This window comes from Camellia sinensis, chromosome 7 (genome assembly GCF_055761805.1).
Source record: "Camellia sinensis isolate YWXY chromosome 7, ASM5576180v1, whole genome shotgun sequence".
Classification (NCBI taxonomy): Eukaryota; Viridiplantae; Streptophyta; class Magnoliopsida; order Ericales; family Theaceae; genus Camellia; species Camellia sinensis.
Window position 1 is genome coordinate 170,708,633 of NC_138967.1, and position 72,089 is coordinate 170,780,721.

Sequence of the window (72,089 nt, forward strand, 5' to 3'; positions counted from 1 at the left end):
CTCCTCGCTCGAGCGAAGATCCAAAATTCTGGACAGCAACACTTGGTTTCTAAACCCAACCAACCTGAAACAAACCTGCCCAACACATCCTATAGGTCCAAATGAGAAAATAAGGGACAACAACAACAATTATACAATGACAGAATCTACGGAACCTAAGTCCGGATACAATAATCAAATGGGAGAAGACCGGGGTCGCTATAGAAAAGTAAACATAGCAAGGCAAATAAAATTTCTATTCCACAATTAGCAAGATAAGATAAACAAAGTAATGTAAACATGCCACTGAAAATTATACCACATTGAAACCAAGAATTGAACAAAATAAACATACCAGAGAAAATTACACATTCTTGAGAAAATTTCCATTCCAGAGAAAATTTCAAGTCCATAATATTAAAATGCCAGAGAAATTTACATACACAACCAGAGAAAATTAAACATGATAGAGACACACAAGGGAGAAAAGTGATGTGGCTAGAGAAAATTATAACTTCGACACAGACAAGAGAGTAATAAGCATTCCAGAGAAAAATACATATTACAGAGAAATTTACAAAGCAGAGAAATTTATAGACAAAATCACAGAAACATGTTCAAGAATAAGATCAAAACACAGAGAAATAACTTTTTTTTCAAAATAAAAATGCTAGAGAAAATTCAAACAAGAAATATACATTCCAATCCATAATATTAAAATGGCAGAGAAATTTACATACACAACCAGAGAAATTAAACATGATAGAGACATACAATGGGGGAAAATGATGTGGTCAGAGAAAATTATAAATACCAGAGAAACTTAGACAGAGACAAGAGAGTAATAGACATTCCAGAGAAAGATAGACATTCCAATTAAAAATACATATTACAGAGAAATTTACAGAGCAGAGAAATTTACAGACAAAATCATAGAAACATGTTCAAGAATAAGATGAAAATACAGAGAAATAGCTTTTTTCAAAATAAACATGCCAGAGAAAATTGAAAAAAGAAACATACATCAAGTAAAAATCAGAGAAATTCAAATGCCAGGAAAATTTATAGATAAAATCACACAAGCATGTTCAAGAATAAGTTCAAAACACACAAAAATAATTTTTTTCAAATTCATGTAGTTTTTTATTACGAAATTGAAATCCTAATTTATAGAAGGTTAACATAAAATGCAATTAACTGTGTTTCCAGAGAAAATCTAGTTGTATTGTAGAAAAACTTACCAGAGTTAGGATGAAACTTTAATGACGAGCTGATATGTCTTGAGATGAAGATGCGACGTGACGAAGATGAACTGAGATGACAATGAACACTGAAAATAGGGTCAGAGAAATTTGTGAGGAAGGAATGTGAATGATTTTTGCAGAAGATAACGAAACTCTAATGTCGATGGTGAAGATGATATTGAAACCCTAGTTCTGCTGTACTCTTGTTCGTGAAAATGGTTGGATGCTTGGAATGAAACTCAGTCGTTGGAATCAATTTCGTCTTTGTGTTGATTTTGTGAAGGGTATTTTGGCCCACGAAATAATTAAAAATGCAGGCCATGTTGTTCAGAGACCTAATGCATCACTATTTTTTTTAGTGTCCTTTATCCTCTAAATTACTATTATTAGGGACCTTAAAAAAATTCCCTATTATCAAATATAAAAAGTAGAGACTATTATCCACACTTCCAAACTTGTGTAAACCAAACTACGGGAACACAAGATATATAGAAGTGTGATTCTAATTTATCATTAATTTGGAAGTGCAATTTTAGGAGTAATAAACGAGTTGAATGGTTAATTGTTTAAGTTTAGCTTAAAAACTTTAATAAATTTTAAAATTTGTTTAATCTTGATTTGTTAAATTTTTGAATCAATTTCAAACAAATTTTTATCGAGCCGAACACGAATACTTTGACATTTTTGGCTAATTTTAATGCACTGAATTAATTTGCTGTTTAATTTTGATTTAAAATCTAAAAAAGTAATACTACGTACATCGAATTTGCTTTTGATCAGAATGACTCGAATTTTGTTTCATCGCTTGTCCGGCCAGTCGTTCGGTGAAGAAGTTGATAGTCGCAATCAATAAGATGACAATCGCAATAAACAAGTGTTTCACTTGGCCATCTAACCGATCGATCAGTGAACATAAATTCACACCACCCACATCTAAACCTCTCGAGGATTGAAGCATTTTTCTTAAAGTCTTTACCGTGTCTAACAAAAACTTAAACGAATTTTTAACGAAACAGTGGATCTCAAACGGTAGTTTTTACCACCCTGCAAATCAACGTCACTGAAATTTCACAGTTTTTAAAGGGGTGTCAGTGTAATTATGATTTCTTCGGTGGCACAAATCAACTTCCACTTATATTCTTCTGTTTTCCCCTGTATTCCTTCTTCTTCTTGGATCAAAAATGGCTCGACGAAACCACACGACCGAGCTAGGCTCCATAGCCTGCGACGACCTCACCGAACTGGGTGCTGGAAAGGAGGGCTGGCTCGTTGACAACCCTAACCTCCTCACCGCACTCGACACTCACTCTCTCGCCATCGCTAACCACTCAGTTGTCCTCGTTCTTGACTGGTCCGATGGATCCGATCCAACCGGACCTCGAGTCAAGATCCGACCCACTCTCTCCCCGATCGAGTCCGAATACATATCTTCAGTTGAATGGTTGGTCTTCGACGATATTCGAGTTCTTGCCCTAGGGACCTCTTGTGGGTACTTGTTGATTTATTCTCTTCGAGGCGATCTCATTCATAAGCAGGTTACCCAAATTCCTTTTTTTTTTTTCCTTCTTTTTTTGGATTATATGTTTTGGATCATGATACGGGTTATTGGGTTTTTTTTGGTAGTGCTGATTGGATGGTTAGAAAATTGTGTGAAAGCAAATGCAATTGTATGTTTGGAATTCAGAACATGAAATTGCAAAATTTGTGATCTTTTAAGTGTCATAATTGGGTGCGGTTTGATGATCTATTGGGAATTGGTGCACTGGGGAGGTGTTGGAGTAAGGGAAAGAAATTGGAATTTAGCAATATATTTAATGATGCTTATTGGTTTGGTGAAAAATTGTAGGAAAAGAAAGGAATTTGACATTCTGAAATGTAAGATTCATAATCAGATAATCTCTCTGATTTTTTGCTTTGTTTTGTGGAAAAATTTAGGTAAAACAAAGAAATTAATTTGCTTCCATTTGGAAAGTGGGTTTGCTTTTTGACTATTTGGGTTTTTTTTTTGGCTATTTTAGTATGGGTTAAAAAGCTTGGTTTGAGAAGAATTTTTTGGTTTTTTTTGACTTTTTTATTTTTTTTGTGAGAGAAGAGTAATGATTATGGGTTAGATGTGATGTTTTGTTTGTTGCGACTAAAATAGTCTATTTTTTTGTGAGAGAAAGTATAATGATTATGAGTTAGATGTGATATTTTGTTTGTTGTGACTAGTCTATTTTGTCTTTTGTAACTATTTTAGTCTCAAACTTCCTTGCGAAATGGAGTCTATTGTTTGGTAGATGACCAACAATTTTCTATTGCAAAAGAGTGCTTCCAATAGACCCCACCAAATGTTTTTTTGGACCCCAACCATCAAAATTACTTCCCACTTCTTTTTAACCCCCACCTTAGTCCCAACTATACCGTTAGGTGTGTTTGATTGGACAAACTAGATAAGAGGAATTAAATTTCATTGGACTTGAATCTTGGAACTGTGAATCTCCCGGATTATTTAGTTGGAGTGAATGTGTATCATGTGTTTGTTTTTTCATGGGATTAGATGTCTGAAAAAGACTATTTTTAGTGAATTCAATATTTGATTGGACGGATTGGATAGAATAAATGAGTAAAAGACTATTTTACCTTTTTTCAATTGTTTACTAAGTAATAGCAATATTAAACATATCTTTATTATTTTAATTATTTTTAGCTAGATTAAATAAAAATTTTATTTATTTTATTTTTTACACCATTAAATAAATTTATTTTTTGAAAATTTAATAAATAAAATATCAATAAAAATATATGTTATTTTTTAAATTAAAGTTTTAAATAAATTTATTTTAAAAAATAATAATAATGAAATAATGAAATTAAATAAAACATCTATTAAAATTTAAATAATGAAATTAAATAAAATATAAACAAAATTTTAAAATAAAACATCAATAAAAATATTTATAAAAAATCATTTAAAAAAATTAAATAAATAAAACATCAATAGAAAGTTAAATAAAATTATTTTATTTTTAAATTGAGACATTTAAATGTTATTAAATTTTACTAAATATAATACATAATTAAATAGTAGAGGGTCAAAATGGTCATTTCACCACCTAATCCCAACAGTAAATAGTCTCATGGAAATAATCCCACCCCCCTTAGGATACAATAGTCCCTCATATGAGGGATATGGAGTTCCGCCGGAAAACAAACGCCGGATTGAATGCTTCCAATGGATTACAATCCGCACAGTAAATAGTCCCCCCCCTTATCTGTCTAATCAAACATACCCCTACTTCTTTGGACCCACACCAACCCCTTCCTCCGGCGGCCCCCTTTCCCACCCTTGCTCACCTCTCCATTACATGGGGTTCAAAAATGTTTGAGGGGTAGTGCATATACAAAAATGGGCTTTCTCAAATTTTTGGAGGGGATAGGACCCAACAAACAAGGTATAGTTCACAATTTCTAAATAAAATATCTTTTTGACTCTATTTTATTTAGAAATAGGAATATATATATATATATAAAGAAAAAGAAAAAAGGGGCCAAGTGATAAAAGAAGAACTTCGTTCGATTTTTATTCTATCTATAGGCACAGATCATATAAAAAAATGTAACTTATTCTGTCATTTCTTTAGGCTACTGGCCAATCGCTGGGAGGTTCGGGTTTAATACTGATATTTAAGCAACAAATCCAATAAATCTAAGGGTAGTACTTGATTTATTGATCTTTTTTGGAAAGGGTGTGTGTGCGAGTCGTTTATTTCAAGAATAGGCTGGATCTGATTAGCTGTTCTTTTTTTCCTTATAACTAGGAAAGAAAGGGTTCATGATCTCTCGAATTACTCTCTTCTCCTATGTTATTTTTACTCTCTTATATTTTTCTTTCATCTCTTCTATCTTTATCGCAAAAAAGAAACTATCATATATGTTTGAGGTTTTCAAGAAACTGATTAATGACTCACATTTGTACATACCGGACTTCAAAAGTTGGGATCACTACATTGTATGAGAGCTGTGTTGTACTATTGTGCATTGTGTTAAGATTACTACTATGTTTTTTCAGCAGCACCAAGTTCACGCAGCCATTTTTTCTGACTGAGTTGATTGAGTACTTTTTTTTTTATCTTATTTCTCTATTTTGAATAAATTCTTCTTCTCAGTTTTTTTTTTTACTTTTTTATCCAATGAACTGTGATTCTACAGTTTAAAAGAAGAGTACAATTTGGGGTTTGTCTGTTTATGGATGTGGCATGAACTTATTTTCTTTTTTTGTGAATGATACAAAGATAATAGAACTTATTAGTTAATTTGGTGCTGACAGATTGTAAATCCTGGACGAATTCTTAAGTTAAGAGTCCGTGGCACAAAGAGAGATCTCACAGAAGATACATCATCTGCAGAGATTTGTGTTGTAATGCCTGGTGTGGTTGCTCGTTTTGATGGATCTGAAATCCAGGTATTTGGTATTCTTTGATGTTAAAGCTATGAGAGTTTTTGTTGGCATATCTGCTTTTTGGCAGACTCTCTCTCTCTCTCTTTTCTTTTTTGTGGCAAAGGTTGTAATTTTACATCTGAATGAATCAGGTTTTTATCTTCAGGACAAGTTCATATATTTCTTGACGTCAGAAAAAATTTCCTTGATTGGGCTCTTTGTATCTGTTTCACTTTTTGTAAGTGTTAGCATTTTGGATCCTAATTGATTACGGACGTGCTTTTCTGTGCTTGAAATGTAGAGTATGTTGCAGCGATGGTTTCAAGAAACACACTATCAGTTTTGGGATCAAAAGAAAAATCCTGTTGATTCTGGGAGTTCCAATGTAAGACTACCTTACCAGCTATGGAATGTTAACAAGTATGGGTCATGTGCTGATGCAGCAATAACTGGCATAATGCCGCCTCCGCTGATGGAACTACAGGTGATTACTTTTGTTGCTCAATCTTAACATGTGTATGTTCAAACCTATTTTACCAGAAAACACTAATTCCTTTGCGAATTATATATTGGAACGCATGTTCGTAAATATGGTATATTTTTGTTCCAAAATGGTAAGTTTAGTGATCTAAAGCGATCCCAAAAGTTTTTTTCAATATTTTTGGTGAAGGTTTCCTTGAGTTGAAAAATATATCAAATAAAAAGAACTAAAATATGAGGTAAGTGAAGTTTTGACAGAGAAAAGGTCAAAAATGGGTCATAATGCTCATAGAAATGTGTTGCTACATAATTAATTTGGAGAAAGAGAACTTCTAATTTATTGGATGTCTAATTGTTAAAAGAAAATTACTTTAGAAGACTATTAATTTGTCTAGTATTGACTATTAATTTGTCCAATGATTTATGGAAGCTTGCTGAAGTTAGTCTGGTATTTGAATTCAGCTGCTTTTATTGTTGGGCAGTCAAGTCAACGTTATTATTGTGCAGTCACTATTGGAGATGATGCTGTGATTTCGGCATTCAGGTTAGCATGGTGGGATTTCACGTTATGCTGATTGTTTTCTTTAAAATAATAATCGATTGTCATGTTGATGCACTTGAATAATCACTTCACTATTTTCCTCACTAACTGTGTTTCAACCCTTGTCTAATTCTACAAAAGACTATCAGAGGATCGAAGCAGGTCTTTAGTGGGAGCTATTCTGTCAAAAGTTGTGCCAGCAACATTTTCAACAATAGCTTCTTTTTCAAAAATGATATGGCGGAGTGACCCAAAATCAACAACAAAGTCAGAAGCAAAACCCCAACCATTTGCTCGAGGTAATAATAATTCCCTTTAATGTTTGATTTGTTCTGAAGTCTTGTTTTTAAATTGTAGTAAAGATTTTATGACTATACAAGAACAAATAATTCACTCGAGTACTAGTCTGAATTGGTTACTGTGTTTCCATGATATAGTGGTTTTGAACATCTATGTGATTGTAGCTCGACTTTTCGTGCTCCTTTTGAAAGATGATATGTCTTACAGTTTGGACTCTCGTGGTTCTGAATTTGATTCCACAAGTGCAATGTGAAATAGAAAACACAAAAGAGTCAAAATTCAGCAAATCTTTTAGAAAATCGATTTTAAATCAAAACGTCAAAAATGTACTGCTTTGCTAGATACAAAATCGTCACCTAAATATTTTTTTTTGGGAGAAATTTAGGAAATCCGAGACTCGTGCCAAAGGCCAGTTATCCATCATCACCAATAGTGTCTAGGTTCTGGAACTTAGGTACGAGAGGGAAGGTCATGAATTGAGCACCCCCGCTCGTCCGATCAAAGATCAGCCTCTACTAATCATGATGTAATTCTTATTTACATTATATACTCTTGTTCCGATTTATTAGGTTAACTTACTATGTGATGCACATACAAGTATAGACTAATTTACAAAAATTGAAATACTTTGATTTCATGTATGTTTTTGAAAATAGTTTTTGAATGTGCCACTTGAAAAAGTGGGCTCAAATGTACATTAATCAAACTATCCCAATTCAAGCAACTAGCCTTCATCCACAGACATTCAAACAGTTTATCACTTAAGCACTTAGTCTCATGGTGAACATGCTAAACATGGCAACACTAACATACAATGCAATACGTTAAAACAAAGAAAAGCTCACCTAGTACTCCGAGGCAAGCCAAAAAAAATAAAATAGTTAGAAAAAAGAATGATGCTAACTATGCAATATGACTTAATGCATCACATACAATATGCAATTACTAGGCTCGACTATTAATATGACATATGAATCAATTTGATAGTATGCGGTAAGACACGTATTCAAAGAAGTATTAACTAACAATGCAAGTTAAAATGATGCGCTGAGCTCGATGCATGCAAGACAATGGATGCAAGGCATGCGAGATGCTAAACAAAATATGATGTTCTAAACTAACCATCATAAGTAGGTAAATAAAAGGGAGAAAGACGTGGAGTTGGAAGACATACACTGTTAAAATCCACCTACTCTCCACCTACTTCACCCACTTAAACCTACTCCACTAAACCTAACCCACTACACCACTACCACCTCACCTACTCCACTAAACCTAACCCACTACACCACTACCACCTCCACTTCACCTACTCCTTACCTACTACACACTCACCCTCTTCTATATATAGGAATCATGAATCATTGTAATAGACATCAAAATACATCAATCATAATACTATCAATTTCTCTCTCTATCATTTTATCTTACATGGTATCAGAGCTATAGGTTAAAGGTCTTGGTGTTCTTCGCCTTCCGGCGGGCGGCAACCTTGCCTTGACCGCCCGCCGGATCTCAACCAATTGAAACCTCCATCAACTCCAGCAAGAGGCTCACAGGAAATGATCCATACCAACAACATCATAGCAACTCTCGTCATGATAGTCACGATCTGAATGGCTTTGATCCTCTGCATCAGTCAGACATGATCCCTCTCCCTCATGGCCATGGCAGCTACATTTGCAGCAGCAGCAGCAAGACCATGCTTATCATTTGTGGCAATTACTCACCAAAGAAGGGCCAAACGAGTTGTTTTTGCAAAGAGCATTTTCTGGAGCACTTCAACACGAAATCATATACGGCATCTTCTGATGCCACCTGGAGATCATCACTAGACAAAACTGCTTCAATTCCAGCAAGGGGCAAGTTCATAAACCTCGTCATGGAACTTGGTTATGTCCTTGTAACGGGCAGCAAGGAACTGCTTTGCTGCTTTCTGTCAAAGGCTGAACCGCTTCAGCCATTAAGACACTGGAAGGAAGCTCCAGATATAGCAGCGCAACTCTTTTTGGAAAATAGAAGTGTTCGAGTCCTGTTCCATGTTGCCATTCTTCCAAGCGTGCTCATCTAGGACTTGCCTCAGCTTTTGCATCAATGGGTAAGTACTGCTGCACGGATCATCGATGTATGTGAAGACGTGTTCACGATCCACCACTGTTTTCTTCCAAGTGCCTCAAGTCTATGGCTTGGCATAGGGCTACCAAGTAAGTGGAAGACATGAGCTTTAGTATGTCAATAGCTTCAGCTGTTTTTCTTGAAGAGATTAAGCCCAAAGAGTTCACATCTTGGTTGTGTTGCTCGGCGCTTTGGACATGGTTGGTCAACAAAGTCACCACCACACACACACCCAATTCACTTTTCTTTGTTTAATCACACCCATCCACCACCCACTTTATTTTTTATTCAAACTTTATTTTTTATTCTAAACCTTCATTGATGCTCTCAGACATCATTCTCTCACATTTAGTAGGGCACACACACCCAATTCACTTTTCTTTGTTTAATCACACCCATCCACCGCCCACTTTATTTTTTAATCAAACTTTATTTTTTTTATTCTAAACCTTCATTGATGCTCTCAGACATCATGTTGTTCCTCACTTTTTTTTTTATATATATATATATCTCTTTTTTTTTTTTATTAAAAACACAAAAAAAAAAAACCAAAAAAAAAAAAAAAAAAAAACAATCAAACAATTTACAAATTTGCACAACACCCATATTTTATTCATCTCCGGAATCAACCCCGATCACCATTTTACACAAAAAAAAAAAAAAAAAAACACAAAACAAAACAAAACAAAACAACCCAAAATACACACAAACAACCACATTCACAGGTGGGCTTTTTCTTCTCTACTCTGCCGCCGGTCTCTTCTTCTTGCCTCCGTCTTGAGAGGCCCTTGACGGTGCTACCTCCGTGTTTCCCACTCCACTGGACACGATCACTACTCCCTGCTCCTCCACTGCAGCATATGGCGGCCCTCCAAATCGGAACATCACGGTGGCCTTCCGCTTCAGCTCCTTGTTTTCTGCCCTTAGCACGCTTATCTCTGCTCGCGCATCCTTGTACATGCGTTGGAGCAGAGCCAGCTGGGAGTTTAACTGCTGCACCTCATTTGCCCTACTCTGCAGCCGGTTCGACAAGTTTGTCACCGCAGTCATGGTTTCCACACATGACTTCAAAGTATACTGATTGGCCTCCACATCCGACTGCACAGCCATTTTTTGCTCCACCGACCGCATCGGAAAGTTCACCGGCGCAAAACCGGCAGTGTTTGGTTGAGGTTCACGGGACACCGCACCAGTTATCTCTCTTGTGGACTCGTTGAGGTCGGGAAAGAGAGTAAGCAGAGGGCGGGACGAAGAGGCCATTTTTCTGGGCAACAGAGTGTTACAGAATATCTCTCGCAACAGAGTGTTACAGACTCTCTCTCTCAGCACAACGAAGAGTTTTTCAGAAGTTTTTCTTCGCAAGTTGTTTTTTGTCTGCCTCAGCCTCAGCATCAACCTTGGTTAAATAGCGAGGCAGCCACGCGTATCGCGCGCCACTTGACGCCAGACGACAAACGGGCGCGCCAGTCAAGGCACTCACGTGCCTCGCCATCATGTCCGGCACATCTTTTTATGACTTGGGCTCGCCTTTTGATGGCACGCCTTTTGAAAGATTGGGCACACCTTTTGAGGGTGCGACTTTTTAAGGGTCCGACAAGACTCTGTAAACTGTCCCGACATTGATTCCGGTTAGCTCCTTTATGGGTCCGACAAGACTCTGTAAACTGTCCCGACATTGATTCCGGTTAGTTTCTACAAGGGTCCAGCAAGACTCAGTAAACTGTCACAACAACTGTCAGAATATTGTCTGCTACAACGGTCCAACATGACCCCATAAACTGTCTTCTACACCGTTATGACACCACCCTACAGTGTCCTCTACAATGACACCCTCATACAGTGTCCTCTACAACGTTATGACACCCCCATACAGTGTCCTCTACAACGTTATGACACCACCATCCAGTGTCTTAACCAATGGTCTGACACGACCATACAGTGTCTCCTATCCTCTTTTATTTTTATGTATTTTCTTGTTTTGTTCCTCTTTTCAAACTCAAGTTGGTTAGTTTCTATCCTCCTTGAGTTTGCGGGGGGCTGTTAAAATCCACCTACTCTCCACCTACTTCACCCACTTAAACCTACTCCACTAAACCTAACCCACTACACCACTACCACCTCACCTACTCCACTAAACCTAACCCACTACACCACTACCACCTCCACTTCACCTACTCCTTACCTACTACACACTCACCCTCTTCTATATATAGGAATCATGAATCATTGTAATAGACATCAAAATACATCAATCATAATACTATCAATTTCTCTCTCTATCATTTTATCTTACAACATACACATTATTACAATTGTGTCCTCACATAGGAGGGTCTGAATAAACTAACTAGCTAAACTAATTAACTAGCTATTACAAAACGAATTAACTAACTATGCTAGTTAGTTATTACAACATCACAACTAATTAACTATTCTAGCTAATTATTACAAATTGGAACTAACTAATTAATTACACTAATTAATTAATTTACAAAATTCTAATTAGCTAACTAATTAATTATAACATGAATACAACATGAAATAAAGTAACTAAATTAACTAATTAGCCCCGAGAAGCGAGAGCTGCTCATGCATGTGCGGATTTCCACCCAAAAAGTACATTGTTCTGCTGCCAGAATATTTCTGTTGCACAGTAGAACATCTTTTCACCTCAGCCATTTTTCTATCCTGTTCCAAAAACACTGCTGCTTAATTTTACAAAAGTGGCTGGCAGGCCAGAAGTGGTGGTTGGTCGGCCACAAATGGTAGCCTGCCGTCCAGAAATAGTGGCCTGCCAGCCACTGAAGCTTGGTTCCCCCTGTTGCAACAGAAAGCATAAAGAGCACAAAACAAGGTATTCTCAAGGTATGTTTGTACACCTTACCCCTCCTTATTAGGAATGGCAACGGGGCGGGACGGGGCCGGGGATTACCCTCCCCGTCCCCGATCCCCGATCCCCGATTGTGAAAATCTCCCCGATCCCGACCCCGACCCCGATCCCCGACGCGGAACCCATCACCACCCCCACTCCCATCCCCTAACGGGGATCGGGTTTCCCCGACCCCAAAATATCCCCGACAGTTCTCAACACACACACACACACACACACACACAAGAACTGTTCAGATCAACAACCATCACCAACAACAGCAACAGATACATATATATATATATATATAACAACTTTAAAAAAAAAAAAAATTGTTCATCAACACAAACACAGAGAGAGAGGGCTTCTGCAGCTTCAGCTTCAAAAAAATTTGTTCATCAACGAGAGAGAGAGAGAGATCGGTAGCTTCAGATCGAACCACGATCCAGATTGGTAGCTTCAGATCGAACCACGGTTTGTCCAGATCGAACCACGGTCCTGGTCCTGTGTACGGATGAAAGATGGTGAAGAAGAAATGATCGAACCACGATCTAAGTGAAAAAAAGCTTCAGATCAAACCACGATCCCGTGAGTAAGGGAGAGAGAGACGAAAAACATGGTCAAACAGAGAGGGAGAAATGATCGATGGCGATGTGATCCGTGGAGGAGAAGGAGAGAGGAGGGGAGTGGTGGGAGTATTGGTGGAGGAGGAGGTGGCGGTGAGAGATGATGAAGAAGAGAGAGAGACCAGAGACGGTGGAGAGGAAGAGAGATATGAGGAATGGAGAGAGAGAGAGTAGATCTACATGAATGAGAGAGAGAGTAGATGTAAATGAATAAAAGGTAGAGATGAGAATCAAAAAAAGTATATATATAATACATATATCATTTGGGGGACAAACGGGGCGGGGCTCGGGGTCGGGGCGGGCCGGGACTGAAACATGTATCCCCGTCCCCGGCCCGAATATCATCGGGAATTTTTTTTTTATCACCATTCCCGGCCCGTCGGGGGTATTTTTCGGGGAATAACCGTTATATTCGGGATCGGGGGGTCGGGTCCCCATCGGGCCGGTTTCAGATTGCCATCCCTACTCCTTATCATCAAAACAGTTCAAAGGAGTGGCAAGCTTGATTCACAAACCATCAATTGATGAAATTTCATTGCATGATATTGCATTATGGCCTATGAACTAAGATGTACAATTTCAATAAATGCAACAAGAAAAGACTCTCAAACCTTCTCTCTATCACGGATTGATCAAGGGAAGTGGTTGATCTTGGAAACTTGAACCATTTCATCACTAACAAGTATGAAATGCTTCAAGTTTCCATATGTTCAATTAATGTCTAATTGAACACCAAGTTGATTATTATCTTACATCATTTTAATCCTCATTTTATTACTCCATTTTAATTACCAATCATTCCTTAGCCAATTGAGTCCAAAAGTGAGCTTTAAGTCCTCTAATGGAAAGGAGTACCAAACCAAGTGTTGCTTTAGGCATGAGAGAAGTGTCCTACTGTTGGTAATTGAGAAGGAAATTCAAACGCTGGTTTGGGCCGTGGTAGCGGCCGGGCAGGTGATGTCCGAGCGTGTTTGGGCCGAGCTAACTTGGGTTTGTCCAGAGGTGGTTTTGCTCGGTCGAGGCCCAGGACCATGTTGGGACCGAGCTATTTGAGCTTGTCCATGTCCAGAGTCGGTTTTGCTCGATCGAGGATCAGGTCCCGTGTCTGGGCCGAGTTTACTTGGCCGAGATGATCGCCTGCCAACCCGGGGTCCATGGTTCGCACGTTTAGCTCGGCGGGAAAGGCCTTCTGTTTGCCGGCTCGACCTGTCTTGAACTCGGCTCTGCCAGAATGCTACTGAGCTCGGCGAGTGGAGCCCTCGGACTCGTTACGCAGCACGGTCATATGAGGCCGAGGGTATGCCGCCGCGATGCCTAGTTCCCGCTAATGTTGTCTGGCGGTTTGGTTAGGCGGTGTTCGCTGGATTTGTGCTGACAGATGGGAGAGCAGCTCCACGTGTCAAGAGACTAATGGGTGCAGAGTTGAGCGTAGAAAGTATATAAGCATGACTGCGCCCCCCATGTTGGGGATGGAACATGATTTGGTTGATCGGATAGATTCGGAGCTTGGACGAAAGGAGTACGGACAGCGACGAATATCTCTTCCCCGTACAATTGGCGCCGTCTGTGGGAGGGATTTTTGTAGACACAACCTTGTCCTCCGAGCTCATCTGATCGCCTTCCATGGCAGACAACGGTAACGACAAAATACCGTTGTCTGCCATTGACGGTGTTACCCCGGAGTCAGCCAGACGGAGAGACGGACTCCCCGCCGTTCCAAACATGGCGGACCTGGAGACTTCCTCAGGAGGACTGCTGAGAGATGCACGAGATAAGCGCGCCAGAAGTTTTGGTCGCTCACGGAGCCCAGACGGACACCGGCGGCGAAGAGAATCGCATGCTCAACGTCTGGAGCACAAGTTGAGGGACCAAGACACCGTCATCTAGAGAATTGCGGCAGAGATGGAAGCTCTCAAACGACAGGTCAAAGGGAAGGGTGTTGCTGGGGTGGGAGACCACAGTGAGCGCACCTAACCCCGCCGCTCAGGCAGCCACAGCCAGCGGCACACTCCCTCCCTTTCTATTACCAGAAGCTATAGAGTTGGGGACCTAGATGTGCCCGTAGAGAAGTCTAGTGCCTAAGATAGTATCTACCATCCCTCGCGTCCGTCGACCACGTCAAGATATTCCTACTCCATCCGTTCAGAGGACTTAAGGGATGTCTTGAAGGAGCGAGCTCGCCGACGGGAGGCTGAAAGGGTGCCGGCGTTCCAGCGGTTATCTTACGGAGGTCGCCATAGTGAGGAGGTTATGATGCTGCCACCTCGTTTGGCCGTACCAGTTCCTTTGGACACCGACTTGGCGAGGCTGAACGCCTCCCCCTTCTCCCTTGAAATACCACGCCGCTCCCAGCGGGCTTTCACCAGCCCAAGTTTACACTTTATGACAGAAAAAGCGATCTGTACATGCATGTAAGCCACTTTCGGCAGGTCATGGCCGGACACAGGCGTAATGATGCTCTTATGTGCCTTATTTTCCCATCCAGCTTGGGCGAGCTGGGCTTGAAATGGTTTGAGAGACTTCCAGAAGAGAGCATTGAGAGGTGGCAACAGTTGGCGGAAGCATTCGTGACTCGTTTCAAAACCAACACTAAAATGCCAAAGGAAGTGGACCACCTTCTAAGTGTCAAGATGGAGTTGAGTGACACCCTCAAGGCATACAACTCTAGGTACTGGGAAATCTTCAACGAGATCCTAGATTGCCTGATCAACCTGACAATCACCCAATATAAGCGCGGTCTCACAGTCGGGCATAGGTTGAGGGACTCGCTTACAAAGAACTAGCCGATGTCGATGGGGTAACTAATGCAGCGCATTAATGAGCACCTCCGAGTAGAGGATGATGAGGCGACATCCACCGTGAAGACAAACCCGGTGGTAATAGACAAAAGGGCGGCTGACAAGGTACACGCGGTCGGACAGGAGACTAACCGTCCAAATGATCGTGCCGGAGAATCTGACCGTGGACCAAATCATCGAAACCGGGGTAGAGGTCGCCGCAATGACCGAGCAGAATATCCCCGCGATGACGCGGTTGATGCTAACAGAAGGCTGAACTCCCGGACGGGCATCACCACGGTATTTAAGATTCCAATCTATCGCATACTTAGTGAAATCTGTGACGAGGATTATGTCCGGTTTCCTGCTAAGTTAGGCGATGCACAAAAAGACTTCAATCCACGGTACTGCTGCACATATCATAGGGAGCGAGGCCACCGGACAGAGGACTGTTTGCCTTTGAAGCAACACTTGGAAGAGTTAGTCGCCGCCGGTCACTTAGACCTTTACATTGATGGGGGCGTCACAACCGTGCATCCTACCCCGGCTGATCCAAATGGTTTGGATGACTTAGAGGCGCCCCCTCAAGGAGTGGTCAATGTGATCCATGGCATAGTGGAGCCGGCGCGTGTATGCGAGCTCTGAAGGATGATAAAAAAGGCGGAACATATGAGGGAAGTTTTGTCAGTCCAGCCTGCGATCAAAAGGGGGAAGACCGAGATGAAAGATGTGATTAGTTTCTCATCCAGGGACCTAGAGCGTATTCAAACGCCGTACAACGACGCCCTGGTAGTCACCCTCCGCGTCAGAGACTTCGATGTGAAGCGCATCTTGATTGACCAAGGAAGCTCGGTTGAGATTATGTACTACGACGCATTTAAGCAAGTCAAACTCCGGGATACAGAACCGAAGGCTCAAACTCCGGGATACTCCGCACCGAGCTTGGCCCTTCTTGGATGGACCTTGTTATCCTTTTCCTGAAAGAACGGACCCTTCCGGTCGATAAAAAGGAAGCGCATAAACTTCGGGTGAAGTCAGAGCGGTTTTGGCTCTCTCCATCTTGCGCTTTATACAAGAAGTCATTCACCGGTCCTTACCTCAAGTGTGTACACCCAAACAGCGTGGAAGCTTTCCTGTACGAGATTCATGAAGGCATATGCGGAAGTTACATCGGGGGAAGATCTTTGGCCTACCGAGCTATCTCGCAAGGATATTGGTGGCCATGCATGCAAGCGGACGCTCAAAAATATGTTAGAAAATGTGAGAAGTGCCAGAAGTTCGCCCACCAAATTCACCAGCTGGCCAGAGAACTTCTTTCCCTCAGAAGCCCTTGGCCTTTTGTGATGTGTGTGGGGGTTAGACATAGTGGGACCACTCCCAACGGCACCAGGCAACTGGAAGTTCTTCATTGCGGCTACGGATTACTTCACCAAATGGGTTGAAGCTGAACCCTTAGCGACTATCAAGGAGAAAGACGTCAAACGATTTGTCTGGCAGAATGTGGTAACGCGGTTTGGCGTCCCCAAGATTCTGATTTCTGATAATGGCACCCAATTTGACGGACGCTTATTCAGAGGATTTTGTGAGGAATTGAAGATCGAATTCTACAACTCCACTTCGGCTTACCCACAGTCCAATGGCCAAGCCAAAGCATCAAATGAGACCATTCTTGATGGGTTAAAGAAAAGACTTGAGAAGGCCAAGGGAAAATGGGTTGAGGAACTCCCAAGTGTCCTTTGGGCATATCGGACGACCCCGAGGCGATCCACCGGGGAGACTCCTTTTGCCCTATCATACGGCATGGAGGCGGTCATCCCATTGGAAATCGGCATGCCTACCATCCGCAGTGAAAATTTTGAATCCGAGATGAACTCTGAAGCAATCGCCCTGGAATTGGACCTAGTTGAAGAGCGCCGAGAAAAAGCTTTGGTCCACGTGGTCGCATACCAACAAGAATTGTCCAGGAAATACAACAAAACTGTGCACCCCAGACCGTTTAAAGTGGGCGACTGGGTTTTAAGGAAGGTCATGGGCAATACACTGGTGCCGGGCGAAGGCAAGCTAGGGGCAAACTGGGAAGGGCCCTACAAGGTAACCGGTCTGGCGAGCAAGGGGGCATACCATTTAGAGGATTTGGATGGCAAAGGCATACCCCGGCCGTGGAATGTGGCTAACCTCAAACTGTACTATTTTTAGTATTTGTCGTTTTTATGTTATTTTTTGAAGAAGGATTTGTTTTCCCTACACTTCCGAATGTAACACTTTTTTTGTAAATATAATAGAAGTGAATTATCTTTGCTGAAGCAGTTTGTTGTTTTCGGGGCCTACTCTTGTGTTTTAACCGAGATAATTTACTTCGGTTGAATAAGTTGATGATTTGCTCAACTCTGAAGTTCCAGCCGAGATGGTTTACTTCGGCTGAAGGAGTTGATGATTTGCTCAACTCTGGAGTTTCAGCCGAGATGATTTACCCCGGCTAAAGGAGTTGATGATTTGCTCAACTCTGCAGCTTCAACCGAGATGATTTACTCCGGTTAAAGGAGTTGATGAGTTGCTCAACTCTGGAGTTCCAGCCGATCTAGTTTACTTCGGCTGAGGGAGTTGATGATTTGCTCAACTCTGAAGTTTCAGCCGAGATGATTTACTCCGGCTAAAGGAGTTGATGAGTTGCTCAACTCTGAAGTTCCAGCCGAAATGGTTTACTTCGGCTAAAGGAGTTGATGATTTGCTCAATTCTGAAGTTCTAGCCAATCTGGTTTACTTCGGCTGAGGGAGTTGATGATTTGCTCAACTCTGGAGTTTCAGCCGAGATGATTTATTCCGGCTAAAGGAGTTGATGAGTTGCTCAACTTTGTAGCTTCAGCCGAGATGATTTACTCCGGCTAAAGGAGTTGGAGTTGCTTAACTCTGCAGCTTCAGCCGAGATGATTGACTTCGGCTGAAGGAGTTGATGATTTGCACAACTCTGTAGTTTCAGCCGAGATGGTTTACTTCAGCTAAAGGAGTTGATGATTTGCTCAACTCTGGAGTTCCAGCCGATCTGGTTTACTTCGGCTGAGAGAGTTGATGATTTGCTCAACTCTGGAGTTTCAGCCGAGATGATTTACTCCGGCTAAAGGAGTTGATGAGTTACTCAACTCTGCAGTTTCAGCCGAGATGATTTACTCCAGCTAAAGGAGTTGGAGTTGCTCAACTCTGCAGCTTCAGCCGAGATGATTGACTTCGGCTGAAGGAGTTGACGATTTGCGCAACTCTGTAGTTTCAACCGAGATAGTTTACTTCGGCCGAAAGAGTTGATGACTTGCTCAACTCTGAAGTTTCAGCCGAGATGATTTACTTCGGCAAAGTGATTCACTTCGGCTAAAGGAGTTGGTGATTTGCCCAACTTAAAGGCTCTAGCCGAGGTGATGTACCCCGGCTAAAGAGTTTATGTTTTGTTTAGATCAAAGGTTCCTGCCGAGATGATGAAACATAGTACAACAAGCAGTGCAACAGTTAACGAAATGAGAACTTTTCATTAATGATAAACTGAAGTACATAAGGTGGGGCAGGCAGCCCGGCTACATTCTTAAAAAAAAAAAAAAAGAGAAAGAAAATTAAACTAAGGGAGAAAGGTCAGCGAAGTCATCCCCGCTTGCAACTGCCTCCAGGTCGATCGTGGTCGTGGTTTCTAGGGCGCTGGACTCAACCTGGCCGGCCTCTTTCGGGGGGTTTGCTCCCTCGGCATCCTCCTCGGCGTTTTCCCCGCCTTCTTCCTCGGTCTTGGCTTGCAATGCACTGAAGACATCGTTTGCATACGGCACCATGTAGGCCGGCAGGAAGGCAGCGGGGGGAGAGGCAAACACGTCGTTTCCAGATCCTTGGCCGAGCTGTTCGCAAGCAGCCTTCCAGCCGGACTTGAAGAAAATGTCCTTGGTGGTCTCGACTTGCTTGGTGTAGCTTTCCTTGGCCTCCTTGAGACCTTCGTTGTTTGCCTCGTCCAATTCATCCTTCCTTGATTGCTTTAACGTATCCAGCTCGGCCTGGAGAACGTCCCTTTCCTTCTCAACGGCTCCAAGTTGGCCGAGCAGTTTGGAGTTGTCGGTATTGGCAATCTCCAAGGAAGCCTTCGACCGCCCCAGCTTGGTTTGAAGGTGCTCAACCTGGCTAGCGGTGTCGGTCGCCTTCTACTAGAGTCTATGAATCCGTTCCATCACAAGATGTTTCTGGATGGTCTGCAAGAAGAGAGTTTGAATAAAGAAAGCCAACCGTGCAAACACTTGGAAAAATTTGAATAAAGCATGCGAAATTCTTACCCAGGTCATGGACTTGACCGAGGACTTCACGAGCCGGGTGTTGGGCACGTGGTCATTGTCGGTCACGTCGCTCGGCAGGAGGAGGGCTTTTGTCAGGTCGAAGGCTAGGAGGTGTTCTTTGTCGCCTTTGACCGAAGCGTTTGCCGGGATCTCCTTACCCCGGTGCTTCAACTGGGGCTTCCAGGGCGGTGTTGGCTCAGATGCGACCGCGGGTTGCTCGGTGTTCAGCTCCGCAACGAGCTCGGCTGTGGGGTCGGCGGTCCGAGGCCTTTTTCCAGCTCGGCGGCTTTCCTTGCTGGTCTGCGCCGCGGCAGTTGACGCCAACGCAACCACGGCCACACTTGTTTAACCGGTAGCAACTGAGCCGGGGGGGGGGATGCTTGGCAGCTCGGTGGATGTGGCGGTGATGAGGTTCTTGATGCGGCTTCGTTTAGGCATTTCCTCTTCTTCAGTCAGTCGGATTTGGGGCACGTCCGGTAGTGTTGGATCGGGTGGTGGAGATGGCGCTCGGAGAAAGTCTGTTACCTTACTTCGGCGAGGAGCTGAGTATCTGTAGGTCGGTATGTAGCCGAGAAGTTCGTGGCAATCCCAGTTACGGTACCGTAGTACGGTTCTGATGGCTGCTTCATTGGGGTTATAGTAGTTGGCTTGCAAAGCTTCGATGGCTGCAAAGAGGAAAAGAAGAAAAGGCATTAGTACAAAACGGTGAAGGAAAATAATTTGACCGAGCAGTGAGCACGACTTACATGTTGAACCGAAGTTCTTGCTGATGTACTAGCCGGGCACGTCGGCTGTTTCATAGTTTCCAGACACCCAGAAAAAGTCGTCGTCGTGCATATCTTTGTCCGGGGTGTCGGTTACTATCTTCTCCTTGCCCGGTCTGATCTTTAGGTAGTAGTTAAGTCCATCGCCTGTATGCCCGAGGGTGTACTTGCGAATTATCTCGGCTAATCCTAGGTTGAGGCCTACCCGGTTGTTCAGCTCGGCTATCCCGTTAATTATTCTATAGGTGTTGGTTGAGACTTGTGTTGGTGCTAGCCCGGTGCGCCTCAAGAACTCGCACATTAGGGGATTGACCGGGAAGCGAAGACCGTATTCGATAATGGAAAGCACGGTGAAAGGGCATTGGTCTAGTCTGCCCCAGGGGGTTGTGTCCTCGGCACCGAGCTCGAGATATACGTCTGCGGGGACGCCGTATTCTTCCTGGAACGCGGTTAGTGCGACCGGCGTGTCAACCAGGAAGCGGTAACGCCCATGTGAAGCAGGCTGGTTTTAGCACGGTTGTGTTGGTTTGGCAAAAACTCTCGTTTGATGGCTGCTTGGCCTTTGAGAGCCTCAGTGTTGGTGCGTGGTCCCCTTGGACTCTGCAGTAAAAGGAAGTGTAAGTGTAAGTGGGAGTACGGTCGCGCAAAACGAGCTTGACTTTAGCTCAGTCATATGGAGTGCCAGACCATCTCAGTCACAGAGGTAAACCCAGAAGCTCAGTTGCTCAAGCGGACCAGATTTTAGCCCTGTCGAGCGGTCCAGCACCCTGTTACCTCGGTTCCTATGCGAGTTTTGCAAACTCGTAACTTGCTCGATCTTGGTGTTTTTTGGGATCAAAAGAAGATCTGGAGCTTGGTCCGTCCCAGATCCTCGCGTGTTCATCACCAAGTTGAAGAACAGTTGAGTGAGAAAGGGCAGGGGTGGGTATTGGGGGGCTACATCCTAACACCTACTCCAATCGTGCCCTAGACTCAATATCAAGTGTGAAACGACGAAGAGATACGAAGAACTTTCCAGTTTTGGGGCGAAAGTCGATTCCTCGAGCACGAATTCAGTCCAAGGCAAGAATGGTGTTTGAATAGGGAGGTTGGCACTGCAGCATTTGGTCGTCAGGAATGGAAGAGAAACAGTAAGAAGAAAATGTTAAGGGGCAAGCGGTGTGCTTATAGGAGGAAAGAACCGCCAAAATTCGAATATGAAGGGACGGCGGGGTTGGAGGCTCGAGGCCAATAAATGATCGACGCGTGTCCATAATGGCGGCGGCGTCAGTACTGAAGAGACAAGATGGCAAGTTGAGGCGTCGACCGAGCAAGTCTAGAAACCGAACGTGGGGATTAGCGCGGTTAACGTCTTGCGGAGGAAAGACCAACGGAGAATCTACCCCGGTCGAATCATGTAATCCCAGTCACGCTTTTGCGGACAGAATTAAGGGGCAATTGAGAGGGAAATTCATAAGCTAGTTTGGGCCGCGGTAGCAGCCGGGCAGGTGATGTCCGAGCGTGTTTGGGCCGAGCTAACTTGGGCTTGTCCAGAGGTGGTTTTGCTCGGTCGAGGCCCAGGACCATGTTGGGACCGAGCTATTTGGGCTTGTCCATGTCCAGAGTTTGTTTTGCTCGGCCGAGGATCAGGTCCTGTGTCTGGGCTGAGTTTGCTTGGCCGAGATGATTGCCTGCCAACCCGGGGTCCATGGTTCGCACGTTTAGCTCGGCGGGAAAGGCCTTCTGTTTGCCGGCTCGACTTGTCTTGAACTCGGCTCTGCCGGAATGCTACTGAGCTCGGCGAGTGGAGCCCTCGGACTCGTTACGCAGCACGGTCGTATGAGGCCGAGGTTATGCCGTCGGGATGCCTAGTTCCCGCTAATGTTGTCTGGCGGTTTGGTTAGGTGGTGTTCCGCTGGATTTGTGCTGACAGATGGGAGAGCAGCTCCACGTGTCAAGAGACTAATGGGTGCAGAGTTGAGCGCATAAAGTATATAAGCATGACTGCGCCTCCCATGCTGGGGATGGAACATGATTTGGTTGATTGGATATATTCGGAGCTTGGACGAAAGGAGTACGGACAACGACGAATATCTTTTCCCCGTACAGTAATGAATCCCCAAAGGGAATAAACCATTAAGCACAATACTTCTATCTCAAGCTTAAACAAGCAAGTACCTTGAAACAACTTTCAAAGTAAAGAAAAAAGCTAAGAAAGGAGGGAGGTTGCAATGGTGATTAGATATGAATACAACTATGGAAAGCTTGAAATAAACACTACCAACTCAAATAGGTTGGTGGCTAAGGCCTAAACCACCAAACCTATGAGGACTATTACACTATAAGCATGCTGTACAAAGCTCAAATGCAATGAAAAACTAAAAACAGTCCTAAAACAGTGCTAAAGAAGTCCAAAAAATTGCTGGAATTAAGCTAACAATAGTTAAAACAATAAGCTAAAACATGGAGCAAGTTAAGCTAGTAAACAAGCTCAAGGAGGGGAGGCTATCCCCTCAATTTTTGGGACCTCAAAATAACATTTTAAGGTAAAAAGCTCAAAAAAAAAAGTTGATAACAAGGTGGGAAACATAGGGGTAAAAGCTTATGAAATAAGGTTTAAAGAAGGGTGATTCACCCCTCTACCTTTAATGGCTTTAAATCACAAGTTTCAGCCTAAAAATACAGTCTCAAAACAGTCCAAAAATAGTAAGAAAAGATGAGGAAAAAGTAGTGTAAAGAAGGCCAAGGTTATACTTCTTGAAGAGGAATAACACTTTGTTTCACAAACCACAAGTCTTTCACTCTCAAAGCCTGAAATTTGGACTCAAGAATCTCAGTAAGGAGAGCTCTAATAATGGTTTAGGAAGTGTAGAGAGAGTGTATAGGTTGCAAGATAGAGATAGAGAGAGAATTTCAAGTTTTGGTCCATTTGGAATTTTTTGTAACCTAAAAACATGAGAAGAGGTCAAATATATATAGAAAAACAGCCTTACAGGTCGGAAATATCTATATAGGAACAGTTGGAGCTTTTGGGGGATAGCTGGCAAAAATATCTGGACTTTACACAAGTGGCCGGCAGGCAAGAAGTAGTGGCCGGCCGTCCACAAATAGTGGCCTGCCGGCCACAAAAATCTACTTCTAGGCCCAATTTCAAATGGGCATATCTCCTTCATCCAGATTTGGTTTTAGATGATTCTTGAGTCTAAATTGAAGTTCCGGAAGTTTTCTTTCCAATGGTGACAGCCTCACATCTAAATTCTAAGTGTGCAAAGAGATATGCCTATTTTAGTGAAGGTTGCTTATTTCTATCTTAACCGGATTGATGCCTAACTTCAAATGGCCATATCTCCCTCATTCGAACTCGGCTTTAGGAGATTCTTGAGTTTAAATTGAAGTCCCGGAAGTCCACTTTCCAATGGTGGTGGCCTCACAACTAAAGTCTAACTGTACAAAGAAATATGCCTATTTTAGTGAAGGTTGCTCAGTTCTCCCTTAACGGTTTGATACCCAACTTCTTCACCAACTAGTTTTCTTCCCTCTCCTCCAATTTTCTTCAACTCCAAACCTATAAATAAGAGGTTTTAAAGATTTTTCAAAGAGTTCACCTCTCTTCCATTTATTTCCACTTTGTCCTTGCTCAGTTTACCGAAAAGTGCAACTTTTAAACGAAATGCGAGTCTCGGAACTTCGTAGAAACATTTGGAAAAATATTTTGGTCAAAATATTTTGAAAGAGAGAGTTTCAAGGTCTGAAATAGTTTTGGTCAAAATGGAGTGTAAGGTTGGGATTTAGAAGCTCTTTTTGCTGAAAAAATCGAACGTTTGTACAGCGTAACTTTCATCATTAAGTGATCAACCTGAGGCGCCCAAGTCTTAAAGGCGGTAAAAAATGAGGTGTCTACAGTGATATATACAAGCACAAGTTCATTCATTTATATATATCATTTCCGTACTTTATTTGTTGTAATTTATTATGGTGCTTCCTGTGGTTGTAATTGTGTTTTAAATGTCACTATGCCACTTGACAGTTTATTGTGTATCCTACTCACCAGTATCAGCAGTCAACAAAAAATTTACGTTCTGCTTTTATGATTTATGGCAGCTTCTCCTCTTACATGTTTGAAGGATCACCCAAGGAAGGGTGAGAAACTTACTTTATCACCTAGTGGTACATTGGCAGCAATAACGGATTCGCTTGGCCGTATACTTCTTTTAGATACTCAGGCACTTGTTGTAGTGCGGTTATGGAAGGTTTTGATCTCTACAAGCACTGAATTGAATGTCTTTACACGCATCTTTTGTTCTATTTTTTTTTCCTTTTTCTTTTCCTCTGCTATGCTAGGAGCTCTGGTTCACTTCTTTACAGGGATATCGTGAAGCTAGCTGCTTGTTTATGGAAATGCTAGTCAATAGAGATAGTGCAGCATCAAGTTCTGCTTATTATGAACATGTGAAGAGTGATTATTGCTTGTGCTTAGCCATTCATGCACCTCGCAAAGGGATTATTGAGGTACTATTTTCTTGTTTTAGCAAATTACTTTTGATTTCTGACCTCACAGCTCTAGCATCAAATCTGGCGTTGGGAATATAACATGTTCCCCTTGCTGTTATCTTGGAAATAACAACGTATACAATGTTGTATAGTGGAAGATACTGACATGTCATTAGTGCTTACCTTTGTAGCCATGAATGTAACTAGGCTTTCGCCTTTACCTGACCTTCATCTTTATTTGACTAAAAGATTAATGTCATGGTTGATTATAGCCAACATTGCATATAAGCATATATGGGAGAGAGGGAGGGGAAGTGGTATGCCCCACCACCAACCTCGCTTCCCAAATCCTCCTCCCCTACCGTCTTGAAGGTTTCATAGCCTCCGCCCCTCCAGTTCACACCTTCTCCCCTAGCTGCCACCTCCTTTGGCACCTTCCCCCTTTAAAATGGCCCCCTCCCCCATTAAAATAGATGCCCCATCTATATTTTCAGATTTATTTCTGAATCAAAGTGATGTTTTATGGTAGAAAGAATTCACCATAATTTATATGAAGGTGCTTTTATGATGTCGCCCATAGTTGTCAAATTGGGATTCGATTTGGGTGAACCAACGATTGTTGATGGATTGTCTTTATTGATATGGAATCTTGAACTGAAATGCATTTCTGAAAATGGGTTAAAAAGAACACGCTTCTCTCAGCAATTTGATTTTTTTCCATGCAGGTTTGGCAGATGAGGACAGGACCCCGTCTTCGCACTATACCATGTGCCAGAGGGAGCAAAATACTGCAACCCACCTACAGATTTGGATCATCCTCCATATTGTCTGCAACGTATGTGCCTTTGGAAGTTTTCTTGTTGAATGGGGACTCAGGTCAATTATCAGTTTTAAATCGATCTCTTGATTGAACATATATTCCTCTAGAATATATTTTCTTCGCCCTTGATTTCCATCTAGAGAACATGAAATTGTGCTAGGTCAAGATCATCTTTCTTGGTTGTATGAATGTAAGAAAGATAATTTTTTGTGTTTATGCTGCTGGGTACCCACAAAAATGCTTCTGTGCAGACCTGTATATTATCTTGAATGAATATTTATATGCACATATACACTTCTAAATATTACTACTACTTATGTTTATGTGAGCTTTTTGTGTACAAATTACAAAATGCATAAATATTTGTTCGTCAAACGATGATTCAAATCTTTAAATACATTCTTATATACGAACTGCACATTAAAATAATAATTTTTTTGAGGGTGATATTATTGTCACCACTCATTTTGTGGTACCACGCTAAAACAAAATATAGGAAGCATAAGAAAAAAAATTCTAATTATCTCACTACACCTTTCATAATGCCAAACACAAGTAATTTTGTAATTTACCGTTATTAGAGGAGAAGTTAGTGTAATTTTGTCACAAGTATATGGTTTATTGTATTTTACCTTACTTTTTGGGCTATTTTGAAAAGATGGTTATAATCAGTTTTTTAGTTAAAAATTGCTTATAAGTAGCTTTTTTGTGAGAGCGGAAGTTGGTTATAATCTGGGAAGTGGATTATAACCCACTTCTTAAAAGAGGCCTTCATTTACCAAAAAAATAAAATAAAATCTGATCTTATTTTCATTATCTTAGTAGTCTAATCTTCATTACCATTTTTTTTCCTTCTTAGTAAATTAAAAATAAAAATAATAAAATAATAAATTTGACATTGAGTAGGTAGTGTTTTTGGAAATTTAAATTTACAACCTAAGCCTTTAAAAGCATTTAGAGTTCGTTTAGTTGAATTTTCATAATTTGTTTTTGAATTTTTTTTTCAAAAATGAACACTTTTTTTTTTTTGTAAGATTATTTTTGTCCAAAAAAGAGAATCACATGGAAATAATGAGTTTTTGATTATTGATTTTTCAATTTTTTTTTATAAAACTAGTTTTTGAGTTGTTTTAAAAACAAATTCTTAAAATTAAACCAATCAGACCCTTAGGAGTCATTTTGGTAATGATTGTAGTTTATTATTTTTTTATTCATATAAAAGTTATACATGCTTATATTCATTTTTAGCATAAAAAAAAAATAAAAATTAAAAATATGCTTGTGTACATATAAAATTTTATTTTAAAAACATGTAAAATGAGTGATTGGCGAAGCAATAAAGGCGGAAATGGTAGCAGCGACGTCATAGGAAGAGGAAGAGAGAGACAAAAAAGAAAAGGAAAGTGGGGTTCTTTTAATCTGTATAATATTATTTTGGAGTATTATCTAAACTCTAAATTTGAAATTTTGAATAATTTTCTAGTTATTCTTTTATGATTCATAGACTATTGCTTTCATTTATGAATGACGATGCAAGTCAAGTCAAGTCCGTCAACTGGTGTGGAAGAATTCTATGTCATTCAAATTCCTCCTCTGTTTTCACCGGCAAGATCCTCTCATTGGCTCCCTATTTAGTGGGTTAGTGGGACTAATTTTAATCCGAATTGTTCACATTTTAAATTTGTTATGTATATTATATTTGTAAAAAATTAAATTGATTAGATATTGAAAGAATTAAAAATCGTTTATTAAAAAAAATTTAATAAACAATTTTATTGTTTAATAAAACTTTTAATTTATGTGATTTTTGCTATTCAATCGACTTGATTTTTTACAAGTATGACATATATGATAAATTTTAAAATATGAACGATTTAAAAAATCAAAATTGAGTTTAAAAGTAGGCCGAACAGCCCACCAAGTAAGGAATGAAGGAGAGGATGCTTGCTGCTGTTTTCACCACTCAAATACAAGTTTCAATCTCTTGAAGCAAAGCAACTACACAGCTTTCATTCATGGCTCTCTCTCCCCTCCCCTTCTTCCTCCTCCTCTCCTCCCTTTTCCTCCTCAACCAACCTCTCTCCACCACTGCAAACATCCACAGAGCAACCAACTTCAGATCAGAGCTCATCTCTGAGCTCAAAACCTCCACCAATCCCCCATCGACAACATACTTTGAAGTCACCAAACCCATCAAACTACCCAAAACCAAACCATGCTCATACTTCCTTCTCCAACATGACTTTGGCTTCACATATGGTCAACCACCAGCTTTTGCCAATTACACCCCTCCTTCCAATTGCCCATCTCAAAATTTCACCACAATTGTCCTTGAATTGAAGGGAAAATCTAAAGGTATCCAATATGATCGCATTTTCGGGGTTTGGCTCGGGGGCGTTGAGCTTCTCCGGAGCTGCACAGCGGAGCCAACACCCAGAGGAATAGATTGGACTATCAAGAAGGATATTACCAGGTATTATTCACTGTTGATGACTAATCAAACACTTGCTGTTTATCTTGGTAATAGTGTTGATAGTTCTCGCACTGGTGTGTATAATCTGAGCCTAACATTCCATTTCTATCCTGCTGAAGTACCTCACAAATCTTATGAACCAAAATTGGGTAATTCCGTTAGTGGGTATAGTTCTGTGGCTGATTTGATCTTACCCATTTCGCGAAATTTACCATTGAATGATGGGTTGTGGTTTCTAATTCAGAATTCAATTGATAAACAATCAAAAATGTTCAATATTCCCCAAAATGCATATAGGGCTGTGTTGGAGGTTTATGTTTCTTTTCATGAGAATGATGAATTTTGGTATACGAATTTCCCCAATGAATATATTGCTGCGAATAACCTCACAAATACACCGGGGAATGGGGCTTTTAGGGAGGTTGTGGTCAGTCTGGATGGTATAATAGTTGGTGCTGTTTGGCCTTTTACTGTGATCTATACTGGAGGGTTCTATCCTCTCCTATGGAGACCCATTACCGGTATTGGATCTTTCAATCTCCCTTCTTATGATATTGAAATCACTCCATTTTTGGGAAAAATTCTAGATGGAAAGAGCCACGAGTTTGCATTTAGTGTCACAAACGCGTTGAACGTGTGGTACATAGACGCGAATTTGCACGTTTGGTTGGACAAGAAGAGTGTAAAAACGGAAGGACAGCTTTTGAGACTCAATAGCTTGCCTCCTGTTGTTACCCCAGAATCAAATTTTACAGATCTGAATGGGAAATTTTTGACTAGAGCTAGTAGGTCCATATCATCGACTGGATGGGTGAGGTCATCCCATGGGAAGATCACAACCAATTCAATTCAATCATTAAATTACAGTAACATTATTGTGGTGGGGAATGATGGGGATTTGACGACTGTGAATCAGATAATCAATTTTAATGACAGTGTCTATGCCAGGTTGCCATCGTCTTCTACGTATTCAATCAAATCATTTAAAAGGTTTCCCCTTTCCCTATACTTCAGATATGTGGACCAAGGAAATGGATTTAACTCTTTTGTAACGAATATAACATTGGGTTTTAATGAGGAGAAGGTTAAGGATGCTGATATTGGTTTCTTGGCGAGTTCTCAAAATAATTTGCAGGATGGTCATGTTGTTAGTGTTGCGAAGGGCAACTTGCAGGTCAGCAGATTATGGAGTACAAAGCAAGCATACCAATATGATGGTACTGAATTCTGCTATTTTAGAAATGTGACCAGCTCAAATGACACTATTCTTTATGATAAAGAGGGAAACACTTGCAGCAAAAAAATCTAGCCTCATGTGCATTGTGGGCCTTTTCCTGCTCGGAGGGCCTTTCTAGCATCTGTTTTTCGCGATAATAAGAAACGGCATTGAATCATTCAGCTGGTTGATTATTCAATTGCTTCATAAAAGAGTTCTCCTTTTAGCGTTCTGGAGAATTTCGAAATGTTGGTAGACCGAATGAAAAGTAAGTGTGTCATAATCTTTCGATTATCATAAATGTGAAAATTATGCTTTTTCACACTGTTATTGTGTAAACTTATATAGTTATTTGTACTTGGATCGTTGGGATATACTTTCTTATTAGAGTTTGGAATCCAATTAGTTTCTTAAAGAATTTTAATTTGGTTTGATTTAGGTATAATATATTTTAATATATTATATCTAATTTATGAAGATCTAATTTAATTTGGATACAATTAGAATTTTGATAAAATAAATCCTAGATTTAACAATATATATATGTATTGTTTATGGTTTTTGCTCGGGGGTGTGAAGAAAAAAAGCAGCCGTTTTTTTATGTGAAGCAGCAGCACTTCATTGATCAATTTGTTTTGTGAGATAGTGCATGTGGAAAAGTCAATCCAGTGGCTTAATTGATTAAGGTGTTGAATCTTCGGTTGGCTTCTTTGGTTTCGGCTTCATAGTTAGATGATTTAGTTCGTTATTTTGGGTTTTCTTTAACTTTAGTTCTGAAGATTTTGGTTCATTTATTTAGTAAGGTCTTTCCTCTTTATTTATTTGTGATTATTTGAAATTCACATAAGGGTGGTTTTGTGAGACCATTGGTGTCTCGTTTGTAATCGTTTGGAAACTTATTTGGTTGATAGTGGAATCGGATTTCGATCCCGTGGACGTACCTCACATTGAGGGAACCACGTAAGAATTCTTGTGTTGTTTTTATTTAATTTTTCCGCATTAGTTTTTTATTCTCATTGATTGATTTACTTGTGGGAATCACATATTTTCCTTAACAACTGGTATCAAAACTTACGATTTATTTGAGTCTATTTATTTGTGTAAATCAATGGAGGGGAATGTGGGTCGTATGTCTAGCTTCAATGGAAGCAATTGGGTAACTTGGAAAACTAAAATGGAGGACCTATTATTTTGTAAAGATTTGTATGGACCCATTGAGGGTGATAGTGGCAAACCCGAGGGTATGAAAGATGATGAATGGAAGAGGCTTAATCGAAAAGCCGTTGGTGTTATCTGTCAATGGATTGATGACAGTGTGTTTCATTACGTTGCTACTGAAACTTCGGCACATGATTTATGGAAAAAATTAGAGAGTCTTTATGATAGAAAATCAGCGACAAATAAAGTCTTTCTGTTTCGTAAGTTGGTTAATTTAAAATATAAAGAGGGCAGCCCTATTCCGGAACATCTGAATGAAATACAGAGTATTGTTAACCAACTTGCTTCTATGAAAATTGTTTTTGATGATGAGTTGCAGGCTTTGATGCTACTTAGTTCTTTGCCCGAAAGTTGGGAGACTTTGGTTGTGACTGTTAGTAATTCGGCGCCGATGGAGTTGTCACAATGGGCCAAGTCACTAGTAGCCTGTTGAATGAAGAAACTAGAAGAAAATCAGCAGGTTCCTCTAATTCGGAAACATTTGTTGTGAGAGGCCGAAGCAAAACAAGGGGGAGGAGTAAGACTCCTCATGGCCGTGATCAGAGCCGTGACAAATCAAAATATGATTCTTTTTCAAAGAAAGACATTGAGTGCTATTATTGCCATAAAAAAGGGTACATAAAGCGAGAATGCCGAAAGCTCAAGAACAAAGAGAAAAGGCGTAACAAAAGTGTGGATAAGATACAAGAAGACACAATGGCAGTTACTACCGATGATCTCATGGTCGTTTGTGAAGATGATTGTATCAATTTTGTGGGTCAAGAGAGCAATTGAGTGATTGATTCCGGTGCTTCTTTTCATGTGACTTCTTGAGTTGATTTCTTCACTACCTGCACCAAAGGAGATTATGATTCTGTTCGAATGGGTAATGAAGATTTGTCCAAGATTATTGGTATGGGTGATATTTGCTTGGAAACAAATTTGGGCTGCAAGTTGTTGCTTAAAGATGTGAGGCATGTTCCCAACATTCGCCTCAATTTGATCTCTATTGGGAAGGTAGATGATGAAGGCTTCAACAACAAATTTGTTGATGGAATATGGAAGCTCACAAAGGGTTCTTTGGTGGTGGCTAAGTGTAAGAAGACTCATACACTTTATTCGATGCAAGAAAAAATTTGTAAAGGTGTTGTCAATGCACTTGAAGATGATACTTCTACTGAATTGTGGCACAAGCGGCTTGGGCACATGAGTGAAAAAGGGCTGCAAGTTTTGTTCAAGAAAGAGCTTCTACCCGGTTTGAAAGGTACACATCTTAAAACTTGTGTTCATTGTTTGGCGAGTAAACAACATAGAGTTTCTTTTTATAAAAATGTTGCTTTTAGAAAAGAAAATGTGTTGGAGTTGAGAAAACAGATTTTAGGAAAGAAGTGTCAAACATGGACTGCTTTGCCAGATACAAAGTCGCCACCTAAATATTTTTTATGGGGGAATTTAGGAAACCCTGAGTCGGTGCCGAAGGCCACATGTCCGTCATCACCGGAGTTGTCTCGGCTCGGGAGCTAGGGTACGATCGGGGAAGGTCAGCTATGAGCACCCCCTTTCGCCTGGTCCGAAGACCGGCCTCTACTAACCATGATATCCGATTTTGAAAACGTTATGTGTTCTTATTCCATTTGTTAGCCTAGAATTACTATGTTATGCGCACAGCAAACAAGTATAGACTAGATTGCCTAATTTGGAAACAAGCATTGCATATCCATTTGTTTTGAAAAGCGCTTTGGAATTTGCTACTAGCAAGTAGGCTAAAACACGGATTTCAACGAGTTTTTCCAACTCAAACAATCCAACCTTCACCCACAGGCATTCAAACAGTTTATCTCATATAAGTACTTAGCCACATGGCAAACATACTGTCATGGCAACATTCACACGCGTGCGAGATGCTAAAGCATAAATACTTACATCGTACTCCGTGCCAAAACAATAAACTAGTTAGCAAACATGCATGATCCTAGTTCATGTTAGAGTGGCTAATGTAACGCATGCAAAAATGCAATTAGAGTAGGCTCGGCTAACCTAAACATGGCATGTAAAATGCAGTCGATTGATGCACATACTCAATTTGGAATTTGAAATACGAATGCAGTTAGCGTGATGTACCGAGCCCGGTGCATGTAAAACAAATGAATGAATGCACGCATGCATTACATGAGGTATGCTAATTTAAACGTGCCCTAATCTACCATCATAAACAGGTAAATAAAAGGGAAAAAAGACGTGAGGTTGGAAGACATACACACACTCACGCACACTTATTACAGATTTGCCCTCACTCGGAGGGACCAAATAAATAATACAAATTAATTAACTACGCAAGCTAATTAAATATTACAAATTGCCTAATTAGCTAACAAACTAATTAAGCTAAGAAAAACAGTAAACCGCCTCGGGAGGAGGGCCAGATGCAGCGCGTGCTCGGGTCTTGCTCGGAAGTGCACCGCCATGGATAGCTTGCCTCTGTTTTCCCTACTCTGCCCCTTTGAAGACTGCCAAAATCTCAAGGATGCCTCTCTAGATACTGGGGTTCACCACCGGCTGAGTAGAATTGCCACCGGCAGTGGTATGTGGTCACCGGCACAAAATGAAGCTATCGGCAGAAGAATAATTGCCGGTCGGCAATGTACACTGCCGGTCGGCAAAGAATGCCTGCAGAACCTGCAACTCACAACAGCAGAGGACAAAACTTGCATGGCAATACAATTCAAGCGATGTATGCACTAATCATGCCCCCTATCATGTTTGTGACTCAAAGGGGCATGTGTCTCGATTCTCGGACCGCCAATCACACATTTCCATGCATGACGGCCCAAAGAATCAAGTGTGCAACTTTCATATCAAATGAAATGCAAACCAAACAAACAAACCAAGGCCCAATTCCTATCACCAAGTCAAGGAACAAGGCATGCATGCAAGATGCAATGCAACCTAGGCATGCAAGCTAAGGGTGCAACATGGCATGGCAAGACACTTATGCAAGCATACAAGCAAACATGAGGTAATGCCAATTAATGGAAAGGTGGACTTACACATGATTTAGGCATCTCTAAATAGGCCTAAAACAATGGCCAAAATGACCAAAATAAGGGACCAAACACATACACACATGCACATGTTGAAGGCCAACACTTGGGCACAAATGGGACAACTCTCAAACACATTTGAAAGGCGGTAATCATGGACATATGACATGCATTATGAGCCTTGAAAACATGTAGGAAATGATGCCCAATTGTCCTACCAATGCAAGCTATGCATGAGTTCAAGCCTAAGGACCTAAAACATGACCAAATGACTCATGATGCAAATGACCAAATTGAATCAAAACAGCCCCAAATCATGCAAAAGTAAGCCTCAAGAACCACTTAGATGGCATCCAAATGACCTAATCTTAGAGACATACACAATGGCATACACATGAAGCATGAAACATCAATTCTTGAAACATCAAAAGAATCATGAAATGCAAGCATATGAGCATGATAATTGGACCGAAATAACATGGTGGATAGTCCCAAACCACTAAATCAATGCAAGAATGTCATGCTATACGTTCATACACTTAAGGCTAACAAGCCAGAATGCAAAGGAGCTATAGTAAGCATGCCAAATCCGACCCAAACAACTATGGACAGACCTCTAGCATGGCAAAATAAGCATACAAGCTTTACAAGACTAAGCCTAAAACATGCTCGAACGAAGGCTAACAACCTAAGGCATATTAAGGCAATAACATGGCATTACATGGTAGGTATGCTAAGCATGCATGGTGTACCAAAACCAACACACAACAAGGTTATATCATGGCATAATAAGCATGGAAAACAACCAAGACATGATCAATACACATGCTAACATGATGCTCTCTCAAGAGGCCAAAAAGGGTCCATTTCAAGGACAACAAGGAGAGGGGGTGGCCCTCCCCTTTTGGAGACTTCAAGGTACCATCTCCACCACTGAAATCCCTCAAGATTTTAGTGGTGAAGAGGCCCAAACACCAAAGTCTCGAAACTTGCTCAAAATAGCTCAAAATGGGGCCTTTCAAGGCCTAAGAGGGGTCAAACACCTCCAAACCAAAAAACACTCTTAATAAACAATCAAGAGGACTAAAAAACAGAACTTTTTTGTATTATACACCAAGCTCAAAAATGAATTTAAGACAGGTAAAAATATAATGCAAGATTGGGGAATAAAGGGGCTAGTTTCTTACCCTTGAAGACCCCTTCACAAATGGTGCTCCAACAGCTCTCCTTGGCTTGAAAACAGCTCCAAAACTTCAAAATCAACCTCTTAGAATCTCAGTAGCTAAGTGAAGGTGAAACACTATGTATTTATGTGCAATAGTAAGACACAAACACAATTTAACACACACAAGAGGGAGAAATAGAGATAGAAAGTGTATGGTTTCTAACCCTAGAACTCAAAACCCTAAAAATGGCTGTCTAAAAATATCCTAAGTCTCTCAAGTGTCTAACCCTAAAGCCAAGAGACAAGGGTCTCTCTTATAGAGCCTTTTGTCTTGTAAAGCTTACAAGACAGGCTTCCAAGAGAGAGATCCCTCCATACACGTGTATGGAGGGGAGCCAAAAGCAAGACAGCTGTGATAAAATATCTGCAAAAGCAGATGCACAGTAGTCGGCCGGCCAAAAATGTCATTTTGACAAAATTGAGTGCCGACCGGCAACAAAATGTGCCGATGGCAACAAAAACCAGCCGGTGACCTCTAGCCACTGCCGGTGGTGTGTGGGGATGCCTCACAAGGCATTCCCTGCCCTTCCAAGGCAAAACACAAGTGTTTGGTGCAAAACCAGACACTAAACAGTCGAGTTCGGAGATCCTGAGGCAAGGCGCGCGAGCCGAGACCTCCGGGAACTCCAAACGAACACAAACATGGATAATCACCGAGTGTTCCAATGGTGACGTCCAAGTCTTGAGGACGGTCAAAAATGGGGTGTCTACAGTTGCCCCTCTTTGAAAGAACTCGAAAGTCATAACAATGATGGGAGTGAATGTCAAAGCCCAGAGACGACCCATTTTTGACAAGGCCGAAGACTCAGACAAACATGCAAGACAAACAAGATATGCGCCCGAAGGCAGGGGGCAAAATGCAAGACAATGCACAGAGCCGGACATAACTTATGATCATGCAAAGAAAGCTGTAATGAAGCACACATGCGACAATTTTAAGCTAGCGTACACCGAACTACACTACAATGCAGAAAGGATGTAAGAGAATTATGCAATTCTCAATACGTCTCACTCGGAGGATACAATACCTGTGCGGCTCGTCTGGTTGCACCAGCCTCAAATGAACCGTACATACAATATCGTGCCTGAAAAGAAAACAAACTTAACAGATACAATATTGTTAGCAACATGCATGACAATGCAAGAATGGATGCAAAATGATATGCAATAAATACAAAACAATGTATAAACAATACAAATAAAGATGCAATGTAATTGAAACAATGCAAACTATATGCAAAGCAATTGAATCACGATCTAATCACGAGTGGTTCGAAACCACACCTATGTCAAATAGATTGATGGAGGTAACAAGTCTGTCTACCATAGAACGGTCAACTGAACTATGAGCATTGTAGACAGACACAAGAACAAGTATTGGGGGGGATTAACATAAGTGGGAAAACAACCCGCTGGAGAAAGGACAATGATCCTAATGTCGGATGCAAAAATTACACTACAATGTAATATATACATATGGATATGCTGGGGAGATGGCAATGGATATGGCACGCGGGCCAAACCAAATCTTGCCTAGGTAAGGCATGTACGCATACAAGCCACGTCTAACATAGAACGGTCTACTGAACTATGCTTCGACACGAGAAGTATGGGCACATACCAGACCAAGCTCAACATGGAAAGGCGCAAGCCATAGATGGAAGGTGTGATGCAATGAATGCACGCGATCTAAAATGCAATGGAAATGGATATTTACAATGGATATGGCACGCGAGCCAAACCAAATCTTGCCAAGGAAAGGCATGTACGCATACACATGCAGAACTGTGTTTTAACGTGAAAAGTAAGGGCACATACCAGACCAAGCTCAACCTGGAAAGGCGCAAGCCATAGATGGAGGTAATGCGGTGGATGCATGCAATCTACAATGCAATATCTGCAAATATGCAATGGAATGGATATTTACAAAATGCATGACAATGTAGTATGATGCGATCTACTAGGGAAAATGCAATGAATGCATGCAAGCTACAATGGAAATGCATGACAATGCACTATGATGCAACGGCTGTGATTGCAACTTTCCCTATCTTACCAACAGGGCGATATACTAGGTTGGTTCAGTATCCAGAACTGAGGCGTAGACATGCCGCCTCAATCTATGGGGCTTCCATACAGATTTCAAGCCGAGGATACACCCCTGGGTATTTAAACCAGACTTTAGTCTCGGAACTCCCGAACCTTTGCGTTCTAGGCATAAGCCGTTCGAACTCTAGTTTCCACCATCCCAGTCAGTCTTCTAGGAACTCACCGCAAACATAGGCAGGTGGCTTTACCAGACCACCGAAAGTCGTTCGGGCACGACAAACACCAAAGGAATTGCACCTTCAGAGGATTTAGGGTCTCCTAGACCAGGATGCAAAATGTATGCAAACTGCACACGTCAATGTGCTGAAGGTTTCACACCTTCCAAGGGTTTAAGGTCTTCTAGAGCGTGCGTGTTTAAGGTCTCGCCAGACCAACGCAATATGCATGACAATGCAAGAATGAGGCACGCATGCCACATGGAATGTAAACTGATACAATTGGACTTATACGCCATGAAAAACTGTGCACATCAATGCACCGGAGGCTTCGCACCGCCCAACGATTTAAGGTCTCCTAGACCGTGCGTGTTTAAGGTCTCGCCAGACCATCTGCAATATGCATGACAATGCAAGAATGAGGCACGCATGCTAATGCTAATGTCGACACACAAGCCAACGAAAATGTGCCACGCATGCCAATGAAAATGAGACACGCATGCTGATGAAGAAGATGGGGCACATGTGCCAATGCAAATGAGGCATGATGCAAGATGATACAAATGAGACATGCGTGCCTCATAGGATGCAAAATGATACAAGTGTGACACGCATGCCACACGGAATGTAAAATGAAACAAATGAGACACGCATGCCTCATAAGATGCAAAATGATACGAGTGTGACACGCATGCCACACGGAATGCAAAATGAAACAAATGAGACACGCATGCCTCATAAGATGCAAAATGATGCAAGTGTGACACGTATGCCACACGGAATGTAAAATGAAACAAATGAGACACGCATGCCTCATAAGATGCAAAATGATGCAAGTGTGACACGCATGCCACACGGAATGCAAAATTTTGAAAATTGGACTTATACGCTACGCGAAGCCGGTTTGTATTCAAAACAATGCAATGTACTAACAAGTACAAGTGAGGTGCGGAAGATAGCGCGAGAGGATGCATGCAAGATGCAAGTAAGGTGCACAAAACAGTGCGATGCGCAAGAAAGCGCGAGTGATTTTGAAATGCACAAAACAGTGCGATGCGCAAGAAAGCGCGAGTGATTTTGAAATGCACAAAACAGTGCGATGCGCTAAACAGCGCGATTGATTGCAATGCACAAAACAGTGCGATGCGCTAAACAGCGCGAATGTAAACTGCACAAAACAGTGCGATGCGCAAGAAAGCGCGAGCGATTTTGAAATGCACAAAACAGTGCGATGCACTAAACAGCGCGATTGATTTTGAAATGCACAAAACAGTGCGATTGATTTGAAATACACAAAACAGTGCGATGCGCTAAACAGCGCGATTGATTTTGAAATGCACAAGACAGTGCGATGCGCTAAATAGCGCGATTGATTTTGAAATGCACAAAACAGTGCGATTGATTTGAAATGCACAAAACAGTGCGATGCGCTAAACAGCGCGAATGATTTGAAATGCACAAAACAGTGCGATGCGCTAAACAGCGCGAATGTAATGCAATGCACAAAACAGTGCGATGCGCTAAACAGCGCGAATGTAAACTGCACAAAACAGTGCGATTGAGGTGCGATGCACGTAGGGCAACTTTTGAATTTTGGAAAAGCTAAAAGGATACAAAAAGGATACACATTGCACGAATTCGAGTACCACGCATGGAAGACACGATCCGAGGTCACAATGGAGGCCGGTTGAGCGTCGGGGATGCACTTTCTTGAGCTATGAAGACCAAAAACTACTCATATGGCCTAAACAAGGCTGTGGGAACACCACCGGCCGGGAGGGGAATCCACCGGCTGTCCATCGGCTGAAAAAGAATACCATCGGCACAATATTATGTCGGCCGGCACAAAATGTTGCCGATCGGCAAACAATTTCTGAGTCGGGGCAGTTTCGACAATTCACCACGGGTGTTTTAAAATAGGGTTCCTAAACCCTATTCCTCACTTCCTTCACCGCCGAAAACCCATACTCTCTCTCTCTAGAGCGTTTTCCTTTCCTTTTTCCTTCCGTTTCTTCGCGTTCTACGCCCGTTTCGTCGTCGGATTCGCGAATTCCTTCGCGTTTCAGACATTTTCAACCGAACAAAACTTTGTTTCGGTGCCTCGTTTGCCGTTCCCATCTTTTTGGGGTTTGTTCCCCTCGCTTTCCTCTTGATTTCCGTGCCCTTTCACATCCCGGCCTTTTCGGTCATTTTCGGCCTTCCCGGGAGTTGACTTTTCGGTTGACTTTCCGTATTCTAGCCCGGTTTTCCTTCCTCCGGCTATTTTCTCATCATTTTTGATATGGCAGATGACATTCCACGCGGTGGGACTCCCCCGGATCACGAGATGGATCCCGGGGTCGAGCTCCTACCCTTGAGCGAGCGCCCGTTCGACCTGGCGACCTACCGGCCGGCGATCCATGTTCTGCCCCCTGACGGACTGCGCCAGTTCAGGAGTTTCGAGAGGTACGCGCGACCCGAGCTACTACTGCGTGAGCCTACCTCCCACTTGTCCTTCGACACTTCCGAGGTAATTCTCTTTTCTCTGCTTTACTTTCTGCAATGTAGGATACAAAACTGTCAACTGCTAGTTGTACTCTTTAATTGCTTTAGCCCAGATACCCTGTATACTGTAGTTGATTGCAAATGCACTTGCAACTGATTATCTGTTTGAGACTCACATGTGCACACACACTGCACTAGCCCTGAATCACTCAACACACGGCACACACCGTATTCCACTGCACATACACTGGTACCCCGTACTTGCTTGAGTTAGGAAACACGCACACATGCTATACTGTACTGAACCACCCGAACACGCTGACGCATCACACGTTGTAGTTCACTGTAAGCATACCGGCACCCGGTATTTACTTGAATCTGGAAATACGCACACATGCTACATCTGTACTGAACCATCCGAACATGCTGACGCATCACACGTTGTAGTTCACTGTAAGCACACCGGCACCCGGTATTTATTTAAATCTGTCAAACTTGCACGCATGCTACATCTATATGCTCCTTAGAACTGCATTTTGAAAATTGCCTCGCAATTTTTGTTTTCTGTTTACAGGGAGATTCCCATACCATCCGCGGGTATGGGAACACCGGCGCTCGAGAGTGGTACGCTGAGCTTCCTGATGCGGTCTGTCGCATAGTGGACCAGGCGGGTTTCGGCGCCTTCTGCAGAGGGCTCTCGCGACTCACTACGTGCCGACCTCTACTCGCCGCTTTGGTGGAGAGGTGGTGGGACACCACCGATTCATTCCACTTCTCCGCGGCAGGGGACATGACGATGACCCCTTACGATTTCTCGATGCTCACAGGCATCGGGGTAGGGGGTGATCCGATCCCCTTCGATATTGACATGGACGAGTGGACTGCCGCTCAGGTCCATCTACTCGGTGAGGCGCCACCTCTTGCTCGTCCAGGCTACATCCGATACTCCTGGTTCGAGGTGCAGTTCCGGGTCCAGCCCACCCTCGTTGACGCAGCCTCGATGACCCCGGAGGCCGTGAAGAGGTACGCTCGCGGCTTCCTCATGTTTTTGTTCGGGATGACTATTTTCGCCGACCGGGCGAACACCGTGCCACTCTGCCTGCTCAGCGCACTGGTGGACGTCAAGCGGATCTTGCATTACGACTGGGGTGGCGCTGCTCTGGCCACTCTCTATGGGTACATGAGCTCGGCTTCCCGCGGCAGCGGGCAGTTGCTCGGAGGCTACTGGCGGGCTTGGGAGGTACATTTCTTCTCCGCTTTTCATTTCTGTTCTATATTTTCTGTACTCTGTACACTGCACACACTGTAGTCTGTTTTATACTCGCTGTATACTGTACACACGGCACACACATACACTCTGCTTTACACTGACTGTACACTACTCACACTGTACACTGTACACAATACACTGCACAACACACGGCTCTGCTATTTCTGCTTTATTCTGTATTCTGCCTTATCTGATAGTCATCTTGATGTTTTCTCTACAGTTGTGGGTTTACGCCTACTTTCCTAGGCTCGCACTCGTACCAGTCACGGAGGCCCCTCTGGTCGTCCCCTTTTCGTGCCGCTTTGACGGGAGATGCACCCGGAGGCCGCGAGAGACTTTCAGCTTCTTCCGCCGCTTCTTTGATACCATCACCCCCGCAGAGGTATGTTTTACTCGCAGTTCATTTAAGCTTCGTCTTTCCACTTCATATTTCAATAACAGTAGATAACAAACTGTATTGCATTTTCAGATCACCTGGCAGCCTTGGGCTCCTTTTCCAGCCGTGACGCGGGATTGGTTTGCCGGTGCCGATGAGACCTCACGTTTTCGGATCTTGTTGGAGGGCCCGGTCTGTCGGGCTTGGTACCTGGGTGAGCGTTTCTTACGCCTGACCCTAGGATTACCTGAGCAGATAGTCCCAGTTCACCCTCCCGAGGACATGAGGGAGACCGAGAGGCTCACCACCGAGTAGATGGACGATTACACCATCGGTTGGGAGGCGACCCACTTCAGAGGCATCGGCGACTACCGAGAGTACGTACAGACGTATCTTATGCGGCCTCTGAGCGGCGGCCGTCGAGCTGAGGGAGTTAGACCCATGGCGCCAGCAGCGAGGGCGGGAGCGGGAGCGGGAGCTGGAGCCGGAGCTTCGAGGAGGGCCCGAGTCCGTGGCAGGGGCGGAGTTCAGGAGGGACGGGGGACCGGTTGGCCTGTTCTGCCCGCTTCATTGACTTTCCGAGGGCAGGGCGGGGCGACCTATCAGATCTCCTTCGCCCCTCTGCCGGCTGATCACGAGTTTGTCGGTGTCCCCGACTTACCTCCGGTATGTATTACTGCATTTCTGTATAGCCATTTCATTTCAGTTTATTTGATATTCCACAGAATATTGATGCATCTGATACTTTTGCAGGCTTCTTTTGCGTACACCCGGCAGTCATTGGAGATGAATGCTTCCATGATGGGGATGTTGCAGCGGACCTTTGATCTCTTGGCCCTCTACAGTATTCCGGTATGTTTTCATGATCACAGCCTCAAATCACTCACAAGCTGATTTACGTAATCTGATGCACGGCACAACACCTGATACACTGTATACACTGCATTCTGCACTGTACTCTGCACTGATAAACTGCTCACGGCATTCACACATTGTATTCATACACTGCATTCTGCACTGATAAACTGCTTACGGCATTCACACACTGTTCTCATACACTGCATTCTGCACTGATAAACTGTTCACGGTATACTGATGCATTTGCCTTTTGTGTACTTTTTCAGCCTCCCTTCCAGATTCCTGGGGTAGGAGGTGCTTCAGCTGGACCTTCCGTTCCTGCCCGAGGGAGAGATGAGGAGGGCCGAGTATTCCCCCGCACCAAGACGGGGCGCACTTATGCCGGGAGCAGTTCGCGGGCTCCCATCCCTGACGATGGTGATGAGGATGACGAGTCCGAGGCGGAGGCCGAGTCGGAGGCGGAGTCATCGGAGGAGGAGACCGGAGGCGGCACTGGCTCGGGCTCTGACGACGACGCTGATGATGCTCCTGGACCTTCGTCCAGGAAGAGGACTAGGACAGACTGATAGCCCTCGGAGTCGCTGGATACGGATACAGATTTTGTTGTTTTTCTTCTCTTTCTTGTACTTTTCCTTTTGTTGGTAGTTAGATTACCTTGTACTGCCGCGGGCAAATTTTTGTTCCCAAAACTTGTGTACTTAAACGATTATGAAATGAACAAACTTTTTATCTTAAAAAGTGTTACATTTACATATCTCATGTATTGCATCGCATCCCATCATGTTACACTTCAATGTAAATGAAATATGATCTGTGGTCTGAATGTTGAACACTTGCACTGTGGTAATCAGATGACTAAACAGCCAACAACAACATAGCCCAAGCAACCCACTGCCTGATTTTGGATGCACAGCCCTTACTCTACTGGGGATTAATCTGTATACGGCCCATAACCCAACACTTGGTTTATTCTGCACATAGCAAACTTTAAACAAAACAGCCCAATCTGACAAGACGGCCTACGCGGGGGGGGGGGGGGGTTGAAACCAGCTGGAGTTGAAGCACGCTCAAATATAGAGAATGTCACCGCATTCTGAGCGTAAACGATTTTTGAAATTAAATAAGGGTTTTTCAAACCGAGGTATCGAGCCTACAACTGAACACAGCGGGGAAAAACAAAAAGGCACACAACCTAAACATAACGAGACACGCTCGGAAGAGACCTAAAACAAAGGTTGAGGTAAACAAAACAAACGACACGACATACAGACGCGTTAGCGATGGCGGGGGACCCCAGATCACGAGGAGCCAGTTTCTCTGGGTATTATTTCCCACCCTTTCTGATTTGTGATTCTCACATCACTCGACTCTCAAGCTCGGATTTTCTCTCAAAACCCCTTTTCCTCACTTTTCTCTCAACTCACACCTCTCTATTCTTCATTCTCTCATTTTTCATCCCTCCCTGGGGTGGTTAATGAGTGAATAGGAAGTTGCGGGTTCATGCCCAATGCCGTTAGCTCACAGCTATTTCTTCTGGTGGGTAGAGTGCCCTCTTGGCAAGTACGTCGATGACGGGGGAAAGACAGAACGCCTGACTCAATTGTGCCCCTAGTTCATCATTTTGACCATTTTTTGTTTTTGTTTTCTACTAAAACAGTTTTGATCAAAATGAGAGTTAGATCAACGTACTTGTTCAATTTTTGATTTGAAAATCATGCAAGTCAGGCTACGAGCACTGAAAATTTTCCTTTTTGGGTCCAAGAAAATGGTCCAGTTTTGGAAAATGGAATAGTTTTCGAGAAAATAGTCAACCTCAGTAAAAATTTTCAAAAACTATTTTGCAAACAGTCAATGCTCGATGAGCATGGAACTTACTCTTTGAGGTGCGCAACCTCGGATCGGAGGCAATGGAAAATTGCCCCTGGTTTAAATGGCGGCTCACGGCGACTCGTGGCAACGGAAAGTTACCCCTTGTTTGGATGGTGCCGCAGCAGTCCGTAAACAGTCTTCATTGGCGGTGGTCGAGCTCTTGGACACAGAGATGACGAAGACGGTCACAACAAATATATGGACACAGTCACCTTGGAGGCGTTGGCGACTGGACTTTGGGATGAAGTCGAAACCATTGCATGGACGGAGACGCTATGAAAGCGTTGGGGGCTGGACTTCAGGATGAAGTTGCTTACGTATCCCAAACATGGGAATCAAGCCTTACGTAGTTTCGGTTAAGGTACACTCGGGTATTTTAACTTTCACTTTTCAGGCTCTAACTTTTGCCAAGGCGCCCGATGCGGGTTTTCGACCTTGCGAGCTTTTCTTTCTCTTCTTTTTTTTTCACTTCTTTTTCTTTTCCTTTTCGCATTTTTTTTCTTTTCTTTTCTTCTTTTGTATTTTTGTATTTTTTGCTTTTTTGTATTTTTCTCTTGCTCTAACTTTTGCCTGGGTCGCCCTTCTGGGTTTTCGGCCCAACGAGCCTCTCAAAGGGTAAAAGTGTAACAAGTCCATGCCAAATGGTTTTTGAAGTTGAAGCCTCTCTGTGTCTAGGAGAACAGCTGTTGCACTGATTTGCGGAAGAATCTTTCATGGTTGCTCCACGGGCTTCTTTCTGGTGAGATATGATCTTTTTGATTCGACTTTGGTGCCTCTTGTTCGAGGGCTGCTCCTGATTTGGCCATACAGACCTTGCATGACGTTTGACCGTTGAACTTTCTGAACGGGTTCGAGGTTTGAAAGTGAGGGGTCGAATCTTGAGGCTGAGAGCGATCCTAGGCTGCACAATCCCAAGAGCGGTTCCACACAGGTCTTCACAGGGCCGTGTAAAACATTTGTTTTTGAAAGTTTTTAAAAAAGCGACGAATTGCTCGCGCCGAAGATAGTGTGGAACCAATCTGGATCAAGCCAGGGTCCTTCCCAGTACTCACGCCAACAAGCACGATTTCATTCATAAAGGCTTAGCATGCTTCTCTTTCTCTCAAAATGATCAAAATTTTGCAAAACCCGAGGAATTCCTTCCTCTTCGTTTTTATCACCGCAGTGTTCAAAAGGGTTTTTTGAAAACCTTTGGTTAATGCAATGAGCTTGGCGCGCAGGAGAGCAGGCGAGGTGTATTGTCAGCCCATTCAAATCCTCTGGCACTTATACTGAAAGCAAGCATGAAAGTGAGATAGCAACAGCTGTTTCATTCAGATTTGTTGGCATAACTGGCCCCTTGGCAGAAACAGACTCAAAAACAAAAACAGGTAATTACAAGACAAAACGGTGTTCGGGACAACAACCCCAGAATCACCTGGTATTCTATACAAAGAGGACTGACTCGTTACAACAAGACAGACCCTTAAGCAAAAAAGACTGACTCAAGACAAAGAGACAAACTCAAAACAAAAGACTGACTCGATACCCAAGCCAGGATTTACAAAGCTAGCGTTCACAGCCACTCAAAAATGCGTGCCAGACGCCACATTCAAAATACATCCAGATGCCGCCCGCAGGTGGTTCACCTTCTGATTACATACTTGCAGTATCTGTGTCCTCAAAATCCAATAACTGGGCAGTAACGGACTTGCCTGAGGTGGGCGGGAGGATAACCTTGTTGTCAATCAAATCTTGCACCTCATGACGGAGGCGGAAGCAATTGTCAGTAGCATGGCCTGTCTGCTGGTGGTACGCGCAGTACTGAGCAGCATCATGCGTAGTGGGGAGATTCTTCTGTAGCACGTCCTGCGAGGGGCCCCGCTACAGTTCGGACTCGATTTGTGTCGCGGTTCATAATCTCGAACCAAAGAGTACAAATCTGGCAAATCGTTTTGAGAAAACAGATTTTAGGAAAGAAGTGCCAAACATGGACTGCTTTGCCAGATACAGAGTCGCTACCTAAATATTTTTTATGGGGGAATTTAGGAAACCCTGAGTCGGTGCCGAAGGCCACATGTCCGTCATCACCGGAGTTGTCTCGGCTCGGGAGCTAAGGTACGATCGGGGAAGGTCAGCTATGAGCACCCCCTTTCGCCCGGTCCGAAGACCGGCCTCTACTAACCATGATATCCGATTTTGAAAACGTTATGTGTTCTTATTCCATTTGTTAGCCTAGAATTACTATGTTATGCGCACAACAAACAAGTATAGACTAGATTGCCTAATTTGGAAACAAGCATTGCATATCCGTTTGTTTTGAAAAGCGCTTTGGAATTTGCTACTCGCAAGTAGGCTAAAACACGGATTTCAACGAGTTTTTTCAACTCAAACAATCCAACCTTCACCCACAGGCATTCAAACAGTTTATCTCATATAAGCACTTAGCCACATGGAAAACATACTGTCATGGCAACATTCACACGCGTGCGAGATGCTAAAGCATAAATACTTACATCGTACTCCGCGCCAAAACAATAAACTAGTTAGCAAACATGCATGATCCTAGTTCATGTTAGAGTGGCTAATGTAACACATGCAAAAATGCAATTAGAGTAGGCTCGGCTAACCTAAACATGGCATGTAAAATGCAGTCGATTGATGCACGTACTCAATTTGGAATTTGAAATACGAATGCAATTAGCGTGATGTACCGAGCCCGGTGCATGTAAAACAAATGAATGAATGCACGCATGCATTACATGAGGTATGCTAATTTAAACGTGCCCTAATCTACCATCATAAGCAGGTAAATAAAAGGGAAGAAAGACGTGAGGTTGGAAGACATACACACACTCACGCACACTTATTACAGATTTGCCCTCACTCGGAGGGACCAAATAAATAATACAAATTAATTAACTACGCAAGCTAATTAAATATTACAAATTGCCTAATTAGCTAACAAACTAATTAAGCTAAGAAAAATAGTAAACCGCCTCGGGAGGAGGGCCAGATGCAGCGCGTGTTCGGGTCTTGCTCGGAAGTGCACCGCCATGCATAGCCTGCCTTTGTTTTCCCTACTCTGCCCCTCTGAAGACTGCCAAAATCTCAAGGATGCCTCTCTGGATACTGGGGTTCACCACCAGCTGAGTAGAATTGCCACCGGCAGTGGTATGTGGTCACCGGCACAAAATGAAGCTATCGGCAGAAGAATAATTGCCGGTCGGCAATGTACACTGCCGGTCGGCAAAGAATGCCTGCAGAACCTGCAACTCACAGCAGCAGAGGACAGAACTTGCATGGCAATACAATTCAAGCGATGTATGCACTAATCATGCCCCCTATCATGTTTGTGACTCAAAGGGGCATGTGGCTCGATTCTCGGACCGCCAATCACGCATTTCCATGCATGACGGCCCAAAGGATCAAGTGTGCAACTTTCATGTCAAATGAAATGCAAACCAAACAAACAAACCAAGGCCCAATTCCTATCACCAAGTCAAGGAACAAGGCATGCATGCAAGATGCAATGCAACCTAGGCATGCAAGCTAAGGGTGCAACATGGCATGGCAAGACACTTATGCAAGCATACAAGCAAACATGAGGTAATGCAAATTAATGGAAAGGTGGACTTACACATAATTTAGGCAACTCTAAATAGGCCTAAAACAATGGCCAAAGTGACTAAAATAAGGAACTAAACACATACACACATGCACATGTTAAGGGTCAACACTTGGGCACAAATGGGACAACTCTCAAACACATTTGAAAGGAGGTAATCATGGACATATGACATGCATTATGAGCCTTGAAAACATGTAGGAAATGATGCCCAATTGACCTACCAATGCAAGCTATGCATGAGTCCAAGCCTAAGGATCTAAAACATGACCAAATGACTCATGATGCAAATGACCAAATTGAATCAAAACAGCCCCAAATCATGCAAAAGTAAGCCTCAAGAACCACTTAGATGGCATCCAAATGACCTAATCTTAGAGACATACACAATGGCATAAACATGAAGCATGAAACATCAATTCTTGAAACATCAAAAGAGTCATGAAATGCAAGCATATGAGCATGATAATTGGACTGAAATAACATGGTGGATAGTCCCAAACCACTAAATCAATGCAAGAATGTCATGCTATACGTTCATACACTTAAGGCCAACAAGCCGGAATGCAAAGGAGCTATACTAAGCATGCCAAATCCGACCCAAACAACTATGGATAGACCTCTAGCATGGCAAAATAAGCATACAAACTTCACAAAACTAGACCTAAAACATGCTCGAACAAAGGCTAACAACCTAAGGCAAATTAAGGCAATAACATGGCATTACATGGTAGGTATGCTAAGCATGCATGGTGTACCAAAACCAACACACAACAAGGTTATATCATGGCATAATAAGCATGGAAAACAGCCAAGACATGACCAATACACACTCTAACATGATGCTCTCTCAAGAGGCCAAAAGGGGTCCATTTCAAGGACAACAAGGAGAGGGGGTGGCCCTCCCCTTTTGGAGACTTCAAGGCACCATCTCCACCACTGAAATCTCTCAAGATTTCAGTGGTGAAGAGGCCCAAACATCAAAGTCTCGAAATTTACTCAAAATAGCACAAAATAGGGCCTTTCAAGGCCTAAGAGGGGTCAAACACTTCCAAACCACAAAACACTCTTAATGAACAATCAAGAGGGTCTAAAAACAGAACTTTTTTGAATTATACACCAAGCTCAAAAACGAATTTAAGACAAGTAAAAATACAATGCAAGATTGGAGAATAAAGGGGCTAGTTTCTTACCCTTGAAGACCCCTTCAACAATGGTGCTCCAACAGCCCTCCTTGGCTTGAAAACAGCTCCAAAACTTCAAAACCAACCTCTTAGAACCTCAGTAGCTAAGTGAAGGTGAAACACTATGTGTTTGTGTGCAATAGTAAGACACAAATGCAATTTAACACACACAAGAGGGAGAAATAGAGATAGAAAGTGTATGGTTTTTAACCCTAGAACTCAAAACCCTAAAAATGGCTGTCTAAAAATATCCTAAGTCTCTCAAGTCTCTAACCCTAAAGCCAAGAGACAAGGCTCTCTCTTATAGAGCTTATTGTCTTGTAAAGCTTACAAGACAAGCTTCCAAGAGAGAGATCCCTCTATACACGTGTATGGAGGGGAACCAAAAGCAAGACAGCTGTGATAAAATATCTGCAAAAGCAGATGCACAGTAGTCGGCCGGCCAAAGATGCCATTTTGACAAAATTGAGTGCCGACCGGCAACAAATAGTGCCAACCAGCAACAAAATGTGCCGATGGCAACAAAAACCAGCCGGTGACCTCTAGCCACTACCGGTGGTGTGTGGGGATGCCTCACAAGGCATTCCCTGCCCTTCCAAGGCAAAACACAAGTGTTTGGTGCAAAACCAGACACTAAACAGTCAAGTTCGGAGATCCTGAGGCAAGGCGCATAGCCGAGACCTCCGGGAACTCCAAACGAACACAAACATGGATAATCACCGAGTGTTCCAATGGTGACGTCCAAGTCTTGAGGACGGTCAAAAATGGGGTGTCTATAGTTGCCCCTCTTTGACAGAACTCGAAAGTCATAACAATGGCGGGAGTGAATGTCAAAGCCCAGAAACGACCCATTTTTGACAAGGCCGAAGACTCAGACAAACATGCAAGACAAACAAGATATGCGCCCGAAGGCAGGGGCAAAATGCAAGACAATGCACAGAGCCGGACATAACTTATGATCATGCAAAGAAAGCTGTAACGAAGCACACATGCGACAATTTTAAGCTAGCGTACACCGAACTACACTACAATGCAGAAAGGATGTAAGAGAATTATGCAATTCTCAATACGTCTCACTTGGAGGATACAATACCTGTGCGGCTCGTCTGGTTGCACCAGCCTCAAATGAACCGTACATACAATATCGTGCCTGAAAAGAAAACAAACTTAACAGATACAATATTGTTAGCAACATGCATGACAATGCAAGAATGGATGCAAAATGATATGCAATAAATACAAAACAATGTATAAACAATGCAAATAAAGATGCAATGTAATTGAAACAATGCAAACTATATGCAAAGCAATTGAATCACGATCCAATCACGAGTGGTTCGAAACCACACCTATGTCAAATAGATTGATGGAGGTAACAAGTCTGTCTACTATAGAACGGTCAACTGAACTATGAGCATTGTAGACAGACACAAGAACAAGTATTGGGGGGGATTGACATAAGTGGGGAAACAACCCGCTGGAGAAAGGACAATGATCCTAATGCCGGATGCAAAAATTACACTACAATGTAATATATATATATATATATATGGATATGCTGGGGAGATGGCAATGGATATGGCACGCGGGCCAAACCAAATCTTGCCTAGGTAAGGCATGTATGCATACAAGCCACGTCTAACATAGAACGGTCTACTGAACTATGCTTCGACACGAGAAGTATGGGCACATACCAAACCAAGCTCAACATGGAAAGGCACAAGCCATAGATGGAAGGTGTGATGCAATGAATGCACGCGATCTAAAATGCAATGGAAATGGATATTTACAATGGATATGGCACGCGAGCCAAACCAAATCTTGCCTAGGAAAGGCATGTACGCATACGAGCCATGTCTAACACAGAAAAGGTGCCGCAACCCTCAAACCAACATACCAGCGTGGAATAGGCGCGTACACATGCAGAACTGTGTTTTAACGTGAAAAGTAAGGGCACATACCAGACCAAGCTCAACATGGAAAGGCGCGAGCCATGGATGGAAGGTGATGCAATGAATGCATGCAAACTGAAATGCAATGGATATGGCACGCGCGCCAAACCAAATCTTGCCTAGGTAAGGCATGTACGCATACGAGCCATGTCTAACACAGAAAAGGTGCCTCAACCCTCAAACCAACATACTAGCGTGGAATAGGCGCGTACACATGCAGAACTGTGTTTTAACGTGAAAAGTAAGGGCACATACCAAACCAAGCTCAACATGGAAAGGCGCAAGCCATAGATAGAAGGTGATGCAATGAATGCATACAATCTATAATGCAATATTTACAAATATGCAATGGAATGGATATTTACAAAATGCATGACAATGCAGTATGATGCGATCTACTGGGGAAAATGCAATGGATGCATGCAAGCTACAATGGAAATGCATGACAATGCACTATGATGCAACGGCTATGATTGTGACTTTCCCTATCTTATCGACCGGGCGATATACTAGGTTGGTTCAGTATCCAGAACTGAGGCGCCGACATGCCGCCTCAATCTATGGAGCTTCCATACAGATTTCAAGCCGAGGATACACCCCTGGGTATTTAAACCAGACTTTAGTCTCGGAACTCCCGAACCTTTGCATTCTAGGCATAAGTCGTTCGAACTCTAGTTTCCACCATCCCAGTTGGTCTTCTAGGAACTCACCGCAAACATAGGCAGGTGGCTTTACCAGACCACCAAAAGTCGTTCGGGCACGACAAACACCAAAGGAATTGCACCTTCCGAGGATTTAGGGTCTCCTAGACCGGGATGCAAAATGTATGCATGACAATGCAACCGAACTGTGCACATCAATGCACCGGAGGTTTCGCACCTCCCAAGGGTTTAAGGTGTCCTAGACCGTGCGTGTTTAAGGTCTCGCCAGACCGACGCAATATGCATGACAATGCAAGAATGAGGCACGCATGCCACATGGAATGTAAACTGATACAATTGGACTTATACGCCATGAAAAACTGTGCACATCAATGCACCGGAGGTTTCGCACCTCCCAAGGATTTAAGGTCTCCTAGACCGTGCGTGTTTAAGGTCTCGCCAGACCATCTAGCAACATGCATGACAATGCAAGAATGAGGCACGCATGCTAATGCTAACGTCGACACACAAGCCAACGAAAATGTGACACGCATGCCAATGAAAATGAGACACGCATGCCGATGAAGAAGATGGGGCACATGTGCCAATGCAAATAAGGCATAATACAAGATGATACAAATGAGACACGCGTGCCTCATAGGATGCAAAATGATACAAGTGTGACACGCATGCCACACGGAATGTAAAATGAAACAAATGAGACACGCATGCCTCATAAGATGCAAAATGATGCAAGTGTGACACGCATGCCACACGGAATGTAAAATGAAACAAATGAGACACGCATGCCTCATAAGATGCAAAATGATACGAGTGTGACACGCATGCCACACGGAATGCAAAATTTTGAAAATTGGACTTATACGCTACGCGAAGCCGGTTTGTATTCAAAACAATGCAATGTACTAACAAGTACAAGTGAGGTGCGCAAGATAGCGCGAGAGGATGCATGCAAGATGCAAGTAAGGTGCACAAAACAGTGCGATGCGCAAGAAAGCGCGAGTGATTTTGAAATGCACAAAACAGTGCGATGCGCTAAACAGCGCGATTGATTGCAATGCACAAAATAGTGCGATGCGCTAAACAGCGCGAATGTAAACTGCACAAAACAGTGCGATGTGCAAGAAAACGAGAGTGATTTTGAAATGCACAAAACAGTGCGATGCGCTAAACAGCGCGATTGATTTTGAAATGCACAAAATAGTGCGATTGATTTGAAATGCACAAAACAGTGCGATGCGCTAAACAACACGATTGATTTTGAAATGCACAAAACAGTGCGACGCGCTAAACAGCGCGATTGATTTTGAAATGCACAAGACAGTGTGATGCGCTAAACAGCGCGATTGATTGCAATGCACAAAACAGTGCGATGCGCTAAACAGCGCGAATGTAAACTGCACAAAACAATGCGATGCGCAAGAAAGCGCGAGTGATTTTGAAATGCACAAAACAGTGTGATGCGCTAAACAGCGCGATTGATTGCAATGCACAAAACAGTACGATGCGCTAAACAACGCGAATGTAATGCAATGCACAAAACAGTGCGATGCGCTAAACAGCGCGAATGTAAACTGCACAAAACAGTGCGATTGAGGTGCGATGCACGTAGGGCAACTTTTGAATTTCGTAAAAGCTAAAAGGATACAAAAAGGATACACCTTGCACGAATTCGAGTACCACGCATGGAAGACACGATCCGAGGTCACAACGGAGGCCGGTTGAGCGTCGGGGATGCACTTTCTTGCACTTTCTTGAGCTATGAAGACCAAAAACTACTCATATGGCCTAAACAAGGCTATAGGAACACCACCGGCCGGGAGGGGAATCCACCGGCTGTCCATCGGCTAAAAAAGAATACCATCGGTACAATATTATGCCGGCCGACACAAAATGTTGCCGACCGGCAAACAGTTTCTGAGTCGGGGCAGTTTCGACAATTCACCACGGGTGTTTTAAAATAGGGTTCCTAAACCCTATTCCTCACTTCCTTCACCGCCGAAAACCCACTCTCTCTCTCTCTAGAGCGTTTTCCTTTCCTTTTTTCTTCCGTTTCTTTGCGTTCTATGCCCGTTTCGTCGTCGGATTCGCGATTTCTTTCGCGTTTCGGACATTTTCAACCGAACAAATCTTTGTTTCGGTGCCTCGTTTGCCGTTCCCACCTTTTTGGGGTTTGTTCCCCTCGCTTTCCTCTTGATTTCCGTGCCCTTTCACATCCCGGCCTTTTCGGTCATTTTCGGCCTTCCCGGGAGTTGACTTTTCGGTTGACTTTCCGTATTCTAGCCCGGTTTTCCTTCCTCCGGCTATTTTCTCATTATTCTTGATATGGCGGATGACATTCCACGCAGTGGGACTCCCCCAGATCACGAGATGGATCCCGGGGTCGAGCTCCTACCCTTGAGCGAGCGCCCGTTCGACCCGGCGACCTACCGGCCGGCGATCCATGTTCTGCCCCTGACGGACTACGCCAGTTCAGGAGTTTCGAGAGGCACGTGCCACCCGAGGTATTACTACGTGAGCCTACCTCCCACTTGTCCTTCGACACTTCTGAGGTAATTCTCTTTTCTCTGCTTTACTTTCTGCAATGTAGGATACAAAACTGTCAACTGCTAGTTGTACTCTTTAATTGCTTTAGCCCAGATACCCTATATACTGTAGTTGATTGCAAATGCACTTGCAACTGATTATCTGCTTGAGACTCACATGTGCACACACACTGCACTAGCCCTGAATCACCCAAACACACGGCGCACACTGTATTTCACTGCAAACACCGGCACCCGACATCTGCTTGAGTCTGAACGTATGCACACATGCCGTACTGTACTTAACCATCCGAATACGCTGACGCATCACACATTGTAGTTCATTGTAAACACACCGGCACCCGGTACTTGCTTGAATCTGTTAAACTTGCACGCATGCTATACTGTTCTGAACCATCCAAACACACTAACGCATCACACGTTGTAGTTCACTGTAAGCACACCGGCACCCGGTATTTATTTAAACCTGTTAAACTTGCACGCATGCTACATCTATATGCTCCTTAGAACTGCATTTTGAAAATTGCCTCGCAATTGTTGTTTTCTGTTTACAGGGAGATTCCCATACCATTCGCGGGTATGGGAACACCGGCGCTCGAGAGTGGTACGCCGAGCTTCCTGATGCGGTCTGTCGCATAGTGGACCAGGCGGGTTTCGGCGCCTTCTGCAGAGGGCTCTCGCGACTCACTACGTGCCGACCTCTACTCGCCGCTTTGGTGGAGAGGTGGTGGGACACCACTGATTCATTCCACTTCTCCGCGGCAGGGGACATGACGATGACCCCTTATGATTTCTCGATGCTCACAGGCATCGGGGTAGGGGGTGATCCGATCCCCTTCGATATTGACATAGACGAGTGGACTGCTGCTCAGGTCCATCTACTCGGTGAGGCGCCACCTCTTGCTCGTCCAGGCTACGTCCGATACTCCTGGTTCGAGGTGCAGTTCCGGGTCCAGCCCACCCTAGTTGACGCAGCCCCGATGACCCCGGAGGCCGTGGAGAGGTACGCTCGCGGCTTCCTCATGTTCTTATTCGGGACGACCATCTTCGCCGACCGGGCGAACACCGTGCCTCTCTGCCTACTCAGCGCACTGGTGGACGTCCAAGGCATCTTGCATTACGACTGGGGCGGCGCTGCTCTGGCCACTCTCTATAGGTACATGAGCTCGGCTTCCCGCGGCAGCGGGCAGTTGCTCGGAGGCTACTGGCGGGCTTGGAAGGTACATTTCTTCTCCGCTTTTCATTTCTGTTCTATATTTTCTGTACTCTGTACACTACACACACTGTAGTTTGTTTTATACTCGTTGTATACTGTACACACGGCACACACATACACTCTGCTTTACACTGACTGTACACTGCTCACACTGTACACTGTACACAATACACTGCACAACACACGGCTCTGCCATTTCTGCTTTATTCTGTATTCTGCCTTATCTGATAGTCATCTTGATGTTTTCTCTGTAGTTGTGGGTTTACGCCTACTTTCCTAGGCTCGCACCCGTACCAGTCACGGAGACCCCTCTGGTCGTCCCCTTTTCGCGCCGCTTTGACGGGAGATGCACCCGGAGGCCGTGAGAGACTTTCAGCTTCTTCCGCCGCTTCTTTGATACCGTCACCCCCGCGGAGGTATGTTTTACTTGCAGTTCATTTAAACTTCGCCTTTCCACTGCATATTTCAATAACAGTAGATAACAAACTGTATTGCATTTTCAGATCACCTGGCAGCCTTGGGCTCCTTTGCCAGCCGTGACGCGGGATCGGTTTGCTGGTGCCGATGAGATCTCGCGTTTTCGGATCTTGTTGGAGGGCCCGGTCTGTCGGGCTTGGTACCTGGGTGAGCGTTTCTTACGCCAGACCCTGGGATTACCTGAGCAGATAGTCCCAGTTCACCCTCCCGAGGATATAAGGGAGACCGAGAGGCTCACCACCGAGCAGATGGACGATTACACCATCGGTTGGGAGGCGACTCGCTTAAGAGGTATCGGCGACTACCGAGAGTACGTGCAGACGTACCTTATGCGGCCTTTGAACGGCGGCCGTCGAGTTGAGGGAGCTAGGCCTGCGGTGCCAGCGGCGAGGGCAGGAGCGAGAGCTGGAGCTGGAGCTTCGAGGAGGGCCTGAGTCCGTGGCAGGGGCGGAGTTCAAGAGGGACGGGGGACCGGTTGGCCTGTTCTGCCCGCTTCATTGACTTTCCGAGGGCAGGGCGGGGCGACCTATCAGATCCCCTTCGCCCCTCCGCCTGCTGATCACGAGTTTGTCGGTGTCCCCGACTTACCTCCGGTATGTATTACTGCATTTCTGTACAACCATTTCGTTTCAGTTTATTTGATATTCCACAGAATATTGATGCATTTGATATTTTTGCAGGCTTCTTCTGAGTACACCCGGCAGTCATTGGAGATGAACGCCTCCATGATGGGGATGCTACAGCGGACCTTTGATCTCCTGGCCCTCTACAGCATTCCGGTATGTTCTTCTGATCACGGCCTCAAATCACTCACAAGCTGATTCACGTAATCTAATGCACGACACAATATCTGATACACTGATCTCACAGCGTCTGATACATTGCATACACTGCATTCTGCACTGTACTCTGCACTGATAAACTGCTCACAGTATTCACACACTGTACTCATACCCTGCATTCTGCACTGATAAACTGCTCACGGTATTCACACACTGTACTCATACACTGCATTCTGCACTGATAAACTGTCCACGGTATACTGATGCATTTGCCTTTTGTGTACTTTTTCAACCTCCTTTCCAGATTCCCGGGGTAGGAGGTGCTTCAGCTGGACCTTCCGTCCCTGCCCGAGGGAGAGATGAGGAGGGCCGAGTATTCCCCCGCACTAAGGATGGGCGCACTTATGCCGGGAGTAGTTCGCGGGCTCCCGTCCCTGATGACGACGATGATGAGGATGACGAGTCAGAGGCGGAGGCAGAGTCAGAGGCGGGGTCATCAGAGGAGGAGACCGGAGGCGGCACTAGCTCGGGCTCTGACGACGATGCTAATGATGCTTCTGGACCCTCGTCCAGGAAGAGGACCAGGACAGACTGACAGCCCTCAGAGTCGCTGGACACGGATACAGATTTTGTTGTTTTTCTTCTTTCTTGTACTTTTCCTTTTTTGTTGGTAGTTAGATTACCTTGTACTGTCGCAGGCAGATTTTTTTTGTTTCCAAAACTTTGTACTTAAAAGATTATGAAATGAACAAACTTTTTTGCGTAAAAAGTGTTACATTTACATATCTTATGTATTGCATCGCATCCCATCATGTTACACTTCAATGTAAATGAAATATGATTTGTTGTCCGAATGTTGAACACTTGCACTGTAATAATCAGGTAACTAAACAGCCAACAGCAAAATAGCCCAAGCAACCCACTGCCTGATTCTGGATGCACAACCCTTACTCTACTGGGGATTAATCTGCATACAGCCCATAGCACAGCATTCGGTTCATTTTGCACACAGCAAACTTTAAACAAAACAGCCCAATCTGACAAGACGGCCTACGGGGGTGAAACCAGCTAGAGTTGAAGCACACTCAAATATAGAGAATGGCACAGCATTCTGAGCATAAATGATTTTTGAAATTAAATAAGGGTTTTTCAAACCGGGGTATCGAGCCTACAACTGAACACAGCGGGGAAAAACAAAAAGGCACACGACCTAAACATAACGAGACACGCTTGGAAAAGACCTAAAACAAAGGTTGAGGTAAACAAAACAAAAGACACGACATGCAGACGCGTTGACGAGGACGGGAGACCTCAGATCACGAGGAGCCAGTTTCTCTGGGCATTGTTTCCCACCCTTTCTGATTTGTGATTCTCACATCACTCGACTCTCAAGTTCGGATTTTCTCTCAAAACCCTTTTCCTCACTTTTCTCTCAACTCACACCTCTCTATTCTTCATTCTCTCATTTTTTGTCCCTCCCCAAGGTGGTTAATGAGTGAATAGGAAGTTGCGGGTTCACGCCCAACACCGTTAGCTCACGGGTATTTCTTCTGGTGGGTAGAGTGCCTTCTTGGCAAGTACGTCGATGACGGGGGAAAGACAGAACGCCTGAGTCAACCGTGTCCTTAGTTCATCATTTTGACCATTTTTTGTTTTGGTTTTCTACTAAAACAGTTTTGATCAAGATGAGAGTCGGATTAACATACTTGTTCGATTTTTGATTTGAAAATCATGCAAGTCAGGCTATGAGCACTGAAAATTTTCCTTTTTGGGTCCAAGAAAATGGTCCAATTCTGGAAAATGGAATAGTTTTCGAGAAAATAGTCAACTTTAGTAAAAATTTTCAAAAACTATTTTGCAAACGGTCAATGCTTGACGAGCATGGAACTTACTCTTTGAGATGCGCAACCTCGGATCGGAGGCAATGAAAAATTGCCCTTGGCTTAAAAGGGGTGGGTGGCAATGGAAAGTTGCCCCTGGTTTAAATGGCGTCTTGCGACGACTGGTGGCAACGGAAAGTTGCCCCTTGTTTGGATGGTGCCGCAGCAGTCCGCAAACAGTCTTCATTGGGGGTGGCCGAACTCTTGGACATAGAGATGACGAAGTCGGTCACAACAAATATATGGACACAGTCACCTTGGAGGCGTTGGCGACTGGACTTTGGGATGAAGTTGAAACCATTGCGTGGACTGAGACGCTATGAAAGCGTTGGGGGCTGGACTTCATGATGAAGTTGCCTACGTATCCCAAACATGGGAATCAAGCCTTACGTAGTTCCGGTTAAGGTACACTCGGGTATTTTAATCTTCACTTTTCAGGCTCTAACTTTTGCCAAGGCGCCCGATGCGGGTTTTCGACCTTTCGAGCTTTTCTTTTCCTTCTTTTTTTTGTTCATTTCTTTTCTTTACTCTTTTTCTTTTTGTATTTTTTTGCTTTTTTATATTTTTCTCTTGCTCTAACTTTTGCCTGGGCAGCCCTTCCTGGTTTTCGGCCCAGCGAGCCTCTCAAAGGGTAAAAGTGTAGCAAGTCCATGCCAAATGGTTTTTGGAGTTGAAGCCTCTCTGTATCTAGGAGAACGGCTGTTGCAATGATTTGCAGAAGAATCCGTCATGGCTGCTCCATAAGCTTCTTCTGGTGAGATCTGATCCTCTTGACTCGCCTTCGGTGCTTCTTGCTCGAGGGCTGCTTCAAAACTGGCCATACGGGCCTCCTCCGACAGTTGACTGTTGGATGTTCCGAATGAGTTCGACGTTCAAAACAAATAAGTCGAATCTTGAGGCTGAGAGCGATCCTAGGCTGCAAAATCTCAAGAGCGATCCCATACAGGTCTTCACAGGGCCGCGCAAAACATTTGTTTTTGAAAGTTTTTAAGAAAGCGACAAATTGCTCGCGCCGAAGACAGTGTGGAACCAATCTGGATCAAGCCAGGGTCCTTCCCAGTACTCACGCTGACAAGCATGATTTCATTCGTTAAGGGCTTAGCATGCCTCTCTTTCTCTCAAAATGATCAAAATTTTGCAAAACCCGAGGAATTCCCTCATCTTCGTTTTTATCACCGCAGTGTTCAAAAGGGTTTTTTGAAAAACTTAGGTCAATGCAATGAGTTTAGCGCGCCGGAGAGCAGGCGAGATGTACTGTCAGTCCATTCAAATCCTCTGGCACTTATACTGAAAGCAAGCATGAAAGTGAGATAGCAACAGCTGTTTCATTCAGATTTGTTGGTGTAACTGGCCCCTCGGCAGAAATAGACTCAAAACAAAAACAGGTAATTATAAGACAAAACGGTGTTCGGGAGAACAACCCCAGAATCACCTGGTATTCTATACAAAGAGGACTGACTCGTTACAACAAGACGGACCTTTAAGCAAAAAAAGACTGACTCAAGACAAAGAGACAGACTCAAAACAAAAGACTGACTCGATACCCAAGCCAGGATTTACAAAGCTAGCATTCATAGCCACTCAAAAATGCGTGCCAGACGCCACATTCAAAATACATCTACATGCCGCCCGCAGGTGGTTCACTTTCTGATTACATACTTGTAGTATCTGTATCCTCGAAATCCAATAACTGGGTGGTAACGGACTTGGCTGAGGTAGGTGGGAGGATAACCTCGTTGTCAATCAAATCTTGGACCTCATGACGGAGGCGGAAGCAATTGTCGGTAGCATGGCCTGTCTGTTGGTGGTACGCGCAGTACTGAGCAGCATCATGCATGGCAAGGAGATTCTTCGGGAGAGGCCGAGGCTCCAAGGGTTTAAGGTGCCCCCTCTCGGCAAGGATCTGAAGTGCCTTGGACAAAGGCATGTAGAGAGCATGAAAGGTCCTGTGCCTCCGGGGCAGGTACTTCGGAGTCTGAGCGCTCTTACTAGTCGCACAAGCAAAAGGGTCGGCAGGCGCCACCTTGGCTTTCTGATCTTTCCCGGGTGCAGGGGCGGGAACAAGAGGAACTGTTCTGGCATGACGGGGCCTATCCCGATTTTCTGACTGGCTTGAACTACCCTCAGGTGGAGTGGGGAAAGCATCCTCCACAATTTTTACCACAACTGCGGATATCTGTTGCTTGTTCATCCCCCCGGCTTTCAAAGCCTCGACTGCCCACAACAGTTGTTCAATGGGATCGGCATCTGCCTTCATTTTGTCTTTTCCTCTGGCCTCAGCTTGATCGAGGGTTTGAGTTGATGTTGATATGTCGTTGCCATAGCTGGAGGCCATCTCCGGTTGGCTAAGTTCAATCACAATTCGCCCCAACAGCGGGGGCTCCTGGGGTATAAAACTCCCGGCATACGGTGCGGCTGGTGGTGAAGCTGACATTCCATAGGCGAGATCCGCCACAGACCTCTGGAGATCACCTATCATCCCCATTAGCTCAAATGTAGTAGGCTCGCGAGCCTGGTATAGCTGGGGGGCCCAAACCGGGTGCACAACAGGCGACCTGGGTGGATGTGACACATCAGTGTTGGCCTCACTTTGCAGAGTGATCCCCTGCTCCAATGCAGCCGTCATAACTACGATCTCTTTTGAATTCTGCATCATCATAAGCCCTGCCTCGGCGAGGGAGAGCACTAGCTATTCTGTATTAATTCTCTGGACACTCTGAATTGAAAGGAGAAACAAATAGCATTTCAGCCCAAACAGATCAAACACGAGTGTAGCTGAACAACTGTACTCTACTGCTGATCACTGTTCCCCAGAAATCACTGTTCTCAAAACTGAACCCTGATACCCGCAGATAACTGATTCTCATAACTGATGCCCGCAGGTCTGATACTCAATATTGCAAACTGATATGCATTTTCCCTGTAGAAATACACTCTGAAAGCACATAGCAAGTAAAGAGAGCCAAAACACCCCTATGTTGGGGTAGGGTTTCCCTGTCCTATTTTGTCAGGAGCTAGGGTTCTACTATGCACGCAACAGTTTTCAAACAACCTAACATCGAGTAAGCAACCTGTCCTAACTTGGAATGGTCACTATGGATCCGAATATGCACTAGGTCGAATGGTCGAAAAAGGTGCCCTGGTAAAACCGGGGTTTGTGTTCCCATACTGTCAGAGCCCATAACCGGTCAGCCTTATGGTCATGCCTTGACAAGAAAAGCCTCTAGCAAACCGTTCAGGAATGGCAGATGGCAAACACTGTGTTCCTAGGCGCACCAATGCACATGCAATGCAAAGAAACACATAAGTGTAATCAAGACAGGATATCACGAGTTCGAGTCAAGCTCTCTAAACTCCCCAGCAGAGTCGCCAGAAACTGTAGCACGTCCCGCGAGGGGCCCCGCTACAGTTCGGACTCGATTTGTGTCGCGGTTCTTAATCTCGAACCAAAGAGTCCAAATCTAGCAAATCGTTTTGAGAAAACAAATTTTAGGAAAGAAGTGCCAAACATAGACTGCTTTGCCAGATACAGAGTCGCCACCTAAATATTTTTTATGGGGGAATTTAGGAAACCCTGACTCGGTGCCGAAGGCCACATGTCCGTCATCACCGGAGTTGTCTCGGCTCGGGAGCTAAGGTACGATCAGGGAAGGTCAGCTATGAGCACCCCCTTTCGCCCGGTCCGAAGACCGGCCTCTACTAACCATGATATCCGATTTTGAAAACGTTATGTGTTCTTATTCCATTTGTTAGCCTAGAATTACTATGTTATGCGCACAGCAAACAAGTATAGACTAGATTGCCTAATTTGGAAACAAGCATTGCATATCCGTTTGTTTTGAAAAGCGCTTTGGAATTTGCTACTCGCAAGTAGGCTAAAACACGGATTTCAACGAGTTTTTTCAACTCAAACAATCCAACCTTCACCCACAGGCATTCAAACAGTTTATCTCATATAAGCACTTAGCCACATGGCAAACATACTGTCATGGCAACATTCACACGCGTGCGAGATGCTAAAGCATAAATACTTACATCGTACTCCGTGCCAAAATAATAAACTAGTTAGCAAACATGCATGATCCTAGTTCATGTTAGAGTGGCTAATGTAACGCATGCAAAAATGCAATTAGAGTAGGCTCGGCTAACCTAAACATGGCATATAAAATGCAGTCGATTGATGCACGTACTCAATTTGGAATTTGAAATACGAATGTAGTTAGCGTGATGTACCGAGCCCGGTGCATGTAAAACAAATGAATGAATGCACGCATGCATTACATGAGGTATGCTAATTTAAACGTGCCCTAATCTACCATCATAAGCAGGTAAATAAAAGGGAAGAAAGATGTGAGGTTGGAAGACATACACACACTCACGCACACTTATTACAGATTTGCCCTCACTCGGAGGGACCAAATAAATAATACAAATTAATTAACTACGCAAGCTAATTAAATATTACAAATTGCCTAATTAGCTAACAAACTAATTAAGCTAAGAAAAACAGTAAACCGCCTCGGGAGGAGGGCCAGATGCAGCGCGTGCTCGGGTCTTGCTCGGAAGTGCACCGCCATGCATAGCCTGCCTTTGTTTTCCCTGCTCTGCCCCTCTGAAGACTGCCAAAATCTCAAGGATGCCTCTCTGGATACTGGGGTTCACCACCGGCTGAGTAGAATTGCCACCGGCAGTGGTATGTGGTCACCGACACAAAATGAAGCTATCGGCAGAAGAATAATTGCCGGTCGGCAATGTACACTGCCGGTCGGCAAAGAATGCCTGCAGAACCTGCAACTCACAGCAGCAGAGGACAGAACTTGCATGGCAATACAATTCAAGCGATGTATGCACTAATCATGCCTCCTATCATGTTTGTGACTCAAAGGGGCATGTGGCTCGATTCTCGGACCGCCAATCACGCATTTCCATGCATGACAGCCCAAAGGATCAAGTGTGCAACTTTCATGTCAAATGAAATGCAAACCAAACAAACAAACCAAGGACCAATTCCTATCACCAAGTCAAGGAACGAGGCATGCATGCAAGATGCAATGCAACCTAGGCATGCAAGCTAAGGGTGCAACATGGCATGGCAAGACACTTATGCAAGCATACAAGCAAACATGAGGTAATGCAAATTAATGGAAAGGTGGACTTACACATAATTTAGGCAACTCTAAATAGGCCTAAAACAATGGCCAAAGTGACTAAAATAAGGAACTAAACACATACACACATGCACATGTTAAGGGTCAACACTTGGGCACAAATGGGACAACTCTCAAACACATTTGAAAGGAGGTAATCATGGACATATGACATGCATTATGAGCCTTGAAAACATGTAGGAAATGATGCCCAATTGACCTACCAATGCAAGCTATGCATGAGTCCAAGCCTGAGGACCTAAAACATGACCAAATGACTCATGATGCAAATGATCAAATTGAATCAAAACAGCCCCAAATCATGCAAAAGTAAGCCTCAAGAACCACTTAGATGGCATCCAAATGACCTAATCTTAGAGACATACACAATGGCATAAACATGAAGCATGAAACATCAATTCTTGAAACATCAAAAGAGTCATGAAATGCAAGCATATGAGCATGATAATTGGATTGAAATAACATGGTGGATAGTCCCAAACCACTAAATCAATGCAAGAATGTCTTACTATATGTTCATACACTTAAGGCCAACAAGTCGGGATGCAAAGGAGCTATACTAAGCATGCCAAATCTGACCCAAACAACTATGGACAGACCTCTAGCATGGCAAAATAAGCACACAAACTTCACAAAACTAGACCTAAAACATGCTCGAACAAAGGCTAACAACCTAAGGCATATTAAGGCAATAACATGGCATTACATGGTAGGTATGCTAAGCATGCATGGTGTACCAAAACCAACACACAACAAGGTTATATCATGGCATAATAAGCATGGAAAACAGCCAAGACATGACCAATACACACTCTAACATGATGCTCTCTCAAGAGGCCAAAAGGGGTCCATTTCAAGGACAACAAGGAGAGGGGGTGGCCCTCCCCTTTTGGAGACTTCAAGGCACCATCTCAACCACTGAAATCTCTCAAGATTTCAGTGGTGAAGAGGCCCAAACACCAAAGTCTCGAAATTTACTCAAAATAGCACAAAATGGGGCCTTTCAAGGCCTAAGAGGGGTCAAACACCTCCAAACCACAAAACACTCTTAATGAACAATCAAGAGGGTCTAAAAAAAGAACTTTTTTGTATTATATACCAAGCTCAAAAACGAATTTAAGACAGGTAAAAATACAATGCAAGATTGGGGAATAAAGGGGCTAGTTTCTTACCCTTGAAGACCCCTTCAACAATGGTGCTCCAACAGCCCTCCTTGGCTTGAAAACAGCTCCAAAACTTCAAAACCAACCTCTTAGAACCTCAGTAGCTAAGTGAAGGTGAAACACTATGTGTTTATATGCAATAGTAAGACACAAATGCAATTTAACACACACAAGAGGGAGAAATAGAGATAGAAAGTGTATGGTTTCTAACCCTAGAACTCAAAACCCTAAAAATGGCTGTCTAAAAATATCCTAAGTCTCTCAAGTCTCTAACCCTAAAGCCAAGAGACAAGGCTCTCTCTTGTAGAGCTTGTTGTCTTGTAAAGCTTACAAGACAAGCTTCCAAGAGAGAGATCCCTCCATACACGTGTATGGAGGGGAACCAAAAGTAAGACAGCTGTGATAAAATACCTGCAAAAGCAGATGCACAGTAGTCGGCCGGCCAAAGATGCCATTTTGACAAAATTGAGTGCCGACCGGCAACAAATAGTGCCGACCGGCAACAAAATGCGCCGATGGCAAGAAAAACCAGCCGGTGACCTCTAGCCACTGCCGGTGGTGTGTGGGGATGCCTCACAAGGCATTCCCTGCCCTTCCAAGGCAAAACACAAGTGTTTAGTACAAAACCAGACACTAAACAGTCAAGTTCGGAGATCCTGAGGCAAGGCGCGTAGCCGAGACCTCCGGGAACTCCAAACGAACACAAACATGGATAATCACCGAGTGTTCCAATGGTGACGTCCAAGTCTTGAGGACGGTCAAAAATGGGGTGTCTACAGTCCTTTGAAAGTTAGAACACATAGTGGTGCACTTTATTTCGTTACTTTCATTGATGATTATTCAAGGAAAGTTTGGGCTTTTTTACTAAAAACTAAAGATCAAGTTCTAGAAGTATTTAAGCATTTTCAAGCCATGGTTGAAAGAGAAACAGGGCAGAAATTGAAGTGTATCCGATCTGACAATGGTGGTGAATACATTGGGCCATTTGATGAGTATTGTCGTAGCCAAGGTATTCGGCACCAAAAGACAGTTAAGAAGACTCTTCAACAAAATGGGGTTGCCGAGAGGATGAACCGCACCATTGTGGAAAGAACAAGGTGTTTGCTTTCACAAGCTAAATTGCCAAGATCCTTTTGGGGTGAGGCAATGAGGACAACGGTTGACGTGATCAATTTGTCTCATTCCTATCCTTTGAATGGTGATGTTCCAGAAAGAGTTTGGACCGGTAAAGATGTATCTTATGAGCACTTGAGAGTGTTTGGTTGCCGAACTTTTGTTCACATTCCAAAGGATGAGAGGTCCAAGCTTGACAGTAAGTCAAGATAATATATTTTTCTTGGCTATGGACGTGATGAATTCGGGTATAGATTGTGGGATCCAGTCGACAAGAAAGTCATTCGAAGCCGTGATGTGTTTCTTGAAGACCAAACAATTGAAGACTTTGGCAAAGGTGATCAACCGGAGCCAAAAACTAGTGATCTCATTGACATGGATCCATCTCCTTCATCTTCAGTTGATGATGAAAATGGGAGAGATATGCCGCCACCTATTGAAGATGTAGAGGATGATGTTAATCCTAATGAAGTTGAGCCAGAAATTGAGGAAGGGCATCCAACTCAAGAACCGCCACCACAACTTGAGTTAAGAAAATCTACAAGGGACCGACAACCTTCAAGAAAGTATCCTTCCAATGAATTTGTATTGATATCTGATTAAGGGGAGCCCGAGAGCTACCAAGAAGCAATTGAGCATGCAAAGAAAGGTGATTGGAAAAAGGTCATGGAAGAGGAGATGGACTCCTTACTTGAAAATCACACCTATGATTTAGTGAAGTTGCCTAAGGGGAGGAAAATTTTGAAAAATAAGTGGGTCTTCAAATTGAAGAATGATGGTAAGAATCTGAGGTACAAAGCACGTCTTGTTGTGAAAGGCTTTGGGCAAAAGACAGGCATTGACTTTGATGAGATTTTCTCACCGGTTGTGAAGATGTCTTCTATTCGGGTTGTACTTGACATGGCTGCAAGTATGAACCTTGAAGTTGAGCAACTTGATGTGAAGACTGTATTTCTTCATGGTGACCTTGAAGAAGAAATTTACATGGAGCAACCAGAAGGTTTTGTAGAGAAAGGGAAAGAGAAATTTGTTTGCAAATTGAAGAAAAGTTTGTATGGTCTCAAACAAGCTCCGCGGCAATGGTACAAAAAATTTGACTCTTTCATGATGAATAATGGTTTTTCTAAAACCACTTCGGACCATTGTGTGTTTGTGAAAAAATTTTCGGATGGTAAATTTATTATTCTTTTGCTTTATATTGATGATATGTTAATTGTGGGTCAAGATTCTACCATGATAAACAGGTTGAAATTGGAGTTGAGCAAGTCTTTTGCTATAAAATATTTGGGACCGGCAAAGCAAATACTTGGTATGAAAATTGTTCGTGATCACAAAGAGGGGCTGATTTGGTTGTCTCAAGAAAGCTACATTGAGAAAGTTCTTGAGAGGTTCAACATGAATAAAGCAAAGCCAGTTGGATGTCCACTTGCAGGTCTTTTCAAGCTTAGTTCGAATCAATGTCCGACAAGTGAGAAAGACAAGGAAGAGATGTTGAAAATTCCTTATGCTTCAGTAGTTGGTTCTTTGATGTACGCCATGATTTGTACAAGGCCGGATATTGCTCACGCCATTGGTGTGGTGAGTCGATTTCTCTCTAATCCGGGTAAAGAACATTGGGCAGCGGTAAAATGGATTCTGAGGTATCTTCGAGGGACTTCGAAGGTGTTTTTGTGTTTTGGGGATGGTAAGCCGATGCTTGATGGGTTCACAGATTCTGACATGACCGGTGATATTGATTCCAGGAAATCTACTTCGGGGTATTTGATGACTTTTGCAGGAGGAGCTGTGGCATGGCAATCTAAATTACAAAAGTGTGTTGCTCTCTCAACTACTGAAGCTGAATTTATTGCCATTATGGAAGCTTGCAAAGAAGAGTTATGGTTGAAGAAATTTTTGCAAGAGTTGGGTTTGAAGCAAGAAAAGTATGTGCTTTATTGTGATAGTCAAAGTGCTATTCACTTGAGTAAAAATTCTACCTTTCATTCAAGATCGAAACACATTGGTGTGAGATACCATTGGATTCGTAATGTGTTAGATTCAAATTGTTACAACTCGAAAAGGTTCACACAGATGATAATATTTCGGATATGATGACAAAAACTTTGTCGAGAGACAAACATTTAAAGTGTCGAACTTTGGCGGGTATGGTTGATATCTCCACCTAAAGTCGGTAGGGGGAGAATTGTTGGGATATACCTCCTTATTGGAGTTTGGAACCCTATTGGTTTCTTAAAGAATTTTAATTTGGTTTGGTTTGGTTTAGGTATAATATATTTTAATATATTATATCTAATTTATGAAGATCTAATTCAATTTGGACACAATTAGGGTTTTGAAAAAAACAAGTCCTAGATTTAACAATATATATATATATATATATAAATATTGTTTATGGTTTTTGCTCGGGTGTGTGAAGAAAAAAAGCAGCCGTTTTTTGGTGAAGCAGCAACACTTCATTGATCAATTTGTTTTGTGAGATAGTGCGTATGGAAAAGTCAATCCAATGGCTTAATTGATTAAGGTGTTGAATCTTCGGTTGGCTTCTTCGGTTTCGGCTTCATAGTTGGATGATTTAGTTCGTTATTTTGGATTTTCTTCAACTCTGGATCTGAAGATTTTGGTTTATCTATTTGGTGAGATCTTTCCTCTTTGTTTATTTGTGATTATTTGGAATTCACCTAAGGGTGGTTTTGTGAGACCATTGGTGTCTCGTTTGTAATCGTTAGGAAACTTATTTGGTTAATAGTGGAATCGGATTTCGATCCCGTGGACATACCTCACATTGAGGGAACTACGTAAAAATTCTTGTGTTGTTTTTATTTAATTTTTCCGCATTAATTTTTTATTCCCATTTGATTGATTTACTTGTGGGAATCACATATTTTCCTTAACAGGATGGGCCTTGGTTGTCTTGGAAGTGGATAGTGAATGCTATAGTAAGTGTTTCCATTTTCACAATAGTGAGATATATGGTATGAAAAGTTATGCATTTATCGATGTGTTTGTCGTCTAATATAGTTTTCGTACCTTCTAAAGTCGTATATTTGATTTCATCTGTCCATCATTTTCTCTCCTTAATTTCTTATAGCTCTTTGAATGTCGCAAGCTGTCTCCTAAAGTATCTGATTTTACTTTTGAAACTATTTTTATTGCGTTAAAATATGTAATTTTGTGTTAACTATCTTGCGATCAATCATCCTCTATAACAAGTTATAGGAGGGTACAATAGGATCATCCTCAAGGTTTAAAATCAAGTCAATTTAATGTGTAGGACTCAAAATAAAAACAAATGAAAAAATATATAATTTTGAGTTATGATTAGAATCTTTAAATATATGCTATTTACATATTAAATGCATTTAAAAAATAAAAATGTTTAAGAGTTCTAAAAGTAGAGCTCTAATGAGAGCTCTACTTATGTAACAGTGGGTCCTATTCATGAATGATTTGATGTATGTATTTTTTTTTTTTTACTATATGTCATATCATTAGAGTCATTGTTAGAGTTCTAAATTTAGAGTTATGAATCATTACTCTTTAAAAAATTAGAATAACTTTATAGGAAGTAGAAGACAAAAATGAGATTATGGAAGTAAAGATATTGAATGTGATGTGGCATGAACACTACTTTTAAAACAATCATTCATCATGGCAAATTTTACTTATACAATATATTTATCACTTTATACTTTTCAATTGAGATTTTTTTATCTTAATTTTATAGGTAAATTATAAACACACATTTTGATATTTACTTAAATTATAAATTACCTCATGTGATTCTAGAAATTACATTATGCTCTCAAAATTTTTAATTTCATAATAAATAAGTCTTTTTATTAATAAATCATCAAATTAATTAACAATTTTTAATAATATTAAAATTTTATTTCAATTATTAATTCAACTAATTTTATTATTGTATAGGTGAACAGTTAGAAAATTTATTTTTTCAGTTAATTTTGTTATTGTCACACCCCAAAATTTAGACAATTAAATATTAAATTAGGACTAAACCCCAATCAATATTCCATCATCCAAATCCTAGGGGTGAAACAGAAAAAACTAAATGCCAACCAAAGCATCCACCATAGTCTCATAACTACCCAATACCTCCAATATTAAAGTAACAATAAATTGTCAAAATAACTTAAATAATGTACGGTTACAAACCATGCCAAATTATCCCAATACTAAATCATAAAAAAATAATAAATATATAAACTAATATCAACCATAAACTCAAGAAAACAAAAGAAGTTCAAAGGACAAGTCCAACAACTATAGTAATTCCACGTCACCACCATAGCCCCAACCAATCTTGCAAAGGAAGCTCGGCTGGGCTAAAACAAAACGCACTCGAGTTGCCAAGAGACAAAACGGGTTAGTATATAGGTATACTGGTATGAGTGCAAGATGTAACTCCCACGTGTCCACCAGACACAAACAAAAATACATTTAATTCTTGTTACGGGACAAGACAAGTAGTTCCATCCACACCGAGACAAATGGGTAGTTTCCCGAGATACGATGGCATTTAGTTTCTTACCCGTACACAACGAAATATAAATTGAGTATAAAATAAAAAAAATATAAATAAAAATATGGTGGGTCAGTCCTGCATAAAAAATTAGTAAGACCCACCATCCTGAAAAAAAAAATAAAGTTAGTATAATTTAATCCTAAGTAACTTATTAAAGAAGTATAAAAATGTACCGGTTCATACTTAAATAATTCGAATTAACCAAAACTCAAAGAACAAAAGTTGTACATAATCAAATTTACTAAAAGGCTACGTGAACGAATTTAGTAGAAACTAAACAAGTTGAGAGAAAAACTTAATAGAATATCCTAACCGAATTTCGATCGAAAAATCTAGAACTGAAAACGAAAAGAAATTGCTATAAGATGAATTTTTTCGGAAAATCTCAAAACATGAAAAATGTTTAGAATAATGTTTTACTTCAGTTTACACGAAACCAATAAAAATGAGCCCGTTTCGTGGGTTAAAATAGTTTCTAAAGTCTGCATTGCCAAAATGAATTAAAACTACTATAATCAAGATCATCCAATTATAAATTCTAATCGATCTTTTTAATAAAAAGTTAAAGCACAAAAGTTGTCTAATATCACGTATACATGCCTTTGCTCAATTTTATAATTTATCAAGGTCGTTTACTATTTTTCAACCTGTACAAATCAATACAATACACACTATAACAATAAACTCATAATTAAATTCTTTGTACCTTAACTCCACCACTTTGGCCCTCCACTTCCGACCTACACATATATCCCATGTGCCTCCCTGTAGACACCCCATTTTTGACCACCCTTAAGACTTGGGCGCTACTGATGGTTTACTTGGTGATGAAAGTTGTGCTGTGCGAAGGTTCGATTTCTTCGGCAAGGAGAGAGAGTCAAATCCCAACCTTACACCCCGTTTTTAGACCAAAATGGTTTTGACTAAAATGATTTTTAGACTTTGAAACCCTCTCTTTCAAAATATTTTTGAAAAGAAGTTTCTACGATGTTCCGAGGCTTGCATTTTGCTAAATGTTACGCTTTTCGGTAAACCGAGCAAGGACAAAGTGGAAATGAATGAAAGAGAGGTGAAATCTTTGAAAAATCTTTCAAAACACCTTGTTTAGGGGTTTGGGGTTGAAGAAAAGAGGAGAGGAGAGAAGAAAACTAGTTTGGGAGAAGTTCGGTATGAATCTGGGAAGGATCGAAACTGAGCGGCTTCATTAAAACGGGCATAACTTTTTTCACAGTTGAAATTTTGATGTGAGGCTACCACCATTGAAAATCTTACTTCCGGGGTTTCAATTTGGATACAAGAATGACCTGAAAAGGAGTCCAAATGAAGGAGATATGCCCATTTGAAGTTTGACTTGCAGAGCAGATTTTTGCTATCGGCCAGAAAAGTAGCCGGCCGGCCAGTTAAGGTAGCCAGCTGGCCAGTTGAAGTAGCCTACCGGCCACTTTTGTCAAAAACTCATTTTTTTTGCAGATCTTTTCCCTCCAGCTATCCTACACTGCTCCAGATATTTCCAAACTCAGATATTTCGACCAAGGCTCCATTTTTGCTATATATAAAGGCCATATCTCATGTTTTGGAGGGAGAACAAGTTAGCAATTATGGGAGCCTCTCTCTCTAAAAATCCTCTCTCTCTAGAAGATTTGTGAGCAAATTCTCCCATCTTCAGAATTCTCTCTCTCTCCTCTTGTTTTAGGCTTGAAAGTGAGAATTCCCTACATATTTGCATACAATTCCTTAACCAAAGTTGATCATTTTTGGGCTGAGGTAGCTTGGGACTTTGTTTGAGCTCCAAAAGGTGGTTTTGGCTAAGATTTTGGCTGGTT

The 72,089-nt window shown here is 42.7% G+C and overlaps 2 protein-coding genes and 1 pseudogene across 3 annotated transcripts; all 3 read left to right on the forward strand.

Annotated features, from left to right (window-relative positions):
- The first annotated feature begins 2,167 nt into the window (after nt 1-2,167).
- LOC114260549 (uncharacterized) lies at nt 2,168-26,002 on the forward strand. The gene is made up of 8 exons (XM_028200698.2): nt 2,168-2,758; nt 5,533-5,667; nt 5,945-6,127; nt 6,606-6,667; nt 6,806-6,963; nt 24,491-24,639; nt 24,755-24,898; nt 25,606-26,002. Exons 1-8 carry the CDS (start codon nt 2,405-2,407, stop codon nt 25,789-25,791), a joined length of 1,371 nt encoding a protein of 456 aa, XP_028056499.2. The 5' UTR covers nt 2,168-2,404; the 3' UTR covers nt 25,792-26,002.
- A 1,593-nt stretch (nt 26,003-27,595) lies between these two features.
- LOC114260550 (peptide-N4-(N-acetyl-beta-glucosaminyl)asparagine amidase A pseudogene) lies at nt 27,596-29,813 on the forward strand (annotated as a pseudogene). The gene has a single exon (XR_014336398.1). The product of XR_014336398.1 is annotated as a peptide-N4-(N-acetyl-beta-glucosaminyl)asparagine amidase A pseudogene (transcript).
- A 9,050-nt stretch (nt 29,814-38,863) lies between these two features.
- LOC145795442 (uncharacterized) lies at nt 38,864-57,168 on the forward strand. The gene is made up of 5 exons (XM_082879769.1): nt 38,864-40,840; nt 55,395-55,556; nt 55,644-56,210; nt 56,298-56,396; nt 56,704-57,168. Exons 4-5 carry the CDS (start codon nt 56,331-56,333, stop codon nt 56,992-56,994), a joined length of 357 nt encoding a protein of 118 aa, XP_082735895.1. The 5' UTR covers nt 38,864-40,840; nt 55,395-55,556; nt 55,644-56,210; nt 56,298-56,330; the 3' UTR covers nt 56,995-57,168.
- Nucleotides 57,169-72,089: the final 14,921 nt, after the last annotated feature.

What these genes read in the sequence shown, in the direction of transcription:
- LOC145795442 (XM_082879769.1), top strand. Translation starts at nt 56,331, where the DNA reads ATGAACGCCTCCATGATGGGGATGCTACAGCGGACCTTTGATCTCCTG. An exon ending in TGGCCCTCTACAGCATTCCG is followed by an intron (nt 56,397 to 56,703) that starts GTATGTTCTTCT and finishes CCTCCTTTCCAG; the next exon opens with ATTCCCGGGGTAGGAGGTGC.
- LOC114260549 (XM_028200698.2), top strand. Translation starts at nt 2,405, where the DNA reads ATGGCTCGACGAAACCACACGACCGAGCTAGGCTCCATAGCCTGCGAC. An exon ending in GCTGTGATTTCGGCATTCAG is followed by an intron (nt 6,668 to 6,805) that starts GTTAGCATGGTG and finishes ATTCTACAAAAG; the next exon opens with ACTATCAGAGGATCGAAGCA. An exon ending in ACCCCAACCATTTGCTCGAG is followed by an intron (nt 6,964 to 24,490) that starts GTAATAATAATT and finishes GATTTATGGCAG; the next exon opens with CTTCTCCTCTTACATGTTTG.